The sequence below is a fragment of the Taurulus bubalis genome (assembly GCF_910589615.1).
Source record: "Taurulus bubalis genome assembly, chromosome: 9".
NCBI classification, from domain to species: Eukaryota; Metazoa; Chordata; class Actinopteri; order Perciformes; family Cottidae; genus Taurulus; species Taurulus bubalis.
The window spans coordinates 11,161,061-11,233,149 of NC_136597.1; the positions used below are offsets into that span (position 1 = coordinate 11,161,061).

The window sequence follows — 72,089 nt, forward strand, 5'->3', positions numbered from 1 at the left end:
CTCTCTGTTGTTGCATGCTCACCCTGCATGTTTGCTTGACTCTGTTTTATTCATACCATCACTGTACATAATAATCTTCACACACCCACTGTTCTTTTAAGACAGAATTGTAGCACGAGAACAACAGATGCATGTAGACGTATGTATTTCACTTTTCTTGAATAGCAGCTTTTGTGTTGAATCAGTTCAGTGCATGAAAATGAGGGATACGTTAGCTCCTGCTCTGTAGTCAGCCTTATCAGATGGCTGTAAACTGTTGGGGATTGGCTATAATTCAAAAGGCAGATCCAGATAATCCTCATCATGACCCTGAGGAATTATTTAGCAGCCCTCCCATCGATCAAAAATTCACACTGCATCCATCTTCCAAAACAAAACATCTCGATAAAATAATGTTTTCCTTTATCTGTGATCCATTTAGTTTGTGTTTTCCTTTTGTTCAGCTTAATATCGTAATTAATACACTTTCTGCTTTATTTCAAAATGTAGGGGATTTTAATTGTTAAACAGGTTAATTGTTAAGCAGGAAAGTGTTAAAGCTAATTAGTAGTTCTATTCCCTATATATACACTTCGACCACGCTGTCAGTGAGTCATTTTTTTTTTTTACATTTTCACACCAGCTATTTCTGTTCATTGTGAGAACGCCGTTGTGAAATTGAAAGCTGTTAAGCAGTTTCCATAATGTGTAACATGATGCACTTTGAATCCCGTCTTTCAATATATTCCGGGCTTTTAGAATAATGTATGGGAGTTCAGAGGGCTTGTTTCCTGACACTCTCTCACACACACACACACACACACACACACACACACACACACACACACACACACACACACACACACACACACACACACACACACACACAGCGGAAAAGGTCTACTGATGAGCCTATTCATTTATTAAAGGATGAAAGGTGTCGCCTAGCAACACTGTTAACCTGTCACTCAAGTGATCTGTCCATAGTAAAATGTTATATATATATATATATATATATATATATATATATATATATATATATATATACATATATATATATATATATATATATATATATATATATATATGGATCTCTATTTAATAAAAGACATTTACATATACATGTGACACAAAGGCTTGCTATTTCAAGTAACCACCATGCCATTTCTTCTGTTTTCTGGTCTGTTCAGCCTGTAATAGTATGACTTTTCTAACCTTCTTTTCAAAGATGCAAACTACTGTAGGACGCTTGCAAAATAGCTAAGCCTAGCAATGCATTCATCATGTAGTTGTTGTACCTTGTTTCCAAAGTAATCTGTCTATTTTGCATTCATTCATTGTATTTTTATTTGTTGTATTGCCTGTTGAGTTTTTGGTGATCATCTCCACTCTTATGACTATAAGCATGCTCATCAGAGGTTGTACAGGATTTCCAGCATTCTTATATAGAGGTAATGTTTTAATGCCAAAGTACCATAGCTACAGCACCCACAATTACAGAAAACAATGTCCTAAATGTCTCCAGTTATACAGTGTTTACAGTCATGTGTGTTATCTCAAATTATTACCTCGACATATGACTACTAGGACATAGCAGCATTGATTGGTAAATTTGCTTTTTGATGCCAAAGCAAGCAATACGTGATGGTCAACCATGCTTTGTGAACTTTGTAAGCATGATTGACCAATTAGATTGCTTGGCTGAAACGTAGGTGGGAGCACTGAATCAGTAATGCAGATCCAGAGTTTTGTTACAAATAAACTGTGTTTTTTTTGTCTGTGCCTTGGATCAACTGTTTGGATCTCCCTGCTAACTGCTTACAGGTAACCTCAGCCACTAACGGCTCTGCTGCGGAGTGCACGCTTGTTGAGGAGGAACCATGGAAACATGAATAATGGCAGCACAGCGATCCCCTGCTCCTGGGCTCCACAAGCTTTCCTATCTGGTGAAAAAAAAGAGTGAATGAAAAAAAAAGTCACACGAACAGAACTACTAATTGTTTTTTTTATGTAGCTTTCTTTTTTATTAGTCCCTTTAAAAGTTTTTGTAACTGTCTATCTGACTGATTTATAATACTAATTCACTTAATTCACGTGAAACGATAACAGAGGTATTCTTTACCTGTTAGAGCACAGTTATGTCCGTTTAGCAGATACTTGCACAACATACTTCAAGGCTTGGGGAGGAAAGGACGAGAGAGAAAAAAGTTAGATAAGCTACGCTTAGCAATATATCCTGGTTGTACATTTACGATGTTATTAAGATGAGAGAAGAAGGCAGAGCATTAATCATGGCAAGCAACGTAATGTTTGGACTGAACTTCCTTGAATTTCAGCCCTGTCAGTACCGTCAACATGTGTGCATAAGGCCACTGTTTTTCCACATCAGCTCAGTCTCTCATCTAAAAACATTACTTTTGATTCTCAAACTGTCAGACTTTAAACTGCATCTGACTGCATTCGCCCAATATTACCCGTTATCCCTGAGGTCCAGCAAACTGATGAAAGGGTAGGAGGGGAGACCAAGAACAGGATAACCACACTGAGCCTCATAACCTACAAGCACAGTGAGAGTGGGATTATAAAGCACAAATCTTACCATGGACGCCATTTTTTTGTATCCTCTTTTGTTTTCCTTTTATTTTCTGCTGGAAAGGAAAGGGACTTCTTTGTCCGTATGTAACCTGTTGAGTGAGATATAAATGTTGTGTGTGTGTGTGTGTGTGTGTGTGTGTGTGTGTGTGTGTGTGTGTGTGTGTGTGTGTGTGTGTGTGTGTGTGTGTGTGAGAGAGAAAGCTGGAGTTAAGAACATGACCAACTTAAGTATAGGGACCAAACAGGCAGAAAATCAATCAACTCAGAGGCCTTTGAACTGCCTCCATGACATCGCTCACAACACATTATTCAGTTTTCTAACATTTATGTCCATTATTAACTGTCTGGCAACGCAGTTGATATTACCACCGTTTCTGCTGAAGCCTCAAAGATAAGAAAAGCACTGCCCTAAATATGAAACTTCACACTTTCTCCCCCCCCCCCTCCCAACCCCCTGAAAAAAATATTTAGTAATGCCAATGAAATTAAAAGATTCGGCGCCAAAGGCGTTGTTGTAAAAAGACAACAATAAATCATAATTGACATATCTGAATAATTTGTAGCACAAAAAGAGATAATATATAGCACAAACAGAATGATAGAGCACAAATAAAGCCAATGAGGATCATGTTCAGTCAGTGACAGAATCAAAGTCATGCACATTCTTGTTTCATGTCAGCACTGATTGTATTCCAAGTATTTTTGTTTTTAAAAACACAATTAGGGACAACGGAAGATACTCAGGCTTGTATGTTTACTCTTTTACAGGGGAAACAAAAAGTAACCCTAAAATGTTTACTTTCTCATTGTAGAGTTTACAAAATGGCCTCTTAGCAGCACAACTTTTCCAAGCATTGCCCTTGAATATGGTGACAGTTTACTACAAATGTCTTTGTTGAAAGACAGTCATTTCATTATATGATAATATGCCGGGAAGGGAGGTTTTCGTAGCACATACAGGAAGCACACACACATATTTCAGACAACATTCCACCGATTGAATGATCCTCAACCTGCGTACTCTCTGAAAGCACAGACACGGTTATTACTGACAGAGTGCACAAGGTGAACCACCAGAACATTTGTTTTAAATAGAAACAGAGGAAGAAGTAGTGCAAGGGTTGGCTGACAGATGGATTCTTGGCTTGCACAAACAGAGACAGATCACTTTCCGGGAGGCTCGCCAGCTTCTTGTTAAGCCAGACCTAAAAAAAGGTAAACAACAATATATTTTAGCCACCAGAGCTCAAGACTGTTTCTACAAACCCTAGATGCTGCAGCTGTGTGTCCATATGGGTTCAAAGACGTTGTTTAGGACAATGGACACTTCTCATGTGTTATGCCAGAATGTTGCCACCTATCAGGTAATATTAATATACTGTATTCCTCTCATAGAACCAAATGGCTTAAAAAGACTTGCAAATATAGAAATACAACTGGACTACTCGCTGTTAATCTTTTTTAGCCTGTGAGAGGTGAGACTTCTGTGATGTGTCTGCGGAGTTGATTACTTTGTCAGTATTATGTCCTTCTCTTCCGTCTTGTTTCTTTTCGTTTGTGCTTAATGACAACCTTGCCTTGAAGATGTTCACTTCAAACAAATCCCAACAACAAATGCCAATAAGAGTAACACTAAAAAACTTAACAAAACACTTAGCACAGCACTATGTCCTCTAGTTCCTGAAACACACTCTCAGAAGATGTCTTTCAACTTTGCTTTGTTTTAAGCTCGGCTAACAAGTGTGCTTTGATCCAACAAAGAGTGCGCTTGGTGTTCTGCCCTGCACACTGCACAGACTTACGCACACCAAGCAAAAACCAGCATACACACACACACACACACACACACACACACACACACACACACACACACACACACACACACACACACACATATTCAACATTGTTTTGAAATGCTCACATATAAACACACATGCAAACACTCCTAAACCTGGAAACTACTTTTCTAATTATAATCAGCGAGCTGCTGAGCATGACACTGACATACTATTTCAACCTTGTGATCTTCAGGAAAAGAAAAGAAAATCTCTCCATTAAGGAGACGATACAGACCATAGTATCATCGATGGGGATTGAGTGTTGGACCACTATTATGTCCAAACTCATGGTTTTAGAAGCATGAATAAAATAAAATGATGATTATTTTTTGCACCACTATCTTAAAAGCATGATATTTTGAAGTGCCTCCTTGCACTTTGTGTATATATTGTAGGTAACAGATGTTTTTTGTTTGTTTGTTTTGTTCCTTTTGTTTTCTTTTGGGGGGGGGCGTTGAAATGGTATATAGGAATATAGTTGCATTGCTGTGACATTTTTAATGTAATCCTTTAGAAAAAAATATATCATCCATGTCCTGAGTAAAATTAGATTAGACAAAATGTAAAGAGAGGAAATCGTGTAATAAATTGCTTGTTTTTCTGTTCTCTAATAGTTGTTAACTAGATGTTTTACTTACCTGTCACACAACAATATATAAATATCTTTTTTTTAATCTAATGTAAGAGTTTTGAATGTTTGTTCATGAAGATATAAGCAGTGTGCATTCATTTCCATTGTACATAAATAAATATATAATTGTTCTGTTCAGTGGCGAAGCAGACTTTTCTGGAAATTACAGTGATCCTGAAGCAAACACTGTTTGAGAAAGAAACAGAGTGAGAAAGAGTGAGACAGAAAGAGAGCGAGGGGAAGTTTTTGGTTTGAAGAAAGGGGGCCAACACAAGATATATTTCGGTGGGAATTACTGTGATATAGGTGGCTGAAAAGAGAGACAAATAAAGGAAAAGGTCAAATTTGCCCTGTATGTAGGATAGAGTGAGGAAAATAACACAGCCTAGTTGTTGATTTGAGTGAAAGAACAAACAACATGTGATGCATTCAGATGCCTGTTACAGTATAGAGCAACACTCCTCAGGTGACTCATCTGAACCATTTTGTCTTTTTAATGAAGGAAACTGGCTTTAGTCTTAGGCATCTTTGTTTACCTGGTGCATGTGCATTTAAAGCCGCAAGACTGGATATCTAAATCTTTGACATTCTCTGTTGCTTTGTCTAAACGCCACACATTCACACACATTTGACCGTTGACGTGCCATCAACATTATGGAGGTTTACTCCACTTGCCTTTGTATTGCTTTCTACACAGAAACTATATGCACTAACCAACACCTGGATCTGAGTTAAATAGTACTGATGAAATGGGATTTGATTGACATGGTATTTCAAACAAAGAGCCAGTATATCTTCAAGCTTGTCCTTTTCTACTGAAATGTGTCTTTTTAAAGAAACTCCTAAACAAAGCTGATAACCTGTCATACTCCTGCCAACAACTTGCTTTCCTGATCTTACTTTTCTAGGCCTTTCCTCTTTGTAAAGCTGTTGTAATTTTGATGTAAAGGCAGAGCGTATATGTGTGGGGGAGATACACTACTCAGAAAAAAGACAAAAAAAGACATGAATTCTTTCCTCGGTCTATGTTATACATAAAAAAAATGTTTCTACATATCAATAAGTGTTGTACCTTTGGTGTACATATACAAATATAACTAATAAATGTTGATTCATAACTAAATATTGGTCTTTTGGTTGTGTGATTTTCTTTTTTACTTCTTGTCACATAACTGTCACACACACAGATATCCAAGATGATCCAAGACAGTCAAGCCAATCTAGCTTTTACTGATGTCATACAAATTACTAAACGCAAAGCATTAATGTGTCATATTGGAACACAGGCAAATGTAATCTATAATAATTTGTATTACTAAGGTAGGGCTAAATAGATTAATAATCATCTTCTTTATTAGGCATGTCATTAGCCTTGTCATTTATACTTTTCCCTTGAATAACTTAAGAAATTAGTAATTATTGAACATTTGAATGATGCCAATGAAAAGCACAAGCTCAAAATGTAAAATATGCTTTCATAAAACCACCTGATGCACAGTCCCATTAGGGTTCTTTCACCATCTGGTGAGGTGTGTACAAAATACAATTTTAAATAGAGGAACAGTCAGTCAAAGTGAGCTAGTTTCACCTGCACCCCCAGCAAACAGGAGAGCGTTTTAAGCTGTAGCTACATATCAAGTTGCATCCCAAATATCCGTTAACGGGGTCAGCTTTAACATTAGCCAAGCCTGTAGCCTGTAGCCTAACTCAATATATGTTTTTTTTTCATCACAGACTTTGGATAGATGGAAAGGTAGATGGACGGACATTGAGTGCATTTTAATGAACCAACTTGTATTTTTTCACAGTACAGGTGTTATGTGTGAGGGCGTTATTATTCTACAGGTCCATGAGGAAGTCAAACAAGCCTCCTACTGCATGGTTAATCAATCATTTGGATTTTGATAATGTTAGATATGTCAGAGCCAATAGTTAGACCTAGTAAAGCTTTATTTAAAAAGCACAATGTATATAACTTCATCAGTCCCCAGAAACTGGTTGGTTTATTTAAATAAACCAACTAATAACACGTTTGTGTGTTTTGTTTCTGGTTGTGTTGTTTATGAGTTCTTGATCTTGTTCGTGAAGATGCAGAAATATATGATCATATCAGTCTGTATAAGAAGTTGATAGAAACATATCTAGAGATGGACACCTTGTTATTTACTCCTTTTACAATGTTATCAAAGTCATAAAAAATGTCATAGTACTATGCCATGAAAATGTAAAAGAAAAGCATAGTATACCATAAAACAATAGAAAAGTATGTTATGAAAATTTCATAAAAATAGTATAGTATGCCATAAAAATTGTCAAAGAAAAGTGATGGTATTGTGTGCCATAACAAATGCATCGTATAGAATGCCATGAAAAAGTTATACTAACATATGTCATGAACACATGTCTTAAGAAAATCATGGTATGGAAAGTATGCCATATTATTGACCTGCAAACCCTTGTTTAGCCACAATTGTGATTATTCAATTAGAAGAATACTGTAATATTACTTCTAAAGACATATAAGACATATAAGCAGGATGAAAATTGACCAAATCATTTTAATCAAGTGTTTAATTGTCAAATGGCTATTTAAAAAATGTAACAGAAGCAATCTGCATGCTTACTAAAGTAACAATTGCATTTATGGTTAATAAAAGTATTCATATCAATATGATTATCAACATGTAATACAGCTAGCGGGACACCACACTGGAGTCACAGAATCGCCCCTAGAGTTCTCGTAGCCCTCATCCAATGAGGCACCCGTCTTGTGGTTTGAACCAAATCCCACACATGGTGAGATCCTAACACCAGTTTAGGTGTGTGAATATTAGTTACTCTTGATTGGCACTTTAACACTGCCATCAGTGTATGAATGGGTGAATGATGACAAGTAGTGTTAAAGCGCTTTGAGTGGTGGGAAGATGACAAAAGCACTCTACAAGTGCAGGTCCTCCTCCTTCCTCTTTGTTTCAACCACATGGTGAAGTCCCAACTCTATTACTGAGAACAAAGTAACGCTACTCATGGTCCTCATCGCAGATGTCAAGCTAGGCTACAGGCTCAGCTAACGTTACAGGCAATTCATTAATGAAAATAAAAATATGTAACAATTATGAATAACTTGGTTTATATATATATATATATATATATATATATATATATATATATATATATATAAATATATATATATATATAATGATGTTACTCAGTTTACGTTTACATAAATGATCAAATTAACAACATGAATGCAATTATTAAAGAATATGAAGAAGAATACAATTAATAATAATAATGGACCACAAATTAATGAAAATGATTGCATGAGACAAGGTGCAATCAGTGACTCATATCAATGATTGATGTCTATCAATTAAATTAAATTTAGCTCAAAAGATTTGTCCCCGTGGCAGCGTGGGTTCCCTCCGGGTTCTCCGGCTTCCTCCAGGCCAAAGACATGCAGCTCAGGTTTTTTGGAGACTCTGATAGAGTAGGAATGTGAGTGTGAACGGTTGTCTGTCTCTATATGTGCCCTGTAATAAACTGGTGACCGGTCCAGGGTGAACCCTGCATTTTCCCAAAGTCAGCTGATCGGCTCCAGCACCACATGACCCTAAATATAGGAGAAGCGGTTTGGAGAATGGATCGCAGTTATTTTAATACCAAATTCATTTACATTTGGACATTGTGTTGTTTCACCTGACGCTTCTGATGGGCAGATGGGAGGTAAAGCTGTTCCTCTGTGGGCATCTCTGCATCTTGTTGGATGACAGTAGTTGGTTAGATCGTATTCCTCCATCTCTCCATCTGTGGCAGTTGGTTCGGCTTCCTCTGGTTTCTTTGGACCTGGTCGTCTTCTTCGTTGTGGTTCGGCTTCAACTGTTTTTCCTCGTCTCCGTCTCTCTTTCTCTAAGTGTGCTGCTGACTGATATTATCCGCCCCCTCTGTAGCAGCAGGGGTCATTATGGCACATTTGCCAGTTTTAAAAGGTCTTTCATCTTAGAGTATTTCATTTTAGAGTCTCTTTCTCTCAGTAGTTAAAATCTTCAGGTGGTTGATGGATCAGGAACATCAGGCCAGAGAAGAGGCGGAACCAGCAGAGCTGCTAGAGAGAGATCTTGTGTGCAGGATTCAATCAAATCAATTCAGGTATTTATCATGGTTGTAGAATATTAGAAACAAGGTGAAGGAAAGCACTTTTTCAGGTCCGCTGGTTTGTTTTCGGCTCACAGTGGGCCTTCGAGCCTGCAGACGAACAGAACTGCCTGCCTTGTATGATTTGTTTAACACTGTTTAATGCTTGTTAACAATTTAACACTGTATGGAAAAATGGCCTCTCAATCTTTCAAAATGATTGTCTTTAACTCAATCTTTGTTTCCTGAATTAGCATATTCACAACCCTGGTGCCATGGAAACCTTACATCTTCTCATGTGGAGAAATGTAACCACTCACATCCCTGTAATGTCATTCACTCGCTCCCTTTTGTTACAGAATAATTAGTGAGTGAACACACCGCATTCCTGCACATCTCTTTCTATGCACATTTATTTTCATCCATGACATTACAATTTTTTTCACCAACATTTTTGTTAATTTGTCATAAAACTTGCCTACACTAGTACATTTGCTACTTCTCCTCAAAAGGAACCATGTGAGCAAAAGCAGAGAAAAAAATGGAACAAGTCAGAAACAAACCCAAAAATCTGTTTGCAATCGCTGTATGTAATTCTGCGTTTTTATACGGAACCAGAAAGAATTAGCTGTCACATAAGGAGCAATATTGATATGACACAATATATGATATATTTCACAAAGGGGAAGGTCAGTAGAAAAACGGCAGCATTTTGTTTACATGTATGAAATGTACAAAGACTGGCACATTGGGGCGTGGGCAAGCACACAAGCATTAATCACACCCCTCCCCCTCAGGAGCATGTAGACGACATCATTACATTGCTATGCGTTAACAGCTAACAGGCTGTAGTTTATCATCTAAAGCTAGGCCGCTGTCACTCAATTGACACAAATGAGCATAGTTGTTACATTCAAAAGATGATGAATTTATCCTAGTCTTTCTTTTGCTCTTTGTTTTTCCTTATTTAATGTACACACTGTGTATATAGTATGTCTACATAATTTTTATAATGCTACCTATCCTCAGGATAACATTCGGGAATTCTTCATCATTATTACCAACCCAATATAAAAGCATACCATAATAACGGACTTCAGTGGTGCATCAATTGCACTGTTTTGGATGCTGTACATCAAGTGCATTCATACAATATCCACTGCACTCTGACTATTGCAAAAAAATTATTCACAAACGTGTACTTCGGAGGTACTGTTTTCTAATTAAATAACCCTCAAAAAATGACACATTCCTTTATTTAGAAGGGATACAAAAGCCCCTTTCTACCAAACAACAAAAAGCACTTGCAGCTATTGCTAAGGCATTTCCAAAACATATACGTTATATACAGAGACCAAGAAAAAGGGAATCAAAGCTGCATACATTAAGGTAGTGACAGCCCCAATTGTCTTGAAAATGGAAGAAAAAAAATCCAGTCCACAGGTAATGTCTGAAATATACACACAGTTACAACAATAGGCAAACAAAACAAGGAGATGAAACACATGTAATACATCAAAGGCTGTTTTGCTCAAAATTAAGATTGTTTTCTATCCACAGTATCTCACATATAATAACCCAGTTCTCATCATTGACTTATCATTTCTCATTTACGATGAAAGGCTCTACAATTTAGGATCCACCAACTATATAAAAATGAGAATAATTTGCCATCAATGTTCTTCTCACCCCCCCTCCCTTTAAAACCCATGTCTATCCAGCCATATCATCAACGAAGCATAAAGCTCACAAACACAAAGAACTGACACAGAACACACTCACACACTCTGCTGCATCATGCATGGTTCCCCGCCATGCATGATGCTCTTTGACTGCCATTCAGTCCTAGCTAACCTGGCATACCAGACAAACAAAACGATGCACATGTTGGTTTGAAAGACCCTGCCGACCCAGTACAATAATGTACCTCACTTAGACAATCTTTCGAAATAACAAACACACATATCCTTACTTAGTGTCCATTCAGTGCTGGCCACCAAAGCAGTTTTTCCACCCAGTGTTGGGCGCCCCAACCCGTCCAATCTCCCAACCATCTCCTCACTCTAACCCTGCCTGTCCTCACTTACTCTTTTCTGCCCGCATCTACACTATTCTCTCACGCCAGTTGTTCTTTTTCTGGCGACTCCTCTAGTGTGATGACGGTGAACTCCTCTGTGTTGCCGTTCTCCTGGATCTTCTCTTTGTTCATGAGGGTCACCATTTCCTGCTCTCTCTCCTGGGCGTGGGCGCTGGATGCTGATGCTGCAGCCCCGTTTCCCTCGCCACCGTCTTTGGATGTGATCATCAGGGTCTGCTGTTTGCCACACAGGCTGCAAGAGTACATTCAGTCACAGTTATTTATTATATATTATTGATGTTTCTTTCTTTTTTTTGCCATGCCCCAGTAAGTTGCAAATAATGGGAACATTTGAACAGTGACTATCTACTATTTAGCACAGAAAGGCAAACAGGGAGCAATGTTTAGGTCCAAAACGTGTTACATGACAGCTCTATTAGTGCAAGATGAAAAAAAAGAATAGCGATCAAATTCATACCTCTTTCTCTTGACAACAGCTGCACACACGACAAGAATAGCAGCAACGGCCACAAACACTCCGATGATTACCAGCCAGTCTGGAAGAAGAAATGACAAATCATGAGTCGACAATAATTAAGCTGAGTCAGTAAGAAATAGGGATTGGATCTAACTAGAAGTGCACTTTTCCCATCATGGTCTCATTTGACTGCATCACTAGTCTTATTGGTGTTATGAATGTATGTAAAGTAGTGTGGCCGCTCACTCCTTGAGCCGCTCTCATGGTGATCAGGCACAGGAGAACCCAGGACTCGTCCTTTGCCATTAGGTTGTTGATGTTGTGCAGCTGCATGTCAATAAAATAAAAGGTAAACATTCAAATTCTCTCACATATAGGTAATTTACTGACACATTTAACTTAGAAGAACCTAAACAAAAAGCTAGATGGACAATTGAAATGTATTTGTGGCTCTATCACAGATCATGTCTTTTACTTTATATTCCATTCCATTGAAAATGCATATTCCTCTTTTTGTGAGGCTGCAGGTTTTGCCATCAATACATACTTTTAAGCATTGTATGTGTTTGTTTAATATGCTGAGCCTGATTGTAATTCATCCTCGGGAAATTTAGAAGCAAAATCCCTGAGGCCTGTTTGTAATGAATCCACTTCACAGCTCAAGCTAACACAAGGGGGCGTCATGTGTTCCTAAAGTTACTCCAGTCCACCCAATACCTGTTACATGTGAAGCCAGGAAGTGCTGTTCTAAATAAGTGCTGTTGTAAATACAAATCTTATGAATAAGAATCAGCATTTTCTATGTTTAATTGGCAGAGGTAGGAAACAGTATAATGCAAACAAACTATTACTATAGAGTATAATCTAATTATCTCATATAGAGCCTCCACTAAAACTGAACAATACAAGCATTGGGAGCTTTTTATTGCATGGCTATTATATAGGAACACATTACATTTTCAGGTGTGGTATTCTCCCAATACTTTGTTGAACCCAACTCAAGTTGTGCTTTGATTTGTAGCAGTTATGTGTTGGTTTTGCTTGTGTTTTTCTTACGCTCCGTATTGACATCTACTCCGTCAGACTCTCTTTTCCCATTCGGTTGTGTATTGCCTGGCACTCCAACAGGGGCCATTGAAGAGGTACCATCCTCCTCATTGAAGGGTACCATCATCCCAGATCCAGTGGGCTGGTCAGACTCTCTCGGAGTGAAAGTGGACCACACATTGCTGTTTTCTTCCACTGCAGGACCCTGCGTGGCAGCATCTGATTCGTCTACACTCAGAGTAGTGTTGGCTGAAGGGGTAATTTCGGTCACAACCCCAAGAGCCTCTTCCCCAGTGGCTGCCGTCGGGTCACCACCCTCACCAGAAGCCTCCTCAGGTTGTGTTTTTGGAGTAGTCTCTTCCTGGCCCTCTGCTGGTGTTGAGGCCTGAGGCTCTGGTGAGGGTTCAGCTGATTGGAGAACAAAGAGGAACATGCATAGTTTTAGTCATACATAACTTGTGATATGTTTTGTAAGAGCAACATTAACCGTTTCTTAGCAATATGGTTAATGTGTGTCTATCTGGATATCAGTTTATAGTGTTGTAAAGCCTGATCTTTTAGGATTTAAACTTATTTTTTACTTTTTAATGAATGTTATATCATATATATGTCAGATGTCAGATGTTCAGTGTAAATGTTATGCTGTACAGTTATAGCATAGGTGAAGTCAAATAATTGAACAATGTCTCGTCAGACAATCCAATCAGAGAGAGACATTAAAGAAATGGCGTTCTGCAGGTTCTATACAAATATACAGCACACAATTAGTCTTGTCTTGCTTGCTGCACTTTAGACCAATGATACATTTAAAAAAAAATGACAGTTTTGATTTTGACATGCTTCTTAAAAGTCATGGTAATTGACAGTACACTTTCTTTTTGTGAACGAAGGATTCGCTTGAATTTCATGTTGTTCGATGTTGACGTCCTGTACAATGTTTCAGTTGGTCTGATGGTAAACAAGTTACACTGCTGTCAGCCTATCATTTTTGGTTTCACTTTACTGTATATCAGTGCTTAAACCTTAAACGGTGGTATATGAGCATTATGTGTATTACAGTAAGGTGAGTGTGAATGGGGGTATATTGTACTAACCTGGTGCATCTGAGGATAAGTGTTCCTCTCCTGCAAATGCTTTCGTACAGTTCTTCTCAGGCCCAACTGGCACATAGGGAACAGGAAGTAGACGTTACCAAAAATGGAAAGACAAATAACAGCAGGTCTACGTGATGTAGACTGTAAATTCAGTTCAGTTGTGGACCGCAATAAGAAAGTGAAACTATTTCCTGTGGACATAGTCACCTTCTTTGTCATAGCAGTAAACATCGCAGAGTTCTTCAGGATTTTCACGTGAATGAATAATGAAGCCCGTCATGTTCTTTGCACATTTTTCATGGTGCGAGTGTCTGAGTATGGCAATGCTCATATTGCTGGTCCAGCCGTTTCTAAATGGACAGAACAATATTGTTGGCATTATTATGCTTAGAAGACATATATGTCACAATTTGTCACACATTTTGAGACATAATCCCAGGTAATAATGAAGACCAAGTGCATTTATAGTTGAAGTTCCATTGTGGGTTTTAATAATGATGTCTGATTACGAGAAATGCATTCCCTGTGACTGAACTGTAGGCGATCCAAAAGTAGAAATGTTAAAAGATGTGAGTGGGCTACATCATGGAAACATCTTGAGAATATGGGTTCCATAAATTTCACATCATCAATATGCTGTATTCTTTTCATGTCTCAGAGCTTAAATAATGTACTTTGTACTCAGCAAACATTACAATTATTAAAAAAAAGTCTTCAGTAAATAAAAAAGTCTTCCTCACGGCAATCGGTGAAGGTAATTATTAAACAAAGGTTTGTGTTTTCACCTGCATGTTTCCATGTCTTTATCATAGGCCTCCCGGACTTGTTCTGGACTCGCCAAGTCGCTCTGCAGCTGCTCGCACACCTTTTGAGCCGTGTCAAAGTTCAGGGAGTGACGACGCTCTCCCTCAGCCAGAAATACCCCAGCATAGCTGCAGCTGCGGGAATTCACTGTAGGGAAAGAGAAGAAAAAATATAGCTTCAGTGTCGCAGATATGTCATTATGACACACAGAAAAAAATGAAAAGGTTTCAGTTCCGCCTAGAAAAAAAGGCACTTTCAGGATGACTATTTCTTTGAAATGATGCAGCTGTAATGTCTACCTCTAACCAAAATCATAGCACAATATGTGAACATTCTTTCTGCAAAGGTTGACTTTGATAAAGTGAAGCAGAATAAAGTTAGAGAGGGTTTAGTACAGAGGAAATGCAGGCACGGTCTCCAACATTTGCATTGGGGCACATTTGTGCACGTGTGACATTTGAATGTTGTCATGTACCAAACGATATATTTCACTTATATATTACTTATGGTGTTTAATACATCCAAATACAGCAGTTTTTGACTTGTTTTCATTAAACAAGCTATGACTTACAGTTTTATATAACAATCGCTTAGCCTCCGCTCAGGGGATTGGATTTTAAAAGGTTCAAAGGTATGGTAAGGGAAATCTTGATCTCTAGCCTACATGTGCTGTTTTGCATTAGTATTAAAGTGTTGATTCATGAGACGACTGACTTGTCCAGATGAGTTCTCTGGGAGAGACACAGAAGAGTCTTGAGACAGGCAGCAGATTCATCGACAGTGTTTAGCCACTAGGTCCTGCTAGTCATACAAAGTGTGCAAAGCAGAGTACGCATAGCGCTTAAAGACCATGAAGGTTAGACAAAGGTATGCACTCAAACAAACATACACTATGATAAAAGCCTTGTAAAGAAATACTCAATCATGCCATAGCAAGACTAAATGTAGCTACACTCTCCAGCACAAGAACTGACTTCTTTCTCAAAAAGGCTTAGCCCAAACGAAATGCACTGACAGCGGGGCAATGTTTGTCTCTCTTGTGACGCTCAGCCTATTTGCTTAAGTTTGCTTGACTAAAGGAGAAACCTCATGGAAATGACTTTGCCTCATTGAAATGAAAACAGAAACGTAAACTAGGCCTGGCAATGAGCAGATGAACAGGCAGCATGAGTATGTGTAGATCACTTTTTAAAATCTATATATATGTCCATTACGAAGAAATACATTTCAGAGTTTCAGAACACCTGGGGATTTACCTGATATGAACAGGTGATCATTTGCATTGAAAATGAAAGAGAGAAACATCACCTGGGAAGATTCTCATGAGAGGAGAGCCACACTGAATATTTACCCGTGACTTTGACTCGTGATGTTTACATGGTTTACAGTTTTGTGCATGAGAATTCCTGTTCAAGTCTACTGAAAGCTATTTTAAAAGCATCACATCTCCATTATGTACAATAACATAAGAATGTCATGGGAAATGGAAGAAGTCATAAAATGTATTATCAACCCGAAATTCTTTATCTGGAAACTGATATGGATGCTTAACAGATAGCGATTAAAGTGCTGAAAACATGCATGCGACTGAATCTTGTTCCGCAAGAAAAAATTCAGTTTTAAATCATATCCTATGTTGTTAAACCGCAAGATACATTTGCATAAGCAAAAGCACAAGTAGAATCTTTTACCACAAACACCAGATGTCATGTGAAGATTTATTGGAATTCATACAGTTCATGCACAGAAGAAACTAATATATGCACATATCCATCTATCTAGCTAGTTTCAATGTGCTACCATGGTGACGGATGTGAAAGATGTCTAATGCTAAGTCACCCAGCAACAACACCAGACTTGCACAAAATACAACACACACACACACACACACACACACACACACACACACACACACACACACACACACACACACACACACACACACACACACACACATATATATAGCAATGTTTCTCGTGGGATTCATACAGTGAAGCCTGGTAAACGGGACAAACTGCAATAAAGTAACTAATGCCAACTTATTTCATTTAACAACTTCCATTAACTGAATTTCTTAAAGATTCTCAAGTCACTTGGAGCGTAAATACACAGCCAGCAGCTGTAGTTTTCAGCAAGAATGTGTATGAAATTAGAGTTATACAAAACATCTAGAGCCCAATGTTTTCCAATTTTGATTTCATAGCTCATAGTTTCAGAGGAAAACAGAAATTAAGGATAACAATTTTGAAGAAGAAATCATGCTGGGACACTGATTTAAAATATCGTTAGCAATGTTTCTTCTCTTTTCATCTGCAGTTATAGAATCTTAGAATTGTTAAAACTTATAAAACCTGCTCCCTCACAACATCATAACCAGACCAATTAAGATGCATGTACAACATAATGTCGGCTTTTTTGAGACTACTTCAGACAGAAATGTAATCAACTCAGGGGGAGGGGTGTTGTTGTTGCTGCTGAATTAGATTGCATGTCATTGAACAGCGTGCGCTCACATTGTCATCACATGCTCCATAGTGATACATTGTTCAGCTATAGCCTCAGCAAAGAGGGAAGGGCACTGGTTAACCACCAACTGTACAGATTCTCCAGGCTGCAGTCTGAATTTGACTTCTGCATCGAGACATGTAAATGCAAGAAAGAAATGACTTATTGGTTTCAAAAGGTCCATCCCAACTACAGATATTATTTATCTCACCGGAGATGCAACGTTGAAGTCAACTTTTGTGGGCGTGTTTATCCCTTTGATACGGGGAAAGCTGACTTCTAAAAAAGATGTGACAGAAAAAAGTCCCCCCACCCCTCTTTTTTTTCCACAGGCTGTTATGAGTAAACAGAGCACTAGCAGCAGTAGGAAGTTAAGCTCTTTTCTGTTAGTGGCTCTTTCAGGTGCTTCTCTCTCTCCCTCTCTTCTTTCTCCCCCACACCCACACCCAAACCTACACCCACACACACACCCAAACCTACACACACACACACACACACACACACACACACACACACACACACACACACACACACACACACACACACACACACACACACACACACACACACACACACACACACACAACTGAAAGTACCTCAACACATGCTGCCACATGGCACAGTGTCCCTAAAAGAAAAAAAGGGGTGAAAAACAAAACAACAGTCCTGGCCCTGCAAACCTGCCCAGGGGGATCAAAGGGAGCACAGCTTACCATCAGTGAGCTGAAAAGGGGGCTGACTTGAATCTGAGGTGCAAACATTAGTATGCAGATGGAACAGTCATGGGTGTCTTTATACAGTTGAGAAGCATGCTATGCCAAGGCACTGACTCTCCCAAAGGCTCCATTGTCACCTAATAGAGTTGAAACCAAGGATACTGCAAAGTCAGAGTGTATAGAACCTTAGAGAAAAAGAGCTTTAACACAACGTCTTGCCAAAACCTCCAGCTGCTTTAAAAGTAATAGACAAGCCTGACTTTCCACTCTCGCTTCACTTTCTCTCTATTTGTCTTTTCCATGCCAGCAATAAAGTACAAATTACCCCCTGCATGCAGATGCTCAAACACACGGGCAGATCACAGATGCACATGCACACAGACACTTGGACGTTGACTGATCATTTCCTTTATCGAGCCCTGACACAGCATGAAGCACAGCAAGAGAGCCTGGATGCTCAGATTCTTGATGTCAAGATTAATACATAGAAAACTCTTAGATACACCTTGCTGAATATGTTCTCATTGAAGTTTCTCATAACATGAGGAATCCCATGCAAGAACAAACAGTGTACTGTAAACCCCTACGTCCCACGACTACTGTAACATCCTTTTAGCCATAGTACATCAGCTGGTTTGGAGAGGGACCATCACTCCCACAATGCTCCAGTGTCCTGCATTATCACACTTGAATGAAGTTGCTCTGTCAGTAGGTATGTTTTTCCCTCCACTGGTCACAACACAAGTCCAACGGGCCAGCGGGACAGGTGAAACATGAGCCATGGTCCAAATATGTTCCCTGACACACACACACACGCACGCTTGCACACACACACACGCACACACACACACACACACACACACACACACACACACACACACACACACACACACACACACACACACACACACACACACACACACACACACACACACACACACACCAACATCACTTTAGGTAACAAGAAGGACTCTGATGTTCTTGCAAATGTGCCATATCCTTTCTCACCTTCTGTCTCCCTCCACGTCCATCTAGTAGACACTTTTTGAAGCAGCTTCCTATTATATAGAGCAGGCAGGTTCACTCATTATGATGTTTGCTTCTTAGTAGCATTAGCCTTAAAGATAAGGTTTCAATGAACCCAAATATAGATGATAAGAAATTTGACCTCCAACATGCTTTTCAAACATTCACATTTGAAGACAAAGAAGCCCTTAGTGGAAATAACACAGTTCTAGACATTGTAGAAGTATTTCATTGTCTGTTTTTGAAAACATTATTGTGTGTAAACATGTTTTTTGTGCTTGAAATCGAAGTTTAGATCCAGTATAATCTGCTATTCTGCTTGTTCATTTTCAGCAGATACAAATACACAAATACTTTAGTGTAGGCTATATGAGGAGGGAGAGCATGGAGTATGGATATGAGCATGTTTTTTTTTAAGTAACAGCACTCAAAGAGATGGACGAAACCTGGACTATGAGGACCCCCGCAATATTTAGGACCAGTTCAATCAGTGTTAAAGGCCCTGGGTAAAGAAACAAAAAAGAAAAGAGGAGTTATGTAAGATATTGGTGCAGAGACATTCTGCTTCAGGGTGGGTTATTTGCAGAGGTGGGTACATATAAGTAAACACGTGCCTGAGAGTCTCAGGTGGCAGGAGATGGTGCTTAGACCTGTATAGGCACAAGCCCTCTTTGTCAGAGCCCAGTCTCAGTCCACAGCACCCCTGACCACCCCTCACCTTGAAACATGACACGGTGCATGCAGAAAGGGTTGTTACGCCAAGGAAGCAAATACGGCCGCATTTGCAGGAAATCCACCCTGACAGCCTTAATGCATGCATCTGAGTTTATGTATGTGTGTGTGTGTGTGTGTGAGTGAGCGAGTGAGTCAGTGAGTGAGACTAATTGCCTGCATAGAGAAAGCAGGACTTACTACTATAAACTCAACATATATAAGAGCACTAACCTGACCCATCAGGTAAAGTTCCTGAGAGTTTTGGTTGTGTTGAAAGCTCTACAAATGTTGTCATTCTGATCATCAGATCATCACTATTGAATCTCTTGGTGTTTAGACAAGAAATTTACAATTATCAAATTATTTGCAGCAGTACAAAAAAGTATATTTGTGTAATTTAAAATCATCCTATCACACTTAATATAATACACTATCACCGAACAAATAAGATTTCAGTGAGATATATGGACTTGTTTTTAAGCCATGTAAATTGAATATCTTGTTAGGTGAATAAATACTTATTGTGGGCATTACATGGTTATTCTTGTTCCATTGGCAGATTGGTACATCTGAACCATCCTAAATTATGTTTTTATTGCACTCCTTGCAGAGGTCATAAAATGAAATTCAATGGATAACATGAATTTAAACAACTAATGGGAAAAAAGTCTACAGTCAAATTCAATTTCTTTCACACAATTTTCGTAGAATCATACATGCTCATAGATGCTTTTGGTGAGCATACAGGCAGTATCGTAAATAACTCTCCACAAACCTAATCTTGGTTAATTGGCCAGCCACAAGTGCATGAGTGCTGCTCTTAATGATGTGGTTCGGGCAAAAGCTACAGGTTTAAGGTTCAAAGACAACGTCTGCAGTAGGATGAGATCTAACCCCTGAAGGACCCATCTAGCCAGACATCAATTACTCTCAATACTCACATATAGAGATACATACTCAAGTACACACACAGAAGCTCACAACTCCTCTGGAAGGAAGGGGGCTGGAAATGGCTCCATCCCTTTTCCTCTTCCCACATACAGTGCACATACAAGCTGTAAAGGCTCCTATTTGCCTTAAAATACTGCTCAGATTTATAGCTCGATGCTGATTGTTCTTTGGCGCAGTGCCACAGGGAGTCTTTGTGAACATCTCTACCACCACCTCCTCAGGGAACAAGCCAGACAACCCCAGACCTGTTAGAGTCAGGACCAACTTCACCCCCAGAGATATATTGCTCCGAGCAACAAATCCAATCAAAACCTTACACAGAAAGCACATGAGTGAGAGACAAAGAGAAACGAGGGAGACTTTGGGGGGAGAGCTAGAGCGATTGCTGAACATCCTTTGTGTCACAGAATAAAGCATTAAGCGTGGCAGCACAGACTCCAGCAGTATCAGCACAGCAAATAAGGGAAAAAAACACACCCCTCATTTCTGCTTCTACTTGAAAAAGACTGCTTGTGAAAGCTACACTGATCATCCAAAACCCTGATAAATAAGGTTCACTTTCCAGCCTGTGAATGTGTGAGAAACAGAGAGTGAGCAAGAGCGCCTGTCTCCTTTGTGTCTGTCAGGAGTCTCAGACTGCCAGACGTTAGCCTGTCTGTGCTGGTGTAGCACACGCGCTCTTGCCGGCATCCACTCATCCATTCTATAAGCAGCAGCAGCAGAGCACAGCCTCTTTCTTTCACTGTCTGCTCTTTACATCAACGTTCACTCATCATTCTCAACCAGGCTCAAGCAGGGGGAAAACCCAAATACAGTCTGGTCCTAAAATCTGAAAACAAAGGAGTGTTGCCAGCCAGTCAAACCGGCACAATTTTGACAGAATAAGGTAAAAATAAAATATATATAAATAAATATGTCCATAAACAAAGAGCCGTCCACTGGGCGAAGGCACAGTCCCCTCACCTTGAAGTTGATCCGACCTAGAGGAGGCCAATAATCCAAAGGTGACCCCCAAGACAAGCGTCCACATCCTGGGCAAAGCGTCTGTCGATGGCATGGTGAGTAGCGGGGAGTAAAGGTGTGTAACAGTTCTCCTGTGGTCCTGTCTTCCCTCTGCCAGGAGTGACGGGTGGTGGTGGTGGTGGTAGTGGTGTGTGTTTTTGTGTGTGTAAAACAGAGAGAGAGAGAGAGAGAGAGAGAGAGAGAGAGAGAGAGAGAGAGAGTGAATGAGTGAGAGATCAGTAAAAAAAAGAAAAGAGACAGAGAAGAAACCTGTCACTGTGGAGGGAGTTGCTGAGAGTGTCTGGTAACTGCTGGAGCTAACTCAGACTTTGCCCTAACTTTTCTATTCTTTGCCTGAAAGACACACTGACTAGTGGCACACACGCAGAAGGGCAGGAGTGGTTCATGTGAGCACACACCCTTCTGCCTCTTCCACATTTGCCCCACCTCCCCTCCCGCCCTGCCTCAGCCTCGCTTGCTCATTCTCTCCCCTCTTCCTGTCTCTACATTTATTAATGGTTAAGAAGAAGGTGATCTCTCCCTCTCTCTCTGGCTGCTTATCCTCACCTCCCTCCTTGTCCCTCCCTCCCCATGTCCCGCTCTCTCCCCCTCTTCCTCTTTTCATGTCCCTGACACCAACAGTTTCTGAGAGCCCATCTGGTCTTTTGTTCAGTTCTCACTCCATTTTCAATTCATCGGATTTTCTTGTCTCTGCTCCTTGCGCTCTCTGTCTTTCTTTTTTGCTGTATATGTGTCAGTGTGATCTTGTGCCACCAATTGAAAGAGGTCACAGGGACACACCTCGTCCTCCAAGTTTAGATAGATCCAAAACAACTCTAAAATGTTGCACACATTTCCTTGTGACTAACATGTTTTTACTGATTGTGATCTCATTGCACTGCTTGGCCAAAATACATAAATTCATCAGAGAAAAAATGTTGAAGAAGCAAAAGCAAGCAGCAGTTATGAGCTACTTTTTTAAAACCTCTGTCCACTAGGAATGGCTAAAATTATGGTTGTGAGAATCTGTTCCAGTTATGCTTTAAGCTGAGGAGCCTCCATGCTTGATGTTATCTGCAATATCTCAACTTTCTTCCTTTTCCACTTTCCATCGTGAGGAACTTCCCTTCACTCTAAAAATCTGTATTAACATTTCACTCCAGGTGAGGGCTGGAGTCGTCTCAGGTTTTCAGACGATCTCAACTGATAATGATGTGTGATTGCTCATCTGTAATTGTCAGACTTCCTTAGCAGCCAGCCATACATAATTGCTTTTGGCTCAGCATTTCCAGTAATGTGGTAGTCATGGTGACACCTCTAAATAAACAGTGACCTGGTTTTTAAGGTGAACACAGATATTATTACACTCAGCAACTTATGGCACATAAATCACAGTATTTCCAGCTCATTTAGCCTATGAGGATAGGACAAATAGGGCCATTTGGAATAATGGGTAAAACAATAAAATGACCAAATATGACAGATATTTTAAAATAAGAAGAAAAATGTATGAACCTCTTACAAACGGCAGCAGTAAAACACAAAACATTTAAATGAACGAGACTAAGCGTCCCCAGCATGCTATCGGCTATGTAAGGCTGTACAGAATAGTGCTTTGAGCTGAATGCTAATCTCAACATTTCAACATGCTCTTCTTAAGCAGGTGTGTGTTTACCAAATGTTCACCATCTTCATTTAATTATTGAAAATCGCCATCTTGGCTTTTTTAAACCAGAAATGTTGCAAGAGGGTGAAGCTATGTACAACCGTACACTAAATAAGACATGTTTAGGGCGCCCAAGAAGATTACAATTAACTTTAAGTTACAAGACGAAAACAAGGACAACTCCCAGACCGGATAACACCGTTGTTGAGACCTTTCAATCACAAGGTAGCCACGCCCTCAAGCATACCCTGCTTACTCGTCTATTTTACTCTAAATGGGACCATCATTTAGTGAGTGAACATCATGCTGTATTGAAGACGACTTGGCACGAGTGATTATAATCTCATGTTTACAATGTTAACTGATGTAATACATCAAGTGACTTTCTCAAATATTTCGATCTGACAATCTGACTTGCCACATCCGCATTGGCTTTGCTTTTTAGATCTGGAGATCGCGCCCTGTTCAGGACCGAAGTCTGGGACCCCTTGAGCCACTCCACAAGTATGGCTAAAAATACCAGAATACACCGGAACGCAAGAACTGCCATCAGAGATCCAAACATAATAACAAAATAATCCCCATCAGGCAGCTAACAATGAAATAAACATAGAGGAAAAGGAACAAATGGAATTAATTGTGGAAAAATTCTGAATACAAGACATTGAGAACAATGTACTCCCAATAAATTGTGACTAGCCCCTCCACTTCCTTCAGCCTTTCCTAACTTCCGGTTTGGGAACAAACCACTGATGAGAGCAAAGGTTTGACAAGTGGCAATGAAGAGATAGATGCTCTTTGGGTTAGTGCAAAGATTACAATCTAGTCGGATATTTATATTTGACATTCAGACGTGCAGATCGTCTTTTCTGATGACTGACTTCACACCCACACATGATTCCACCAAAGAAATAAGCGAACAGAGTGTCATAAATATTCACACTTCCTACTCGACAGATACAAGTCACTTCCTGTTTTAGCTGTTGCCACAGTGAAACTTGTTCATAGTTCATCTGAAGCAATACAGGCAAAGCAACGAGCATATTCATGTCATATAAGAAACCTCATGTAAGGTTGTATTTGTTTTTTTATCATGTAAACCACATTGAATTTTCTGTGTGACGTGTTACAAAAATAAAGTTTTCCTTGCCTTGCCTGGATTGATAAATATGTTTTATGTGATATAAAGACTATTGTAAATGTCTAAATTAAAAGTGATATTTCAACTGAAAATAAAACAGTAAAATTGTTACAGTAAAATCTAGACAGGTAGGATGATGACAAATAGAGCGTACAAGACAGAGACAGAAACAGAGAGTAACACAGAGACTGTGAAGACCAATGATTACCCAGCCTGACATTGGCCTGACATTGTCCCTCTCAGGACAATGTCTGTCCTAGTTTCTCTCTCTGGAGAAACAACATTGAAACAAACTGCAAAGACGATCCACTCCTTTAATGAATAGTTGGGGGAATGTGTAACATTTGCTGTGATTGATAAATCTCTTTTCAGAAAGCTGAACATACAAACTGTCCCATGTAAGGTTGACTGAATAAATAAGTATTAGGGTCAACACTTGAGCACGTAGGAATGCACACAACTCTCAATCACTGTCAGTCTATAGAGGTAAAATAAACTCCATCATATTCAAGGGCTTGTGTGAACATTAAGGTGACCAGATCATACGTCTCATTTAAGTGGGAAGCGGCTTTGAAAGTAGTAAAAACGCAGAAATGAATAAAACCAACTAGTTAACCAAGGTTCCAGTGTTATTATCTGGCTGTGACATTACAGCAGCACAAAAAAGAAAAACACAGGAGGTGAACAGCTGTATACTGGGCATGACTGAGGCCTAAATTAAACATCTGAGTCAGCCAATACACATCTAGCTAAGAAACAAAGTCTACGATAGTTATTCAGTAAGGACATACACACGCACTCTCACCAGACGCTCTTGTGGTTGGGAATCCTTGTGGTAAAGGCCGACTAATGCATTCCTGTTCGGCAACGTGTCTTTTTCCCTCCAGCCAGCACAGTCACTTGCGACTAGAAGAGATTGCAAGATGTCCATATACGTCCAGAGCAGCGAGATGAAATTAATCATTCGCTGTCTAAACATCCAGGGAATTTGAGTGTTTGCACAGATGTGGGATAATGATGAGAACTACATGGTGTACAGTTATATTTATATTTTATTCTGATCCATCTGCGGAAGAACATGTGATCTCTTGATATTTATTAGACAGATGTTTCTGACAACTTCCTGTTACTACTTCCTGTAACCTGTAACTACTGAGAAGCATTCAGAAGTCTATTGTCCCCTAATCTAGGGGCATCTGGGGAGGTGAGGGAGGTCGTCAGGAGTGTGTTCTGGCTGTGGATCTTTGGCCGATAGATGAGCGCTGCCACACCCTGCTGTGTCTCAGGCTGAATGAGCTGTCCAGGCATCACGGGAGCATGACTGGACTGCTTCAAAAGGCTGGGCTTTGTGCAACAACAACAAAGCAAGGGCCTCGCTTGTGTTTGGGTGCTGGGACAGCAGAGCCGGCGTGTTTGGACAGCGAGTGTAACAGAGTACTGCATAGTCATCTGGAATGTCTTGTGTCATCCCCCATCTGGGTCGGACTCTCAGTCGGCACGCGGACGACACACCACAGTAATCTCACAGGTGAAATGTTTGTGGATACCAATCAGTTTCTGGTTAATTTACATGTGCTTTCTTTAAAGACCACTAAAAAAGATGCCTTAAGTTGAGTGGGGGAAAAAGAGGCCTTACTAAGAAGCAACATGAAGGTCTAAATGAAGTAAAACTTAGACAGACGAAGGAAGTGGAAGTACGAGGTCGTCATTTTACAGCAGGCTTTGCGAGCAAAGTTTGCGTCCCAGTTAAAAGACGACTGAATAGAGAAGTGCTGGTAGTACGGGAAAACGGGGAGACCAGAGGAAATCCTGTCAACAATGGTTGAACAAACTTGAGCGTGAGATAATGTGGATGAGAGCAAGCCTCTCACCAACCCTGGTGATTATTCACAAAGCCTGTTCACACAGGGAAATATGTGTCTGTCTGTGTGTGTGTGTGTGTGTGTGTGTGTGTGTGTGTGTGTGTGTGTGTGTGTGTGTGTGTGTGTGTGTGACTAAAAAAGAGACAGGGAGGGACTCCTGGGAGGCAAAATAGACTAAAAAGGTTCATTATTAGATGATACAACCATCAATTTTATTTTATAAGTGGGAACATTATTCATCGCTACCTTAAAAAAAAAAAAGGCCTTCAAAGTCTTGATTTCATTGAAAGCTGGGCGACTGTTAATACATAAATGGTTCCAAGCTTTGGTACTGCCCATGAGGACTGGAGGGGGATGGATGGAGGCTTAGGGAAAGAGTGGGGTGCAGACTGGATGACGGCACCGCACCTCCCCCCCCCCCCCACCCCCCAGCCTGTGATATTCTTTTGTCAATCAAGAGGTGCTTCCAACCCCTCATTGACTGTACGGTCGTAACCCTCCAAACATGGAACCAACACCTTTTGTGAGACGATGTATCTGAAGGACATCCAAATATCAGCACAACAGAAACGCACACTCGCCTACTTTGGTCTCCATAGCAACTGCCTCTCTCTCTCTCTGCAACATGCTGTGTGTCCATGAATCTGACCTACACGCCAGCGTGAGCCCCGCACTATCTTCAAGACCACGTGCACAGTTAATCAAAACCTCGGTGGGAACCAATCTGATTCCTTCTGTTTGGTGGCTTTTATCCAGCTATTACACATAACACGATTGGTGGGCAGAGATGGGTGGGCAGCATCCAGAGGAGTAAATGTCAGACAGTGACAGGTAAGCCAAGGAAATTACAGAATCTGTTTTGCTGCATTTGCAGTGCTGAAATTGGAAGAGTATTGTTCAACCGCTATGCTAAACGGTCCCAGCCGTTATCAAGGTGATAGCAAAATGCGAGGTCTATTAAAGGAACATTATTTCACTATAAAAAGACTTCCAAGGGAATTTTAGAACAGAAAAAAAGGATATTGCAACAACAGAAAGAATAGTCTACTTCATCCCAAATATTAGGCCTTAAGGATATTACCCATCACACAAATAGGCTTTGGTCCAAGCCAAAGCTCTCATTACACTTGGCGTTATGGTAGCGGAAGACCACAACTAATCAACATTTCTACAGAAAAATCTCACGTGGTTATCAGTTAGCTCCAAGCAACGTATCACTGTTTTCCTGTTAGCTTGTTGCTGGGGTAACAGCAGGTCATCTCATGCAAGAGTGTTATAAAAAAAGAAACGTCACATTTGTGTTCACTTCCTGCCATTTTACCATGTGTTTCCTAATGTGCTTCGATGGCAGCTTACACATTGGTTTTGCCTTCTTAAGCAGCTGTTTCAATCTCTGCATCTCACCTGATCTCAGGTTGATCCGTGGAGTGACTTTATCTCTTCCCAGCAGCTGGTGAAGTTGTGCACGCAGATAAATACTCGCACAACGCAGCGATTAGATAATGAGCATGGCTCACCAAGTAATAACACATTTATATTCAATAAGGAGGGCGATAACTGGAATGATGAAAACGTACATTTTGCAGAGATTACAACTCAAGCTTAAAGGTTGAAAAGCATTGTTTTTGTCCTCACTTCATTTGAATGCACCTTCCACATCCCAATCCCATTGTAGCCTGCCTGTGTAAAAATGTCCTCGCTCTACAGTCATGGACAAGCGATTATATATGTAAAGGCAGAATTGTAGGGGAAATGATTTATTGGAAGGCAATTTTCACTACAGTCCTGGCCGCCATTAAATATGAATGCAGTTCCTGTACCTCTTTTCTTTCATTGTTACCAGAATAATCCACAACTCAATTTAGGTCATTAATAATCTGAACTAAAATGTAGAAAACCCATCATGTGAATCAGCAGCTCATAAAGAAGAGTCATTCGTCAAGTGTTTTAAGAGCAAGGTCTTAGCTTCGTCAAACTGCTGAACTGCCCCTATATTCTCTTTGTAACCACTGCTCTTGAAGCTGTGTCGGGTGTGAAATTCTAATTTAAACTGGAGATTTCAGAAAGTCTGATATCACAACTTTCTATTTCAGCAGGTTCTTTCTCCATCTCTAAAAGAAATAATACTAAACCCTGATTACACACATCCAAGATAAGCTCTGCCCAACTGGTGCTGTTACATATGTAAACAGCTGTTCTGCCGACGCTTACAGCAAGGATAAACATCTGCCAGCAGAGACTGACCTGTATACTGAGCCCAGCAAATCATCCTAATTGGCTTCTATGAAATAATTGTGTAATCTCTTTAGATTCTAATTAAATAGTTACACACACACACACACACACACACACACACACACACACACACACACACACACACACACACACACACACACACACGAAGGTGGGGAGAAACATGTTAAATGAGGCTCACTGACATTTCAAGGTTGTAAAATGTGTTTTATTTAAGGAAACCAAAAACCTTATTGTTTAGTATACACATGGATTTAGGAAATTTGTTTTTAGGGATGTCACAGGATCTGTTGAAATAAGTTATTAAGTGATAAATACCTTTTTTTTTTTACAGTAACACTTGGACATATTAATAGTGACACAGACTAGATGCACTGGGACTGAAAAATAGAACTTAAAGTGGAATAATCACTTCACATATATACAATTTTCCGGTGTGATAGAACAACCACCGCTTTTACATTATGTGGGATGCACCCCGCTATCCAACTTCTGTTTATATTTGGCACCACTGCTACATCCTCTTCCTCTCTAGCAGAAGCCCAGTTTAACCGCTCCATCGCAAAGCCTGGTGATTATCCGTCAGAAGCAAGCCACAAAATCAAGTTTTTACTATGCACACAACTACTTTTGTAAGCCTTAATCGAAGCATTAACAGGAAACAACTTTTTAATAGCTCTCTGCTTGTGAAAGCACAAGACAGGCTTTGTCATGCAGGTGTTTCTTGCTTTGTCGCTTTCTTCCTTCAAGTCCCTTTCATACAGATATCTCTTTGTATTTCAGGCAAGGGCCATGCGTTGCGGTTTTTCTAGGTTGCTGCGGAATTTATCTAGAAACCGTGAGGCTAATTCGTCATCCACCAGCCGTCCGTCACTGGACAGCGTAACTGTCATGAGCTGCTGGGTGTACAGGGTCTGATCATCCTCGCGCAGTCGCAGCTCGGACCTGGAGGTCCCGACAGCCAGGATACAAGCCTGAGGAGGGTTGATCACGGCGCTGAAGCCACTGATACCGAACATCCCCAGGTTAGATATACTGCAGATGAAAGAAAAGGAGAACGGATGGAGGAAGGGACGGGACGAAAGAAGAGACAGAACACATATTACATCGTTAGTCAAGCTCAGCACGAGAGGAAATGCATAAAAAATCAACTAAGCCGCCATAACGGTCGCTCTAAAACCAGCTTCTTGATGCAAAAAAAGAACATTATCTTTTAGAGTGAATAGGGTGAATTTACACAATTGTGTTAAGTTAATATAATTGGCTTTTAAGATCTTATTTTACAACACAGAACACTGATCAGTTCAGATTATTACAGCAGCACCGGCCTCCAAGTGAGTATCGTGAGCAAGACTGACCCGAGGGCAGTTTGCCGTTTGCATTAATGAGAATTGTAGCTCATGGAGATGGAAGAACGGATAGAGGAAAGACCTACACATATATCCCCAGGAGAACAAAGAGGGCTGCATCTCCATAGGAATTCATCGCTCCTGCCTGACACAGAAACCCCATATATGTCTAAATGACACCATTAAGTCTAATGAGTTGAAAAGCCTCCCATTCAATTCTCTGCAATTGATGGTACAGTAACTGATGGTACTTGTCGCCCAAGACCTCATTCAGTTCAGGCCGCATGAAATGTAGAATATGCATAATATATTGACTATCTGTGAAACTGGATCTAAGTCATAATAGGGGAAATTTATGAAGGCTATCTTAACGCTGAGCTCCAAAGGAAATTGTGAGATAGAATTAAGTATTAGAGATAAAAGGGCCTCCGCTCCCACATATAAAAAGTCTGCTTATTGAATTGAGAAAAATGTACGGAGTTATACAACAAATTGAAGTGGAAAGAAGTGAAAATAACATTAAGTTGTATAATGTTATGACTTTTCATATGCCTCTTCTTTAACCAAGAGATCATGTGTGTCTTGTTTACCTGAATGAGCCTCCCTGGTACTCCTCTGGTAGAAGTTTCCCATCTCGAGCCTTCTGTGCCAGTGCCTATTGAAACATGACACACCACTTAAACATTTCGGCTTGGTTTCAGAGAAGAACAGATATGCAAGATACAAACGGTCACTGTGACATACAAAAAAACAAAGCTGGAAGCCGAGGAACACAAACACTTTGCTGCATCCGGGTTCTGTGAAGTCAGAGCGTGAATGAGCAACGTATCCTCATCTTAACAGATCAGTGGGCCTGCCCCTATGTTGAGGCAACAAACATACTTGTGTCATACTTATGTTGGGGAAAAATAACAACCGAAATGGCGTTAGTTACGTGACAAATAAGTCAACATTGATTTCTGAGTTTCTAACGGGACATAAAAAAGCGTTCTTCTTGGGTGCAGGTCTGGTGTTTTTAGACCAACCCGTCAACCCCGACCTCCTCCCTACGGGCACTTAGACGCTCTTTTTACTACGTCGTCTGTCCTGGCTCACGATTATGTGGATTACATACAAATGTGTGTTGTGGGTTATGTGGGTTATAGTGAATGAATTATAGTGCATTACTTTTTGAAAAAGAGGGACAAAGCCCAGCGTATCCGTCAATGAAGAACAAACTATGTTGTAGGAACTGGTGTAGGAATGTGTGCATGCATGTGATCCACCGGCTAGACTAACTGTGAGAAGCAGTCCTGTGATTCTCTAAACATATGTGTTGTACCACCGATTTAAAATACAGGCCACCTTCTACTAAATGCCTCGCAGAAATAACAAGGCTACTGTTAAAAAGCTATCGTTGAACTTATTTTTCCAACCCTCTGTTGAGACTGCTGGATGGCCACCATGTATTTATTCAACGTGAACTTTATTCAAATGGAATGTACTTAAAGGTTAATGCGGGGACACAGCCAATACAGAGTTGAGAATGACTCACAGGACTGTCAGACACAGTGAGACACGGTTGTCACATTTGCGATAAGAGCTCTTAGTGCAAAAACAGGCTGATGTTCCACTCCATCACATCAATAGCCAGCAGCGACGTCGCTGTGCCTCATTCAAACCACATGTTGATTTTAATTTGAGAGCAATAAGGACTGGCAAATGGAGAATTAACTAAAGGCAGCAGCATAACTAAACTGAATAGCAGTGGGTGGCAGAGCTCATTTTGATGGCTTAAGTGGACTAAAATGTCCGCCATGTTGCTGCCCATGCTTTATAGCAGCTGTTGGCCGACGCTACGTCCTCCTGCAGTGATTTGATCGCTAACAACCGTTACATTATTTGACTTGGAGTCATCAAACTTGTTTAATAAAGACAACAACATACGTAAACAAAAATTAAGCAGACTCCTCTGGGCCTCATCACTGGAACAAACTAATGTCACTGCTCCTTCAAATAAATGCATGGCAGACAGAGATGAAAACCAGAATAAGTTATTAATCCAAGCTTCGAATTTACACCTGCATTTTAGCATCTCAAAGACAATTGGACAACTTGATTAAAAACCTGAAGCAAGCCAGATACTGTTCTGGAATAAAACATTTCACCTCGACTCACTAGAAACAAAACGTATAAATAAAGTTTTAAGCAACATATTTTCAAACAATACACGTAATAATTTATTTATATAATAATAATTTGTCACTGGACTGTTGGAAAACAACAAAATTATAAACAGTAACAGACAATGTATGTATTTGGTAATATGAAACATATATTAGAATAAACAATGTCAGTTAAAGAACTGCAATAATGGCTCTATAATATTATACATTACAAAATAAATCTAACACCATCCAAATGGAAAATACAGGACACTTAAAATCAAAATATCTATACAACTGGATAGTACAACTATCATCTAACTAGCTACACTGAAAACAACACGTCAATACTGAAAAGATATTAGATACTAAAAACAGAAAAATAATGCACTCAAAAAGCATTAATGGAAAACAAATGTGCAAATTCTAAATTAGTGTTGAACTGTAATGAACTGTAATGAAATACTTCATTCCCATCAGCACAATACTCACAGCCAGTTGTGTTAGCACTGACAGTCATGCCATCAGTGTGCGATGGTGTTTGTCCAGACCACACCCCTTGTGATGAAGCAATCACGTCTATTGCATGATCAGTTTTGTATGGATTTACAACGTTGCAGAAAAGGCATAAATGCTGCAATCTGATTATAAGTATGTCTAAAACATAATTACACACGCACTCACTCATCCCTCACCTCTCACTAACACTCAGACATACTGCTTGTATTCCCTTAAAGCTCCCACACGAATCCCACCTGACAAACTACAGACACTGTCATATACTGATTCTACTTCTGCAACTACTATTAATGTGCCAAAGAGAGAAGCAGTCTTCAAGTTTGACAACACTGTTTTATGAAAACAACAAACTTCCATGTTTTGTTGCCAACAGCTGTTGAATCAGACCTAAATAAGGGCCCAGAACATTTTACACCTGGTTACTGCTGGCGAGAGATATCATGTTTAATACCCTCATCTTGAGAAATTCATCTAGTTGATCTGTGTCTTTAATGAGGACGAGAGTGAGACGATTCAAGGAGTGCGCGTCTGAACATGAATATCAGATTTTGAGAGCACATTTATGTGTTTGTGAATAAATGCCTGTCCCCAGCTGCTGACTGTGAGCAGCAGGAAGAGCTGACCATTGTTGCTTTGTTCTCCATCTGTGGCCAGTGACAGCTGAGACAACCCCAAAATCTAACTATCCCAAATCTAATCAGTTATCTACAGATGATCTTTGCCAGCTGATCTGAGATTTGAACTCAACATGATCTGATGGATATTAAAAAAATAACCGTATGCAATAAAGTTCGAGCCAGAAGACGAGCACAACTCTACAGACGCCTCCAGAGTTTGTTTTCCTATACAATTGGGCTGCAGTCAAGTCTCAACTCCCTTATCTATTTCCACGAACAAATCAATAGCAAAACTCCATGTGTTAATATACATTATAATCTACTGGCAGCAAAGGAAGTATGGGAAAAAATACTCTTGCAAGAGGGCTTTGAGAGGTAACTCTCACACCAAAGTACCTCACAACATAAGGTAACATAATGGTATATAATGTATTCGTTACCTTAGCATTAGCCGAGATCTCCTGGACTCCTTTGTCTGCAGCATCCTTGATGATGGGGGTAATGAGGCCTTTGTCAGTTGCCACTGCGATTGAAATGTGGACTGAATCAAGTGCACGGGGTTCGTCGCCAGACCAGGTCACGTTCACTTCTGGCATCTCCTAGGATGGAAAGACAGAGTCAGCACAGGTTTTGACGGATAACAACAGTGAACAATAAATAGACTAGAGCTAAAATGACTTCCTGCTTTGGTTACACTGTGCTCTTATACAGTTTATGCATGTTATTTCTTTACTGTTTTTATTTGCATTACAGTTTTTTTACATTACAGTTTTTTTATTTTTACTATGTCTCTTGTGTGCACCCGTTACTGCTGTAATCCTGAACATTTCCCCACTGCGAGACTAATAAAAGAATATCTAATCTAATCTACTCATGTCGGGAAACATATAAAAGTCTGATGCAATAATAAATATGTAATTTTCTAAAATATGACTGGTAGCATACATGTGGGTAAATAATTATGGCAGTAAAAAAAACTAAACACTATACTACAGTAAATCTAAGAACAATTTGGTGGTGAATGTATAAAATTGCCATCAGATCTGATTAAAATGAATATGTCTGAATAATCTTGATCTTGATTAATCTGCTGTGGTGGAGCCTCAATAACAACATGTTTATGTTGAAGACTTTTATCTGCTTACAAAAACCCACATCCCAGTGCAGATCGGTTTATTAAAAAGTAAAAAAATTAGCCTCAGATGCCACTTCCTGATGTACTAAGGCCAAATCTGGGGGGGAAAGTACAGTTGCTTCCGGCAACTGATGTTCCACTGTTATGCAAGTGAGTCCCATGTCTCAGTTCAGTGCCGAGACCAATCCAAAGAGGTATTTTCTGGGACATGAGGGACACCCAGACTATGAGACAGCCATGTGGTGCTTTAGCATTTTATACTAACATTACCTAGAACATTTACACAATTGTGTTCCACAGTCCTCACATTTCCTGTGACACATGCAGCAAACAGGCACATTTCTCAGCTGCTGCTTATTAGAGCAATATTGTATACATATCTTCCTACAGTGTGCCAAATTAAATGCTTTTTTTTTTTTTTTTTTTCATCAAAATGAACAGTCGTTGAGTAAACATTTAGTCTCGTTTTATAGGCGTGGCTACCAGTTAATTCACCATCTGAATAAGCTAGCAACGAGCACAACAGAGGGAAGCTGCAGAAAAAATATAAATGGAGGGATCAAATGATACAACCTAGGAAATCAATTGAAGCATGAACTTCAGATCATTGTGTGTGTGGCCAGGCTGTGTTAAGCACCAAAAGACCAGATACTTGTGGGCATAATAATAATAATAATAATAATAATAATAATAATACTTTTAATTTATATAGCGCTTTTCCAAATGCTCAAAGACGCTTGACAGAGACAAACAGAACAAAAACAAGACAAACAATCCAATATAAAATATAAGGTGAATAACCTTGTGTGCTGTAAATATACACATCGACAGGAAACTAAGTAAAGATAAACAGGGGAACAATACTTACTTTAAGTGTAACAGCAGCTGCTTTGATAATGAAATCATTAACTGATACTTTGATCTGTTCTGAAAAGACAAAGAAGAAACAGTTTGAGAGCCTGATTCAAGCAACAAATGAACATAACGTCACATATTTTTTACAGGACCTGTGAAGTGGACACTGTTTTCTTGCAAATAACTGTTACTACACTCTCCTATAGCTTGACCTGATCAGAAACAATCCCTCTAGACCAGTGGCTCTTAAATGTGGGCAAGTGTACCCTGGGGGTACGTGAAGGCACTCCAGCGTGTACGTGGTATTTGCATCCAATCAAAAATCCTTTAAAAATAGTTATTTAATAAGTATAAGGGTAAGTTCATGAACTGAATTTGATATATTCTATATTAAATCAGACACTGATGGCACAGCGCTGTGTATTACATATTTTGTTCAACTAAAAATGCCTTGGTTAGGGGGTACTCCGCTGAAAAATGTGAAAAAAGGTTGAGAACCACCGATCTATACGACTCAGCCACAGGCATTTGCTCTGCTCCCCTCTCCGTGTGGGACACCAGAGGGCCAGGCGGGCTCGGCCTGGCATCACTGCCAATTTGTACTCGTGTCCATTAGTGCAGTAGCAGACGGTTATGAATGCTGTGAGCGGGATGATTAACGAGCAAACCGTGAAATCGCTCTGCTCCTGAACAATGAGAGTCGGCAAAAACAACCGCGGAGAGAATCCCTGAGTACACACACAACCTAGCTAATAGCTCTGGAATGGCCGACCCGTTTCCTCCACCACAGAGACAGGGCCCAGAGAGATTTACTGGTTGTTTGACAGCGAAGCAAAGTTAAGCTAAATAAAGCCAATTACGTGATAGTGTGTTGAACTAAATGTTTAAAAATAGGAAATTGACGGACAACTCTTGCTTCATCAAAAAAAAATGTCCCTAAGTGAGCATAGATTACATTTTAGGAGTCTGTGAAAAGCAGCTGTTAAGGATAATTTTTTTCTTAAATGAATGCTGAAGAGTGACTGTTGAGAGCAATAAACAATGCTCCCTTTCCCTGGTTGTGGTGTACAGCTCACTTCACCTTCAACACACACACATCCTGATGGCGGTTGCACAATACGCTGCGGTTAGCTCAGTGATGGTTGCTAGGGAAGTCTTTGAGTCTGAGAAAGTAGCTTTCCAAAACACGGCGAAGACACTGCTAGTATTTCATTTACTCTCCAAATACTCAAGCGCTCAACCTATCCATACACTACCTACCTCGCTGATACTGTATGGATGGACCAAACTTTTTTCCACCACCTGACATTTCACACATATCTCACAGCGTCCATTCTGACCACCTCTAAACCTTTTGTTGATATAATTTGCTTCATTTAAACAATAAACTGGACTGATCACACTCATGCACTATATAAAAAAGGGACAGAGCAGAACTCTTTCTGCTGAGGAGACTGAGGTCTTAAAGAGTGCAGGGAGCACACCTGAAGACCTTCCTTGACTCTCAGCCATCTTTTATGGAGTGGTCTTCTGAAGCAGCAGTATCAAGACAGCTGACAGGAAGACACTGGACAAGCTGGTAAGGAAGGCCCGCAGCGTGCTGAGGTGTCCACTGGATGCGGTGGAGGTGGTGGGAGACAGGAGGATGATGGCTAAGCTCTCATCCTTGATGAACAACACCTCCCATCCCAGGCAGGACACCCTGACAGCTCTGCATAGCTCCTTCACACACAGGCTGTTTCATCCCCAGTGTGTGAAGGAGAAGCAAGTCCTTCCTTCCTGCTGCTGTCAGGCTGCACAACCAGCTGAGCTCACAGTAGACTACAAACACACTTCAATCACTTTGGTCACTTTAATCACTTCAACTGGTGCAATATAGATACATTTTTATATATATATATATATATATATATATATATATATATATATATATATATATATATAAAAAAATAATATTATTTACTGTTTTTATTACCGTTTATTTATATTACTTGTTATTTTTTATTTGACTATGTGTCTGTGTGCACTTTACCCGTCTGCTGCTGTAATCCTGCAATTTCCCCACTGCGTGATTAATCAAATAAATATCTTATCTTCATGAATTGGTGTGAAACATTTCAAGCTAGCAGAGGCAACCAACTAACTGTGGGTGTCTTATCAGCCTATGCTGTGTGAAGAAAGCAGATCTGATCAATGTCAAATATGGATGTTTTAAAGATTCAGCCATTTATGCCCTCTTCATAACCCATACAATATGTGAACTCACCCTCCCACACTATGACAGGTTATTCTTGGGGTGGGGTGGGTTGGGGGGGTTATTCGTATGAACCAGAGGTACATGATCCACCTGAGACGACATGCACCAGGCATTCTTTCAATGCATAAGACTGTTCTCTTTGTCAAGTCATGCGAAAACCTGGAAATCCACATCTTCATAGAAATGTTTCCTTCCAAATACATGTCAGAGATGTACTGCAGGGCATGACACTAACATGTACAAGTATAGAACATTGCTAACGTGTACGAACCCCCCTCATAGTTGTGTGATTTTACCTTTGGCCAAGTCTTTGCGGAGGTGCATGACGGCAGCCATGTCACAGTCAACTGAGGCATACGCATGGGGGATGGTGGTCTTCGATTGCGTCAGTCTTTGAGCAATCACACGGCGAACATTTGAGGCTGGGATCTCTGTGAAAGTGCCCTAAAGAAGACAAGTGGAGGGAGGGTAAATGAACAGGGTGATAAGGGCATTTTGAGAGAGACAACAGGGAATGGGGACAAGAGTGACTGTTAGACATATCTCAGCTGCCATCAATTACTCAAATGGATGGATGGATGGGGTTGACAAGGTAGAGATGCCATTGATAAGCTTGTTACAATGATGTAATGACTTGTTAGGGGTGGGCAGGGTGCTCACCGGTGCTCCTGGTTTCCCTGGTACAGAGAGAGGAGGTATGTTGGGTCTGCTGCCTGGGGACGGAGGGGTAGCTGCAGGGGTTGGGGCAGAACTCAGGGCAGCCATGGCTGGGGTTGCTTTGGGGACAGGATGTGTCTTCAATAGATTCAATGCATCTCTGTTCAAGTAAAAAAAGAAAATGCACATATGCAGGCGTCACTTTACACCGTAATTTGAAAATTGTTATACAATCATTTTGTTTTGTTGACTGATTCTCACCCAGTATGCCCCTGTTAAACAGATGAGCTATATTATGCTATTTCAAAACTTTGGCAAACTTTTCCTGGTCATGTTTTCTTAATTTCTGCAATTTATTAATAATGGCTTATTACATTTCTACTGTGAAACACTAAATCAAACAAATGTACTGCTGAATTCAAAGTAGTGTCATTTTCTTTTACTTTGACCTTTTTAAATTAAATTACAATTGTATGAAAAAAAAAAAACTGGTATAGTTACAAAATAAAACAATTATATATAATTAACCCACATGCTCCCATTTACCAAGCTCATAAGTATCACGCTAGTTTTATCTGGTTTGTATTTGTGTCAGGCTTTTAGAGAGAGAGGCAACTTTCGGTTATCCTCCTGTGGTTGGGCGTCATGAGAATAATTTGCGAGTCACAAACAAACCCCATCAGGATAAGGCGAGGCAGGGTCGGGTGTCAGGTGTAGCAAGGGACACGGTTATTCAAAACGTTGGCTTTATTATTCTTCTCACTGCCATGATGAGCCATGGATAACACAACTTTTTCCAAAGGACAACAATAAAATAGCACGGACCGATTTATTGGTCCAGATGTCTTATGCTGCATAGTTAAACACATTTTACATCTCAGATGAGGGTGAATTCCCCACTTACAGATCATCCCAAAGCCATCTCAAATGATTCCTTCTACCTTAAGCTTTGAAAAAAGAACATTTTAATTTAAATCAATGATATCACATTGGCCAGTTAAGATATATTAGTGCACATTTTACTCTTCAACCGCATCATTTCCAGATACAGCATATTTATAATATGTCCAGTCACAGCGGTTTGATAAATGTAGTAGAGGAAGTGACAATTCGATTTGGGTCAGGATCCTGCAGACCACTACACTGAATATTGATAGGCAGGGAAAAGGGAAAAAAATAAAAATAAAAGGAGGGATTCAAAATGTACTGAAAGATCTGCCCTGGATTTTTTTTCACCCGTTCATTTTGTTCTTAGCAGCAAAAGAGGTGGGAGGGGGAAGTATCAGGTGTGCAAGCTTGAAGCTCTCTGGTTCCAGTTCAGTGCACTGGGGTCCACCTACCCACACACATCCAGCCTTTTGTCTGGACCAGCTGCCTCTGACCTCAACATGTAGCCGGGAACAGTCTGGGCCCCACAGCTTTGCCCCTCTCTGAGCTCTATCTTTTTATTTACTCCAGCACACTAACTCCTCCCTCTGTCTCTCCCCCTCTCTCACTGATAAGAGTATTTGTTTGTGGAGGGACTGAGGCAACTTGGAAATCCCCCAGCTAACCTGCGAAAACCACATTGACTATATTAATGATTACTGCCCACCACATAGGAAACAGAAAGTGAAGCATAGAGGTTATATGTGACTTGAACTTTTAAGGCTTTCTAAAAAGAGGACAGAGCAAGCAAATTAACAACAAAATATCTGTGACAAGTTTGTCCAACATTACAAGTAATAAAAAGGGAGCAAAATGTTAATATGCAATGTATATGACACCATATTCTTGAGTGAGAAGAAGTCAAGTCACTAGCAGCCTGTAGTGGACACTGGACTAGTACGCTATAGATACCGTCGGTGTAGCTGGTTGGCATGCACTTTTCACACCCCTACTGACAGCCAAAGCAAAAGAGCCTCTGAAAGACTGGGAGAGTGCGAGTAGAATATTAAAAAGGCAACGAGGCAGCACACACACACAAAAGCACCAAATGCACACACATGAATAAACTTTGTCTTCTACTGCCACCTAGGACAGGCTACAATGGGGGGAAAAGAGTGGTGTCGTCATGGGAGCTGCTCCACTGGATTGGTGTGTGGTCTGCCTTTTTTCAGTCACGTTAAAAAATTATATAACATATGAACAATCTTAAATAAAAATTTGGGAAATTTAAAACAACCTATTATGGCTGAAATAGAGTGTAAAGAGGACTACGCTGTATTGTTTAATAACATTAAGAGAAGATTTAGACTTTTGTAAAAGCACTCGAGGAACATCAACCATACACAGTAAGTACATCTACAACACATTTGCATAGCAAAAAGGAGAAAAAATGAAAATGAGTCCAAATCAACGCTTTAACAGGAAGGAAGTTAGCCGTTAGTTCTGCAGTTAAGTGTTGCAGCAAGAATTGCTTTTGAAACAATGCAAGACAATTTAGCAACACAATATGACAAATATGGCTGGCTCTACAAAGCAGTACCTCCTTTCTAACGGTCCTTTCTTTTAAACAGCAAGATGCATAAGATACTACTGTTACATTGTGTTTTACTTGTAAAGTACTGTATGAAGGTTTTTTGGTGTATTCTGATTATGGACTGCTAAAGTGCAGCTCTGGTGCTGTACAGGCCAGAGTGAGCGATCAAGAAATCCTCACTTTGTTAATAAATACCTCTCTGTTGGTCAAGGTCGAACAAAACTGCTCTTTTGATATGCCATTGATATTCAACCTGCTTTTAGAGTGTTGCTATTCAAATAATTACATTTTTATGCAGTAGGAAGCGCAGAGTAAAAAATGTATTTAAATAACAAGTTATTTAATCTTGTTGCAAAGAAAGACATAATTTTGATATTACTGAATATTTACATTTATGCTAGACTTGGATATTTCCAACTAAAAGGCTCATCCAAAACAGCTGCGGCTTATAGTTAATGGGCTTCTTTGCTTTAACTAATGTAATACGTGAAATTTTTTTTTTTAAAACATACCTATGCATTTTGCCTGCATTTATTTATACAGGGTACAGTCATACAGTATCATGATGCGGAGGTACAAATCATGGAAACCTTTACCCATCACTGTGCTTGCCTTGCCTTTTGGATAGCATCTCTATTTATGACAATGATGAAAGATAAAAGGGAGAAAAAGGTGGTCATAGAAATGTGTTTCTCTGAACCCCAATCTGTATTTAAACCTTGCTGTGGATTATGTAACATGCAATGATCTCATCCCTGGGTTGCGTGACCTATTGCTATTCATGCCCACTATAGAGGGGCCTCACCAGAGCAGAGGGTGGAATGGGAGGGGCACCGTTCCCTGGTTTCAGTTTTATCTGATCTGCCAAAGGACAAAGGAAGGGAAGTGGGGTCTTTTCACCCCTCTCTTGAAGGAGCTAAGCCTATGTGAAACTATTCTCACCGAGGAGATTTGATTTCCAACAAGAACAGAACTGTTCTGTCTCACGACGAAGAAGTCTATCGGTTCAGCTATTCTGGGACATCACATTGAACATATCTAAATATCCAAAAGACATTGTGTAAAAGTGAACGGCTTAATCACACCAATACAGAAATAGTTGGAATCAGTTGGCTACTGAACATGTCCCAAATATTTGTCCCATATACATTTTTAAACTATGCTCAATAGACCACTTCCTAAAAACATCCTTTCATGCAAACCCTGTATGGCCATTGGCCAAGGTCTTGCTTGATCATAGTTGTTATGAAGACAAACTGGCCAACACATTTCCAATCTAATCGCATTTTTGAGCAAGCAGCCATCTGAGAGAATAACACAGCTCACTCTGATTTCTGCAGAGCTTTGGGAAAAACATCACGCCAGATCACAGATTACTGATAATTCATAATTGTCTGTGCTCCTATGTCTGGATGTTCGTGAAAATGTTAAAGGATGTTTTATTTTTGTAATTATATTGGATACCCTACATATTACTAATGTATTAGCGGGTTTTCCCAACTGATAAACATTTGCATTTGTCAGTTTCCATTCCTGAAGTAATGTTTTCAACACCCTCTAATGCACTTTCCAAAAGGAAAAGCCACAGGAAATAATACACTTTTCATTTCCAAACTAGGTAATGCCTTAAAAGTTAAGCTATGCATACTTATTTTAGTCTGTGGCTTGGCCTGCAAAACTATTTCAAACAGCACATCATTAAATGCAGAAAGGTCTCCGACACACAGTTTTTTGTTCAACCTCTCGGCCGGCAGAGTCTCTCAACTATCTTCCTTTCGGAGCTTATTAGACCACCTCGGTTTCAGGAAGTGATTTGGCGAACCGATCATGCAAATCTTGAGTTCAACAAATGGTTTAAGGAGAGGCAACGGAGCCAGCATGCCAAATCAAATTATTTGGTGATAATTAAAACTGCATTACTAATTAAACAATGTAAACTTCAAAACGTAGAAATCATGTTGACGTGCAGAACATGCCCGTGTTCATTAACATGGACAATTAATTACAGCTTAATGCCAAAAGAACAGGCAGTGTTCCCTTCTTACTATTAAAGAAGAAAATACATTCAAAATTTGCTTGAATAAGGGCATATATGACGGTCTCTCAGTGGTAAAGACACTTAAAACTGGGATTTATAAAATGGGTGTTTATAAAAATATTTACAAAAATGTATGCATGAGGGGAAAATACTTCACTGTGTTTGTTTCCTGAAGCTTCACGTCCCTTTTACTGTCGAAGACACGCACCTCACAAAACATATGGTCTGCGTTTCTATGGTCACCAGTAGGTCCTGGAGACTGCGTTGCTATGGCGACCAGAGTTGCTAAATGAGATTCCCCAGCAGGGTGTTAGGTGGGTAACGAGAGTATTCAATCAGGTCCCTATTGACAGCAGGTAACCATTAGAGCTGTGTGTGTGTGTGTGTGTGTGTGTGTGTGTGTGTGTGTGTGTGTGTGTGTGTGTTCACAGCTTTCTGGAGTGTGACTTTGCCACATAACAGGATTAAAGTACCTAAAATCTTAACCTCCTTAGTCTCATCTCTTTTTCACTTATCTCGTCTCTCCCACATTGTCATTCCCACTGCCTACACTGTTGCTGTGACCTCTCTTGCTCTCTTTTCCTCAGAGATACTTGGTTGTGATGTTGGCCACAAGGGGACCCTCCCAATCTGTGCCCTCAGACCGATTACAACGCTAAACGATCACCGACTGCTGACAAATCACTCCCTGTGCAAACAAATAAAGCAAACCTATTCATCCATACTCACTCCTTGGTGATCAGTCCTCTTGGTCCTGTGGGTGTGGCCAACTTTGGGTCGATGCCATGGGAGTCCAGGATATGTCTTGCTGCTGGACTCAGACGTAACCTGGAAGAGGAAAAGAGTGTATTTACATTATAGTTTTGAATGTTTTACTTTTAAAAGGACGAAAATAATTTCAGATGTTTTTTGTTTTTTTTATTACAGAACATTTTAAAATCCTATATTTATATCTTAAATTGTAAAAAAAAAAGAAGCTTTAGGACATCTCTGACCGAGTGCTCACAAAACATTTTAAAAAGGACCTATTACTTAGCTCAGATACCATCTAGTTGACCTGACTGCCTCACAGAGCCAATTCCTGTGTCTATTGCCTGGTAATCAGGCTTATGCACAACACATCCACCGCTCACATCTTTTACCCGTCAAGCGGATACAGCAAGGTGCACATCTGAAAATGTGGACGGGCTCAGCGTGAAATGTTTGCATGAAGGGCCTGTTTGTTCTCTGGCAGCTCTTTTGCATTCCACAAGAGTATTCATTGTCCACAAGGGTACGTAGGTAGGCTCTCACACACTTTGGAATGTGAACAGAGGACTGATAATATAAATCGTTATATTCTGTAGAGATTTCATCATTCTTCTGTCTATTAGAGTTCAGGTTGTGCAAGGTCAGTTTAACAGATACTGTCTGTGAGAAGTTTCTGTGAGAAATGTTCCTCAAGGTTCCACGCTTTGCACTACAACACCCACACATGTTATCAGTATATTGACATTATGGAAGCAGACTGGTCGTTGCACGTTCCAGTCTTGTGAGAAAAGATGAGAACACGGGATTCTCCTCCTCTTGACAGGATAGAGCGAATCAGATGTTAGGACAAGGCGAGACAAACCTGTGACGAAAACCTGTGTATGAAAGGCCACACTTCCGTTTGTGGGGCAGTTGTTCTTTGCCCAACCTGCGTGTTGGCTGTACCACTGACTGCTTTTGCAACTGCAGCGCCTATTACTTTACTTGTGATCACTTAGTAAATAAATTTAGAGAACGAGAGAAGTTGTGGAACTGAATTCTTCCGGGAGCTACACCAGGCATCCAATAATGAATATGCGATTACAGGACGATCATCCTATTCAGCTTGTTAGATGGAGGTGACTGGGGTAAGACCTTAAATTAGCATGACTCCATGTATCTTTGTCCTTGTTATCTACGTTATTGGCTCTGCGGTCCCATCCACTACTCAGTGACACACAATGAGTGAAATTGTGGTGGTCAACAGGACCACTGTCTATCCATTGATAATATCTACATAACTATAAAGACAAAACATAAATCATCATAATACCTCAGGGTGTTTAGTTCAGCTCATGTCTGTATTCAAACGAGCATTAAATGGTGTTAATGCTAACATTGCACTAGTCACTCACAACAACACAATGACAATGAGCTGACCCATACTGTGGGTACTTTATTAACAACAAGCATTACAAATAAACAAAAATCAAGCTTATTCAGGGATACAATTATACTGCACACAAATCCATTAAAAGAGTGTTAAATTGTAAACATGGCTGCCCAGAAGATGTGAACCAGCATTATGGTCACATTAGGCCAGGGGGTATGTGTACAGAACCTGTATTCACTGTCGAGGTTTTATGAATTGGATTGATATATGTGTGTATGATTTCAGCAGCAAAACAGAAGGACGGCGACACTTACGGTCCTGACATGGCGGGTTTTGGTAGAGGGACTGTAGAGGGAGCAACAGGGGGCGCCACCGGGGCAGCGGCTGCAGCAGGTGGAGTAGCAGCCTCTACAGGAGGGATCTCCACTTGCTTCCAGTCCTGCCCTTCATCCACCATGAGGGCAATTAGAGTGCCCAGGGGCACATTGCGACTTCCCTCCTCCATCTATAAAGAGTGTGAGAGACTTATTCAGAATACAAAACATAAATAGATGATGTGAAAGTGATCCTGAAGTTAATCAGTTCACCAGTGATCATTAAAAAAGAAAACATTTTGACAGCCATTATTAGATGACAAATCCCACTGCCTTCTCCTTCGCATCAATTTCCATTTTTCCATTTTTTCCCTTGTTAACTTGCCAAATCGTACACAACCCAGCTGTGCTGGAATAGCTTCTTGGAGTGGAATGGATGTGTTTTCATACGGTCAACTATTGATTCACTATCTTGTTGCAGAGTAATCCACTGCAAGCCTCATGCTACTCTCCCCAAGCTGTGCTAGGTGTTGTTCCTCAGTCAATAATGATCAGTTTAAATGAAAGGCCAAGCACAAGAGACAGGACAGGGTTGGGCTGCTACACTTCATCTCTTTTCAAAAGGTATCCACTTAGTGAGCTGCCTCTTGAAGGTGTTGCTCGATATCATGAGAGAAGGAAGAAGAAACGGCGGAACAGCCAAAAATGGCAAAATAGGCCCTGCTGTTGTAAATCAAAAACACCACCACTGGTTTGTCAAAATGTAATAACCTGTAAATGTATGACAATTGACCAAATGAAAACAATTAGGTTTAATTTCACAATAAATAGGGGCAAAGTGAAGCGCAATTAGTAAATCCAGTTATCATACTCCACCCTCTCTATCAAAATAAAAAAGAACAGCAGAATATATGAACACCTGCGCTCACTTGTAGAAAGAGCTACACTTTAATGCTTATTCTGGTCTACTTTAGTTCAATGTAAAAGGTTGAGGCAGGACGTTATCACTGCAATGCAAAACACGGTTGTATTTGGGTACTATGATTTAATGTTCAACTTATTAATTTATTAGATAATAAAAATAATTACCATTGAAAGGCATCTGATAATTCTACTTTCTTGCCCCATTGGACTTTGCAGTAAAGTGGAACACTTAGTAGAGATGCTAGAGAAGCAATATACTTCCCACAATAGCCGTGGTATCATGACACAAGCAATCCTGTGATATGTTGTTACGACAGCCATCAGTATATCTGTGTGTAACAGAAGGGGAGAACATCCCGCTAAAGATAAACCAAAACCAGATCTATAATATACTACATTTATTCATTGCACCGTTGAGTGCTGACACAGACACACCAGTGACATCATTTAACAGCAACAAACTAGCAACAGTTCTGCCAGAAAGCAGAACAGTATAGAATAAAGATACATTATCTTGATACCAGTTTATCAACACAATATGGAAAACACAACATAACAAATTACACTGAATATATTTCGACAACCCATCCAAACAGATTTGCACCTATCCAAAAATAAAAAGTGTTCGTAAATTCTGTGAGGAAATAGATTTGCAAATACAGAGTGACTGGCAGCTTAATAGCATGGTGCACAATACACGACCTATCAGCTTGAGAATGTAATGCCGTTTTGCAGCTGACACTATCCTTAGCGCCACCCGCCCAGGGTGGTTGACCCTGAGGGAAATGTTGTCAAATATTTATCCGACCCTACTAGATCAGTCTACATTTAAACAGTCTTATTGGCGTAGCAGGTTGAAGACCATACAGCATTACAGTTGGCTTTACTGACAGAATGTGTAGCAGAGCAATATAAGAAAACGGTTCCCAAGAAGTGCACAAATTGTGACCATCAGGCAAGTGCATTTCTCACAAAAGTGTATAAGCTGCGTTTTAATCACAAGCTGCATCAGTGGTTTCATCTCACACACACACACACACACACACACACACACACACACACACACACACACACACACACACACACACACACACACAGGTGTGGGGCTCAACACTGCCATCAAATGGTTAGAAAACCCACTGGAACCTGTGGGATGGATTATGAAGCAGTGAGTTGCAGAGCTGGTTTCACTTTATGCTCAAAGAGCGTCTCTGGAAAAGCTAGCAGTAAAATCCCATTTACATTGGGAGCATGTCAAATTAGAACAAACATTAACCTTCACAATGTTCAGCATGAAGTTCCTCTAAAACAGTGTTTGGAATCACCGAGCACAAGGCATGACTAAACCAAACACATTGGTGTTTAATATTATGTGAATATTAAGTAGTCAGATTATGATCATAGTTACTTGTTTGTTATTTCTTTGGGCAAACAGTGTTTTTGATATCATTGTTGTATTATCTTTCCTTAGTTATTAGGTATCGCTATGCAGACATTGATTTGCTGTAGTTTGTTTAGATGATTATTAGTCTCGTCTGAATTGCCTGATCAATCACTAGATACGTTTCCCTCATGTCTCTGTTAATAGCGTCAGTTTGTGCTACTCAGTTCTCTTCTGTCCGTGCTTCATGTCCCTGTCCTCACAGCCATCCTTCCTCTCATGCTTAACAAAAGTGGGCCATGTACCATGAAGAACAGTCAGTGTGCTAGAGTCAATCTTTAGCCTTTCCTATGGCAACATTCTCACTGTGAAAAGTCTAACAGATCACAAATAGGGCTCTTAAGGGACCTCTCCAGAGCCCATCAGCTATGCTAATGATATAACAAAGTCAGACTGGACCATTTATGAGGTTTAACCTACTTATCTCAAAACTGTTATTATACAGCCAGCCATACAAGCCCCCTGAGGGTGTAAACAGCTTAGTTACAATAAGCTTGGCCTGGACGAGTATCAACATTCCTTTTCATTTCAATTAAGAGTGTTGGCTGATGTAGCTGTGAAGCTTGTGCAGCAGATCCCATGAAGAGTGATTATTCCAGGTGTGTTGGTGTTACAATGGGCATCGGACCGTGATACAAATCGGACTACAGATCAACCCCTGATTGCATAGTGTTTGAGGAGGTTTACTTGTCAAAAGGAAGATGTATTTAGCCTAAAAAGCTTATAGATAGAAAAAGAGAGGGATAGATCTTGTTCAGGCAGTAAGACATGGTCGGTGTCTGATCAATAGAGCATGACAGATATCGCACACAGAGGATTACAGCGACATCCTTCATTTTAGCAATGCCAGTCTGCTAGGCCAATGTAAAATCTCACAGAAAGAAAAAAAACACAATTCAAGCTGCAACTCATTCCTTCTGAGCATCATGTTTGTTTAGCTTTCTCACAATATAACCACACCTTTCAGGTTTGAACTGTCAAGGAGCTTTTATCAAAAGGTAATTTCCCTTCATCTATTCCATAATTTCTATTTCACTCCACTCTGTTTCCTCAATAATGTGTCACCTTAGTCCCAACCTCTTTCCTCAATGCCCTGCTGGCCGTTCTTGAAGAAAGATATGGACTGTAAACTGAATCAATTTAGCATTTGTGCTGTCTAACAATCTACAGGTTATTTACTTTAGACTTTTCACCCACTTTGCTTCAACCTAAGAATGCTGAATGGTTAGAATGTCATTTATACTAACAATTGATTTAGAGGACACTAGAGCTGCTACTGTTGGTGTTCCAATGTATCCTTCATATGGCAGTGTGTGAAGATAAAGAGAGGTGGGGGAAGAAAATGATGAATGGAAAACTGAGAGGTTAACTCTGCAGAATGTGTTGATATCTTCATCAATCTATCCGTCTATTTATTTACCCATCTGTCCTTTCTGCCATGTAATTCATTATTTAAATCACCAATTCATCCACACTCAACTACCTTCTGATGTGCGTGTCAATACATTGACATACAATTCTAGATCAGTATTCTCATCTAGAGCTCAGTGGCATTCATTTTTATAGACATCTGAACCCAGAAAAGCTATTGGATCTTCAGTATGTATCTGCAACATACGCGTATCATTTTCCAAAGGCGATGATTGATTGTACCCAGGGCAGATTTTCAGATTAAGCCCCTGGGTCAGGGTAGAGCGGCACAGTGAGAGTATGATGAGATAGAGTAATCGGTGTTCTCGATGCTGCTGCTCCTACCCCCAACATCCACATCCCAATACAAGCAGAATATATCCCCTGTTCTCTCACCCCCGAGAGCCATGGTTGGAAATTGGTGGAGGGCCACTGCAGTACTTGACCCCCATAAATAACCCCCGTGGAGCACTGGAAGCTCCACGTCTACGGCAGCATGTCCGGGTATTTGGCCATGGGCAGGGCATTATTGTAGCCTCTAAATTAGAAACCGACTGGGTGCTTGGCGAGCCCCAATTAGACTTTTAAGACATGATACTCTCAGACCCAGACAAAGTGGACGCCACATTGCCCGTGCCATATACGGGTGCACAGATCTCTGAAATATTGCCAAGAGCTCCAGTTTTTATTATTAACTATACTCATAATATTATAGCAAGGGAGAGGGGGATAGCTAGGGGGCTTATCTAATGCAGATCATCTTTCTCTGCCAGCTTCAGCTCAAAAGCCCCTACCCCCAATTCTTGGGTGGTTGCTATGGAAACTACCTCATCCCCACAGCCGCAAAGACAAGGATGGAGTAAGGAGTAAGGGAATGTGGACGAATGGAGGCAAAAGAAAGGAAAAACAGGGATAAACAATCATATATTTTATAATTGATGCTAATCCCTCCTGTAATTCATTGTTTTATTTAGCCATCTTGATCTTGGAAGAAATATTTGTGTGTTGTTCATGAACTGTGTGACCATTTGTGATGTGCAATTGCTGGTGCAGACTGGCTCTGTAATTGTTTTTTGTTCAGGTTTCACAAACAAACAGACACATGCGCTAATTAAACTCTGCTCCACTCAAGCGTCACCAGAATGTGAGTGTGTCCAAAATTGCACGGCGAGGGGAACATGTTGCGTTATTAAGAGTTAAGGCGCTCTCTGTGACATGGAGGAAGTGTTTGTGCTTCTGTGCATGCACAGGAACGAAGATAGCAAAACACCTCACTGCCGTTTAAAGGAGGAAGATTAAAAATCCGCTTAAACGGCGAGGAAATCCTCCCCCTTCTTCTCACTCCCCGTACTGTATGCAGATCTCTCACAGATCAGTCAAACACCAAAAGAAGATAAAACGTCTTCATCTTTCTGTTCAGGGGGACGGACATGTGGTGGAGAACCGATGAAAGAAAATGGATCTCCTCGTCTTTGGCAGTCTATTAAAAATCCCACAGACAACCGGCACAATGGGGGGGGGGGGTTACATATTTGTCACCAAAGACGCCTTGTCAAAGCTTTGCTGTCATGTATAGGAAGAGCAGATTTAACAAGTGTAGCTAATTAGCATTGGCAACGAGGAAACCCTGAAACATTCACACAAATTTACCAAGGAATTATAGTCCATGTGAATATAAACTAATTTAAAAAGCATAGACATAATTACGGCAAACTGCTGACTTCACATAAGTTGACACTCCTGTCAAAAGGCAAACTTTAAAATCCTGGTCCCAATACCTAAATACACAGCGATTTAATATTCCTTCAACCCATCACGTTTATGGATAAGTATACTGGACATGTATTCCTGTATCTAATCATCTCCTCGAGAGGTTTGTGTGCATTTTTGCTCACTTACCAATATCTTTGCCATAATACCATCCTCATTAGACTCCATGGTAACAACAGCCTTGTCCGTCTCAATCTCACAGAGGGCATCACCGGCTGCCACTGCCTCCCCTGAAAAAAAAAAAAGGTAAAGAAACACATCCAAGAACTTCAATATCATACAAAAAACAACAACATTTATTCGGCATTTGAAGCACCCAATTCCCAAAACCAATCCCGTCATAGCTCTTAGTTACAGAGCAAATGACTCATTTTAGCTTGCAAATGCATGAATCATGATCAGCAGCAGAATGTTCAAAACAAGTGCTCTTTTACCGTGGCTTTGTGGATACATTTGTTGCCATAAAAATGAAAAAAATCCATTGATGGGGCAAACAGGTTATGCGAGAAATTATCTGCTCTGGCTTTGCCCTACATATCGAATGAAGGGCCTAAATCAATGTTTCATGGTAAAGAATATGAGATACGGAAACACAGCGTGTCTGAAAGAAGCCAAGATCTTTGCCTATTCTCAGAATTCCTGTAGAGTTCCACTGGTTCACCCCATGAGAGAGTTGGAATACATTACCATCTGCTTAGCAATGAAAGAGGACGGCAATTAGGAGGCATCGGTTCAATCTTTCCATGCTTATATCATTTTTGTCTTACACCTGTTTTGTGAAACAACTCAAATGGGGCTTCCAGTGGAATAATACAGACAAATGGACCGTATTGTCTCCTTGGACAAAAAGGAGAGTAAAAAAAAAATAATCAATCTGTCAATGTTGAAGACGAGGAGTGTTTTGGTTATATTGTAGCCCCCAGAAATGTCTAGCCTTAAGCCGTTGCAGTCAATCTCATGGAGAGAGTACGCGCGGTGTGATTGAATCGTTTTTGTGACATATGTCCATGTGTTAGAAAGAGAGGAGGAGGGAAGGTATAAGAAATGAAGGTTACGGGCTATGCAGATCACACATCTGGTCACATTTCTATCTTTTGGCAGAATAGGATGAGAAAGTTGCATTATGGGCATGGAGCAGATAATAGAAAAAGCAAGGACAGTACTATGAAAAAGGAATCTTGCAAAACTTTGAATTAATGCTCAAACAAAACAAAAATAAAAAGAGGGTTTATAGGCTATGTTTAAGGTAGAAAGAGTGGGAAGGAAAAAGGAGGCGCTGGGCGGGTCAAGGAAAGACTGGGATGGGGATGGGTGAGGGGAAGGTTGAAAGAGGGAGCATTAACGTCCGAGGCCCATGAGAGCAAGCAGTAGTGGAGTTAAAAATGAATTTATCCAAGGCTTTAACACTGTATGACCCCAGGGCTTAGGTGTGATGTGCAACATTAAAGATCAAACAGGCAACCCCAAGCCTTTCACCTCTGCTCTCCCAGAAAGGCAATGGGCATAACAACAACAAATAAAATCAGAATACATGGGTATGCGGGACAGGGCGACATGCATCACCTGCAAGTATCTACAAAAGGAAGATGCTCAAATTGTTTTGATGTTTTGAAGAAAACTCATGATGGGCCACTTTGTGTAAAAACAGCTGCAGATGCTGAAAGGGCTGCAATGTCAATTAATTTGGCAGCTACACAGTCAATTGCCGTTCACTAAAAGGGATTTTTCTTCACCAACAGGCTCAGATTGTCATTATAAATCCGTGACAACATTATTGTTTGTACCCCAAAGAGAAATAAAACGTTTTTCTTTCCCTTTCACTTGATCCGGCTGTTTTTTTTTTTATTGCGTCATGTGACTTGTTGCAAGACAACGGTGGACACGCGAGTGGGCGGTGGAGAGGGGGTTGTGTGGTGTTGTCAGTTTGTAGTGTTGGAGAACACACATATTGACATGGTTTTGACCATGTTGTGAATGTGACACAAGAGCTGTACAATGGGTGTCCTCCACTACAAAAAACACCTCTTTTAGTTTTCTAAAACAGAATCTTGTTTAATCACATGAACAAGATAAGTTATTTTTGTAGGCTTTCTTAAAAAATGGTCGTACATTTTAGGAGTTGGAAAGATCGCTTTCCGGATGTGTTTTTCTTGTTCCTGAGAATATATCTTTCCCTTTCTCATTTACACACACACGTGGACATATCTCACCCCAAGTCACAGAAGCACATGGCAACACAGCAGAGCAGCCAATCACAATTCAGTATGCTGCCTCCTGATAAATGATCGTGTGTCTGAGGCGCCTGGCTGAGTTGCTAAGCAGTGATGAATTGTGACTGCAGTGTTTCCTTGAGCCAATTAGCCACCAAAGGCCCTCAGGTGCTTCCAGTGCTCAGTCCTCTGCCTTACAGCAGTGTGATGTCACTGAGTAAATGATTGGTGCAACAGTTGGTCCATCATTGTGGGAGAAATACACACTGAGCTTTTTCATCTGATGAGCACAGGGTGTTACTGTGAAAATTACATGAATGTAGACTAACCTGTGAAATCTACAAACCTGCTAAATTGTATATTTAGCAGGTTTGTTAGAGAAAGTCAAGCAGAAACATGCAGTAATGAGAGCTGGGAAATAAAGTATTGTGTTTCTTTTACCTTCCTTCTTCAGCCATTTAACGATGCTTCCCTCCTCCATGGTGGGTGAGAGTGCAGGCATTTCCACTTTGACTGGGCTGACACCTACAGGATAGAAAGAGAATAGTACAATTTACCTCATCAGGCAGCAAAACTACAGCGGAAATATTTCCATAAAAATCGTATTCAGAGCTTTCCTTTATCCACGCCTTTCAGCATAAACTAGGCTATGTGTCAAAATAAATCAAGTAGCATGGCTAGAAGTCATAATGTTTGGTTGAGCCCTTTGGGCTTTAAATGTGGGACGACAGGAAGAGCCCGTGCCACTACGGCGGAGGAACATCTTCAGGTCGCTTGTGTAATTGTGATCCTCGCTGACACTGCACACCAGCGGCGGCAGAGACACTCGTACTCTTGCGGGCCTTTGAGCGGTCATGAAAGCCCCCCCACTGTCACCAGCTGCAGTCACTCAGAAGCCAGGGTTCATCTGGCGGCTCACGCACTGTGGTGGACACTGGCTCTCCAGGACGCCAGAGGCATCACTGCTTTACTACAGCTATAGTCCAGTGCTTTACAAGAACAGTCAGGCATATTGCTCAGACATTACACGACTCAAAAAGGAACATCCTTTTGTTCAGTGTCGAACGATATGCTCAGTGAACTGCTCACATAATGCTGGCATTTATGATATATAGAAAGAGAATGTGGTGAAGAGACAACAAGGGACAGAAAGAGCAAACAAAGGAGGCAGAGCGAAGGAAATGATTGTGTAGCTTTTTCATCGGATGTGATCCAAACAGAAGACACAAGACCATGTCCTTGAGATATGATGCTGCTTAAGTACACTTGTGCTTGCTTGGCACAGGTTTCACCGTAAGCGGTAAATAAACGTAATCTTTAAAATTGCCTGAAAAGTGGTCCTCTCAACCCAGAAGTAATGAAAGAACGCAAAATGTAAATCTAAATTAAAAAAAATTACAAATTGAAGCTGGCATTAATGTTAAGTATGTCAGAGGCAATAATTGAGACATGTTTTTTTCTCAAATTATGCCATTTAGTGGCCATGTTGGATTTGCTGCCAATCATGTCAATAAACCATACAAATTTGAACTCCTGTGTGGTCTCTGGTCGTGTTGCATGCTGCTGCCATCTGCTGGATATTTGACGATGTCACAACATCTACGTAAGTGTATAAGAAAGACAAGTATTATCCAATTAATATTTTGTTTGCTTAAATATTTACATTTAATTCTGAATCTGAAATGTAAGAATGCCAGTAACTGTTAAACATATTTATTTGCCTGTTTATTTGATTAATGTGTGTGTATAAAAAAATAAACTGCTTAAAATATTAATATTACGAATAATGAATATCAAACTTCATACTTAGCATCAATTACTCCTCTGTGTGTGTATAATACTTTGTCACAGAAGTGTACAGCTTTACAAGTTACAGACTATTTTCCCAGCAGACATTTGTCATTTCATAGCAAAAAAAGCACAGGTACATATAATAGCATTAATGATGGCTGCATTCCATTCATGTGTGCCAGTTCAACAACCGTGTAACTGTGCTTGCTTGCTGACAGTGTGGAATGGAGCCATCAGTAATGCAATTAGTTACACCAGTGTTTTGCCTGCTATTACATGTCAAACTGTCTGCAGCGAAAATATACTGAAATTATGGGCAGCACATTATCACTCCAAAAGTCATAAATAAATGACACATTTTAGAGAAGAAGAAAAACAAGAAACATTCACATAGCGCTTTGTTGTCAACATCTCCCTGACGTTGTCCTCTAGTTTCTCCCAACAACCAATTATTTCTGACCTGAATTCTTTCACTGTGCCTATTATTGGTGATGAATACTGGCTATATGCCAAGCCAGAAGTTGTTACCGACTGGTCCTCCCCGAAAAGCTGAAGGAATAAACGGCTAAAGAATGTCACATACAACATTATTTCTGGAACACTGATAATTAAGTGCTGAGCCGAAACTGTATTTTTCTTGGAAACATTCGCCTGGATACATTCTTAGTCTAATAACACTCATTTAAGTTAGGAGACAATGATGATAGCTGATTTAAATCAGCAAATCTGCAGAACTGATTTTCCACTTTAAAGCACCACTTTAAATCTTGTGTTTACCAGAAATGTGCTCATTGGTTTCTTGGAAATAAGTCATTCAGCATTAAAAAAAAGACTAAAGACTAAAACCAAAATGACTGATTAGTATATTGATCAACTATGAGGGGGCAGCCCTACACACATCATGTCCAACATGTAAATCACAATAAAAGGAGTAACTGACTTTGTTTTAGCTGCTTTGGATTGATGGTGCTGGTCTTGTACATGTTGGCTTACTGGTATTACTGGGACACTTGAATGGGATGGAACTATGGTTAATGTTGTTAGTAACACTTGTGAATTCCTACAGAGACAACTCAAATTAAAAGTGCCTTTGAGTTTATGTCGTTGCTCAAACATATTCTAAATAAACTGTATCTAACTTTGCAATAAAAGGAACTGGGTCCACTATTGCACGAGAGAGTAACCGCAGGTGGGATTAAACCATCTTGGAGACTGACAGTTGACATACATGAACCCCAAAACTCAAACTCGTCAAAACCTCTATAAAATTCAAGATTGTTTTCGGTCCAGGTTTGCAACATTGTTATGCACATTTACGTGACCAAAATAAGTCCTTATGCATTGCCTGCATTGCATATTTCCTCATAATGTATGGACCCGTATTGATCTCTCGCAATCTGAGGTCAAATAAAACCCTCATTAATCAGGCAGGAATGCGACATGCCTGTCTGCCCATTGAAAACATGTTTTGTTAGTTATAGTGTGAGGAAAAAATAATAACACCGTTACCAACTGAACGTTAATGTTACACGACTAAAGGAGGCAGAAAACGATGACAGCAAATGTCAGCGGCGGCCAGCAGAGAAGATGACAACAGCACAATGTCCACTCACCGAGAATCCACGGGGACCGGAAGAAGTGTCTGACATTCTCCTGACATGGGTGCGTGGCCCGTACACATCTGTCAAAAGTACTAGATAATCTAAGGCCAAATAAAATCCCTTGACGACCCAGACGCAAGGAGGCCGCCATGTTGTCGTCCTCCGTCGGTGAGACGTGTCCTCACAAATGCCTGACGGTAAATTAGCGGGGAGGCATCATTTTATATATAAATGAATTAGGAGTATAATAAACTCCGGGAAACTTTTTGTAAAATATCCGTTGATTTTACGCCAGTTTAATTTGCGCAGAAAATACATTGTTGATTTATTTACGGATAAATGAGCTGGCTAAAAAATAGGAACTCGTATGGGTCCTCAGAGGTCCTTTATGCTGTTGTTCTGTTGCGTTCTAAATCGGTCGAAACCTCACTGATCTACTACCCTCTGCTGGGGAGAATATGAAGGACACCTGTACAAAGAAGAAGTTTGAAACAATAATTCCGGAACATTTTATGTGGAAAGGGTGCTAATGCTCGTAATACAAATACAACACAATATACCATTAGCATGTATCTTATCTCTTAACAGCTCTGATCCTTGATCCAGATTGCCATCATATTGTTGGCAATCTGGATCTTGAGCTCATAATCGTTGGGGCACGTTCACACTGAAAACACGCACTGCCAGCCCGGCTATGTCAACAAGAGAGAGAGAGAGAGCGAGAGAGAGAGAGAGAGAGAGAGAGAGAGAGAGAGAGAGAGAGAGAGAGAGAGAGAGAGAGAGAGACCATTTAATGTATCCTAATTTGTTGTTGTGTCTTCTCTGGGATGAGATCTTGACTCAAGGTCAAGATGTGAAATTACTGTGATGCGATATGACGTTTATAATTTGAAATCTTTCCTCATCAAACATGGGTTAAATGTGAGAAAAACTATTTATTTGCACAAATATATTTTGCCATACACCTTAACCATGTGTTTGAACTTTACACGTGTTGATAAATAAGGCGTAGTGATAGCCTGAGCCTGGTGGGAGTTTCTCTGTGATGATGAGTGCAACAAGGAAATTATTGTGTGACTTATTGGTAAAAAATGAACGGGGAAACACAATTCAATGGATAGTCCAAAGTCAGACCAGGAAATTGAGCTAAAAAATACCTACACATTGTCATGAATACTTCCTCATGTTTCTGACTAAAAACCTCTCACACAATTATCAATTGTTTATGTGAGCCCAGTGACTTCAGTGCTGGTTTTTGTTTCATGTGAATGCAAAATCAGTAGGTTGATAGGAACTTTTTTGTTCATTATATAAAGCAGCTGCAGCAGTGACTCAGTTCTAATCTGTCCAACTCACAGATTGGGCTGAATGCCTCACAGGTCCATTTGAGTGTGAAGAGAAAATGATAAGGGGGCCCGATAAGCCGGCGCTGTGTATCTGCTGAGAGAACACAATAGCCCAACTGAGACACCGACACAAAATCCCAGCTGGCTGTCTTTATGCCCATGTTCAGCCTATCTTTCATCATTTTCCTGTTCTTCCTCCAGCATCTATCTGATTCAATTAATGCAGCCCATTTAAATAATGAAATATCCCTTTGCATGGCTCATTCAAATCTGAATTATATTTTGTCTGACACTAAGAGATGAAGGCGCTTTTGAGCTGATATTGCATATTGTTTTGTGACGCACAGTACTGAAGGCAAATATATTTTTACCTGTACATGCATTGTGTTGTCATCTTTCTAGACATTTGTCTGCACTATTCTTATCATATCAGTTGATGTGCAACAACATCAGTCATTGCCAAAGTGAATCCCATGGATTAAATATCTCTTCATGAGTGTGTTTTTGTTCCTACCCAGATCCATTACAACCGGTTTGTGTGCATGTTTCCCTAAGTGCCATGAGTGCCGACAACCCAGTGTTAAAAATACTTGTTATGCTGGTTTAACTGTGCTTTCCTAAATCTCATGATCTCCCATGTACAGTTGATTCTCAAGAAATATTAGTCATAGGCCGGGCTCAGTGAATCACACACAAAACTTCCACTGCTTATGAAAGGCAGCTGATACGTCATTTGATTCAGCTGTCAGTGGCTGTCGGGGATCTTTACACTGATGGCATGTAAAGCCTGGGTTTGCATTCACAGGTTAGGAAAATCAAGCTCCTGTCACTTTGGGCTGCGGGGTTAGATCAGTCCAAACAAATTGCCTAACTGTATACTTATCTTCACGCAGTCACATCCAACACGTCCCCATACCACAGCTCACGGCAGCATCCACATTATTGAAACGTGAAACCGAGACAACCTTTCAGACGTCTGTCTGTGCCTCTGATTAGATGTGCACCTCTTTGTGGCATGTACAATGCACAACGCCACTATGGTGGACGAATACAATGAATCATTTGAGGTAAGGGGTAAATAATACACAGAAAACTTGTTCGCACTGCTTTACCTCATCTGTCTGTGGCTGCTTAACTTTGCTACATAGCTGTCAATCTCTCATTTCCTGTCATTATTTGAGGTGTTAAAACGTATGTAACGTATAACCATGACTTTTATTTGATCATTTAAACACAGCTATGTTAAATTGTGTGTATTTCAAATTAAAAGTGCATAATATGGGTCATGATGAGTGCTGCTCCAGAGGAACCACCAAGAGAGATTTTATGTAACAACACAGCATCTAAACAATTGAATATAATGAATATGCACTTCAGTATGAATTACATTGCTTGCATGCTTCATGTTCAGTTATATAACAATATGGCAATCAATGGCCATTATCTCAATCTAATCAGGAGCAGTCACTGTTAATATCATCCTTGCGTCCGCAATTTTCTTTATTTCATTCAGTCGTCAATGGAACACAACATTAGCAAACTCCTCTAATCAGAGATGGTTTCCTGATGTCAATCATTCAGAAATTCAATCGGGCTTGAGACGAGAAGATTACTTCTTAATAGCGACATATGGTGGAATTTCTTCCAGCTCGCATCATGACAGTGTCGGTTAGTGACACCGATGTGTGTGAGAGCAGAGCGACACAACCGAAAGGGGAAGCGGCAGCGGTGCAGTGAGCACATTTTGAAGCTGTCAGGAAAGATAACAACCGAACATGGAGTCAATCAGTGTCACGCGATGCAGAGAAGGGCTACAAACGATAGATAAATCAGAGTGAAGATTAGAACAAATTTGCTTGTGAACACAGGCCAAAGAATAGAGTCTTATGTTGCCCCTGCTTTTATCTGGTTGGCCATCGAAGCCCGGCCATTTTATCTATCTGCCTGCATGGAACCAGCGTGGAAGCTGTGGCACGCGCCAGCCTCCAATTGACAGTGTGGCACACTGCAGCGATAACACAGAACTGACCTGCACTATCTCCGAGTGCATGGCTTTTCACAGCCGAGCTTGTAGCAGATTGAGTGGGAACACGGCGGACAGCTGTGGATCTGAGTCACACTATGTGGACGCTCCACAATATTGAACAAAGTCACATGCAGCAATAGCTGCAACTTGGGCAGCATGCTGAACTCAAAGTGCTGCTTTCAGGAATTATCCTCTCCTTGGCGTAAACAGTGACACCCGAAATGTACACATGCAATCCTGAAAAAATGACATCCATAGAATTAAAAACAACGATGAGCTTTATTTTTTATCAACCATCATTGAATATTTACACACGTCAAAGCTCAATGAATGCAAAAATATAAAATGAACCAAATAAGACCATTTGGTTATGTAGATGTAAATATGTATCATTTGTTTATGCATTATGTACTTCATTCCACTTATGGGATGTGGTTTTGCTATTTATTTAAGTTGTTGTTATTCTGCAGTGATCAAGCATCCTTCCCAAAGGACACTTCACAGTATCTGTCAAAACATACATTTGATTGCCACGTGTTTTGAATGCTATCAACATATGCTCCTTTGGGACTTCGTATTATCTGAAAAGATGTAAGACAAATAACATTCTCAATGTTTTATGTTGCATAAACACAGATGTGTGAGGTTTGACTCCTGTCACGCTGATACAATAAGCACATTTACAAAAAAAAGGCACAGTAAAGAACATCTCAGTGCAGTGTCACAAGAAAAGGATACAAAAATAATCAAGGCAAACATACAATTATCAACATAGTGTAAACAGTTCAAAACATTTTTTTTTAACAAACACACTCAGTGAAAACAACAATAACACATCATATTTGCATACAACATAAACACAACATAAATTAATGAAATTGTCACTTGTCTGACTCCCTCCATCCTTTTGCATTCCTTCCAAACTTGTAAACCAGCCTGCGTCCGTCTACTCGCTCTAGGATGTCTCTTTTGTAGTAATATCTGTAACAGGACAGATACAAATAATTCATCACGGATCACCTAAAATGTGATTGGAATCATTATACAAAAATGCAGCGTAATACTTTAAAGTAAAGTATTAATTGAATAACTTGTGGTTATTTTTCACTTATAAAACGTTTACTTCTGATCAATCTGAACTAGATGAATTACAACTATTTATAGTGTGATATGAACAGACATGTCTTTAGCGTTTGATTGATGAAATAAACTAAAACCACCAATGAATCGATCCTACTAACCAGTACTGTGTGTATCTAAAGCCTGATGTAACTTATTAATCTGCCATTGATCTCCACTGTTATGAAAAACACATCAATGAGCCACAGTTGAGCTGGGTGACAGCTCTGTCCTGTGATCAAACTAGCAATCCACGATTAAAATAGTTCTTAACAATTAGACCATTTCTTTTGGTTTGAGTAATGTTACCTAAAAACCCCAGCTGTTTCCTAGTTTCTTTGCCTTTTTGAATTATCAAAGTATATATTTGTTACATTTTTTTTAACATCAGTGTCATATAGAGTTTTGCCAGCTTTGATGTTTCACTCTTGTCGTCATATGTAACATAGTATCTGTTTTCCACCACAACAACTTACATCATTTGTTTTCTCCTCCATTCAGTTTATGTTCAAACGTTTTTTTTTAAAGCAAGCATATAAAATTAAAGTTTTGTTCCTCAGATTACTTTTAGTATATTATGTCTACTCAATCAAATATGTAATGAAAGTATGAAGACAGAGCTCTCACTTAGCCCTGGATTACTTTATTTAGCATTTAATGTTGTCATGAAATGGATGATAGGTCATTTTGCCAGGAGATTTTCACTGTTCAGATTTTCACTGTTGTATATATAATATACATACATAATTTGCTCTAAATTCAATCACATGAATTCAAATGAAAGGAAAGTTAGTTTGGTTGTTATTCATTTGCTTTTGTTATCAGAGAGCACCAATCTGTTTGGTGATGCCATCAAGTTGCAAATCCTTCTGCACCACGGTAAATAGAAAATCAGCTTTGTGGTCACAGTGACAATACCTGTAGGCACATTATGAAGTTGCCAGTGGTTTGCGCGATGATGAAATTAAGCTCATTAGATTAGCTCATTTGAATGTAAAGCTGTGACTGTTGCAGGAGCCGGGGAAAGTCTCAGAGGAGAAGCTCAGAGGAGTTCATTTGCAAGCAAAGTGAAAACATGAGCCGTTAAAAAATGAGTCCGTTCTACTGTAGGTAACCAGCAATGGGGAATAAAGGGTTGAGTTCACTGGTTTTAGATGTGTAACTGCTAATGTTGTCACTTATATGCATCTGAAGTGGTTTCATGTCTTATAACTGTTTAAATAGCAAGTGCATTATAAGATGCTTAAGTAAATTGGATTAGGAACAATGCAGTGTGAAATGTCTTCCTCATCACAGATTTATCAAGTTATTGCTATTGTGTGCATGTAGGATGTTGATTGTATTGAAAGTCAGAGAACTTTATTTCTGCAGACAAATTTCACCTCAGAGTGAAAAGTGGAGATTCAAAATCAATTTCTCCACCAACATTTGATAATTTATTGTCTGGTTTTGTATTTGTATAACTACACGTGTGATAGCTGCAGGTGTACCTCATTGCCCGACTTAGTTTCTCGTAGGTCATGCTGCTGTTATTCTTCTTCTTGCCCCATAACTGTGCCACTGCATCTGATTTAAGGAAGCGGAAAACCCCCTCCGTCCGATCCTCCCACTTGATCAGCCCTGGGTTTCGCTCTGGGTTTAGCAGAATGTCCCTGATGAACTCCCACAAGTGGGTTCCTCTTGGGTCTGTGGGTTAAGCAAGCAGGTTCAATGGTAAAACAAAAAAAATCATTGCATATAAAAGAGATAACTGGTAAAGGTGTGTTGATATGACTTACTGGGTTTTTTGACCTGACGACTGGAAGACCTTTTGATATCTGAGAAGAATTAATCAAAATATTGTTGAATCCTTTCATCTATTTTCTTTTTTCATGCATGTGCAAAATGTGTTTTGCGGCTCCATTATAAACCGTGTTGTATTGTATACATCTTGTAGATTCCTCACCAGGGCTGGAAGGAGTCGGGGATGCAAGAGGGGCGGCAGGGGGAATCGAGGGATCGAAGATATCTAAGTTAACAGAGAAAAATGGATTTCATTAATTTGTTACATGATCCATTCCAAATGAAGCATGAAATTAAATAAGGCAGCCGACATGATATATTCACAGTACCTGCAGGTGGATAGCTGATGTCTGAAAATGAACAGGAGAAGTCTACTACGAAGGGGAAAAGACAGCAAGAAGGCCATAAAGATTAGATCAGATTTAGATAAACAGAACACATCTTTCTGTGTTGACATTTTATTTTTTGTCATTCTGGACTAACAAGTTGTTTGAGTGACTCTTACATTCTGGTTTGAGTTCCAGTTGACCTAATTCCACATGGTACTGGCCTGCAGGGATGGGAAGGAATAAGCAAGAGAATTATCAGCACAAATCAGAGAGTTCAATTTGGCAGTGTTGTGTAATATGTAAAGATTGATTATTTAACTCGACATTATTACATTTCATTTAGCTGACACTTTCATCCATAGCGACTTACACTTTTTCTCTATACCCTGCAGACACAGCAACGGGGAGCAATCAGGGGTGAAGTGTCTTGCTCAAGGACACAACAACAAGGACTAGCAGGGCCGGGGCGCGAACCAACAACCCTCTGATTGAAAGACAGGCGTGCTAACCACGGAGGGGTGTGCTAACCACGGACGGGCGTGCTAACCACTTAGCCACAGGCGCCCCAACATCATGGAGAGCTGTGAACCATATCTTTACTCAAAGTCTTGACCACCTTTTTAGGGCACTATACTGTGAGGTAGTCTGAATTATTCATCAGATTTAGTAGGAAAACAGTATCTGGCATATGCAGATACCGCAAACAGGGCCAAATACTAGCTTTCTCAATAGCAGATGGTAAAACAAGTGAATTATGGGCAAAAAAATATTTTAATATTCCTTCACCACATTCATACCCAGGTAACACCAACAGTTTCACAATGATATTTGATGTATAAAAGCACCAAGCACCAAGAAGCTGACCCAGTTTCTCTTAGCTGGCAGCAACAATAGCAGCATTGTGCTCTCATTTGGTTCACTTTAAATTTCCCTGTAACCTCGAGGTTAAACCTGTTGTGCCGGGTCTTCTGTCACTGTTGTTTCGAAGTTCCATTAACTTTAGACATTAGGGAAACTATGATGAGCCATAATTCACATGTAATTATAGTTAACAACCCAAAGGTGAAACCTCAGGCCTATGAACTCCAGTTGCTGTACAATACACCTCAAACTCTAATTAAAAACAGTGGATGAGCCAGCTAGTGTCTCAGCTTCACACCCCCTCTGTGCTTTGTTGGGAGACCTACCCGGTAAGAGCAAACAACAAATCCATCATCTCCCTTGCTTTAACTGGTCTTTCGCCCCCTCGACAGCACCACGCAGTGCGACCCCTGACTGCATCTGTAATGATAATCCCTCCTCAGCAAGACTCAACTGGAATCTCTTTCATTGTGACTAATCATCCCCCTCCCTTCAGACCCCCGATCAGCCTCTCAGACGCACCGCTCCACTTTAGCTCCGTGATGCTGTGGAAGAGGATGGGTCCCACGCTGCCGGCAGCGTTGATGAAGTCCTGGTAGCTCAGGCTGCAGAGCTGATGGCCGTCAATATCAAAGTTTTGGAAAGGAATGATGGAGGTATCGATCTGATGCATGTCCATGAGCTGCTGCAGCCACTCCCACACCTGAAATTTACTCCATAACTGAGGCGGGGAGTCATGAGGCCACAGGCGACTGCTGTAACCAGGCGTCACCATCGGAACTGGAGGCAGATATCAATGGTTGGGTATGAAAACATTCTGAGAAAACCATTTGTCTGCATCAGTCAATTAACTTTGCTTATTTGTCAATAATTAATCTCCAGAGCAGTTTGCTGAAAGAGCTGTTGAGCTACTTCTCGGTCTGGAATCTCTAAATCACGTTGTGTGTTCTGGGCTCACCAAGTTAGCAATACATCAGTTGTTAATTATTGAGTGATTTTCATTTTGTATTTCAGTGTCATAATCCGTGAGAGAACTGGATTGCTGAACAGAAAGCCAGCAGAATCCTTCAGCAGAACAAATAAGCATATTTCCTTGAAACATTTTAAGATTTTACAAAGACAGTGATTAACTGAAGCGCATGTATTGTGCTGTTAAGGCAGAGAGCGTTCTTCATAAAGAGTGTGTTGGTGGCGGTCACAACAAGCCTCACCATCAGTGTAGGAGTTCCTCGGGCTCCAGGTAGCAGTCAGCTGGCTGTCCAGGGTGGTGGATGGAGTTACGCTCATATTGTAGCTGATACACTCTGATGTACCATGGCCCAGAGGTTCTGGGCGCATTGGAGTAATTTACTGTATGGATCAATTGAAAATAAACCAATAAACTTACGGATCTCTGGCGTCCAACGAGACACAAAATAACCTGCTTTAAATATTCTAATGGCAACATTTAGATTCCACTTCCAATTTAATAGAATATACTGGTAATGAATATAATGCACAGGTTGTTTAATTTGATTTTCAGGGAAACAAACCCCATTTCTAAAACTGTTAATGTATTTACATTCACTCATTATCTCCCAATATAGTAGTTTTGATTACTAGTGGCGGAGTCTGCCACTCCCACGCTGGGTTCAGATTCCCTACATAAGCAGGAGAGCTTCACAGGAAACAATGCATGCATGTGTACTCCAGTCTTATCAGTCAAACATCTCTCATTGATATTGGCCTTATTGTTTACTCTTCACACTGTATCATAGTTGTATTAAGCTTCTGCTAATGCAACCAGAATCATTTAAAAATGTTTGCAACAAACTTAATTTAATGTATTTATATAGCCATCCTAAATATACCATGTATGGGCACTAAAAAGTAGCCTCATGGGTCAATTGTACAAGAAACTCATTACATCCCATAATACGTTTTTTGTCAGGTGAGTTTTAGTGGCTGTAGTAATTATGACGAGATCAAAGCAGGTAGTCAAGTACCTTAGTATAAAATAAAGTCATTGGTTGGAGGATAATGAGGTTGATGAAGGGTCAAACAAACAATGACTTTCACTCATGAGACCGCTGTTCAGGTCCTGAAGACAACCATAACCTGCGTATCATTTGAGTTTACATATTACAGCTACTTATTTCACTGTCAGTTTATTTTGTGTTTAGTATGGGCTGTACTCCTTTTCACGTTTCACATTTGCAGTTAGTGATGTATACATTATAAAAAGGCATGTTTCAGTTTTAACCACAATATTTGCATCCCAAAGCTAAACTTAGAATTACAACAGCTCCACTGTGTTGACCAGCGGGAGGAAGCACATGCACATGCACAATAGCTGAGTCATGACTGGCACTGTTGACTTTCAAAGATCAGTTTTATATTGATTCTAAATGTTTGGGACATGAGGCATGTCATTCCAGACTGTTATTAGGTTAGTGTTTAGTGCTAACATTTGTCAACATCTGAACTAAGCTTTATGCCTTTGAGAAGTCAACTTTATGTGTTTTAAACTGGAAATAAATTATCTGTCTAAATGTGACATTTTTTTTAATTCGTAAATGTTATGGAGTCATCAATCTGTCAAAAGGTTAACATCCGTTTCAGGTTGCTACACAACGAAACTGATTCTTTACACAGTGACCCACACTTAACCTGTTCCCTGGAATATCTTTGTTACACTTTTATGGCATGTTATAAACAAAATTACGCCAAGCCCTGTCAGACATGTTAACAGTAGATACTGTACTGCTAGCCGAACAGAAATGTTACATACAGACAAGCTGCTTAAAAATATGGCAATCCTGTTTCCAACAACCTAATCTCAAGAGCCTTGAAAGTGATTTCCCCGAGAGGAAGGTGACACATGCCAACATGCAAAGGCAGATCAGCTCCTCAGATGACAATCTGTCAAGTCTGCTCAAACACCTAATGCTGTGTGTTAACCCCATCTACGCTGACAAGCAGGTATCTTATCAACCAGTAAGTATGTCATGTAGCAGCACCATAGAACAGAGACAAAGACATAGTTGCAGCTATGGATCAATATCCCATTAGCTGAGCCAGAGTGAAAAATCACTCCCCTGCATATGCCATGGGGTTGACGTGTCAGACCGCTGGTTTCATGTCAGTGATCGTTGCCTTATCATAGCATTGGATGTATCTAGATTAGTTCATTTCCAGTTTTAATTATCTCAGTTCTATTTTAATTTGACCTCTCAACTGTAAATGTAATGAAAGTACGCTTAAATTATGCTATTGCATTACAGAGTAAGGAAGGGCACTGTTGACAGTGTGAAAGTGTGTTAAAAAGCGTGTGAGTACAGGAGAATATATCAAAGGTAATGAATTATTTTGCCTGGTACACACCAAACTTGTTCCAGTCAGTGTTATTCGCTAGATACATATTCAAGTGAGGCTAAATGGTTCAGATTGACATTATTTATGTTCTCTAATTTTCCTTAAAATGCCAGATGCTGTTATGTGTGATTACAGAGATCATCAAACTGTTACCATCTTGCAACAACACAAGATACATGCGAGGAGGTTTGAACCCAGTGGGATCCAAAACAACTATAAAAATAATATTGAAGCAATTTTGAAAATGTGCCCTTATATTGTATTTCTACACCTGTACTTGCATACAATAGGTTAAATGAAACCATGTTAAAACAAATCATAATAACTTCATTAAATGGTATTAAAACACACTCAGCTATTTACACAAGACCTCAGTTTAATACTGTGTTTAGTCATTATGAAAAGCACTGCTGGGTACCCAGCGCCAGTATAGCAACTTACCAGGGAAATAGAGTGGGGTCGGATCAGGCCTGACGTAGATCCACTCTCAATACGGCTGACTCGAGATCAATGCTTATTTCTGGAGACTCCAATAATCTAGAGGACTAGTGTTTACAGTGCGACGAGGTGAGTCCTTTTGCTTCCCAAATCTTTGAATTACCAAATAAAAAGCTCGCAGACACACTAGGTGCTGCCCCACACTTCTTTTTTTATCCTCCTAACTTCCTTATCCAGAACCAATTGGCTACCTGTCCAGGGTCATACCAGGCAGGTATTTGCATAATGCACACCCACACATACACACACATACACCTCACGCAACCTTTATATTTCCTACTGGCACTGTTCCCTCTCACAAACACCGGCACACTCTAGCAGGAAAGCACACCTACGCAGGCATGGATCCAGACACTCACTAGCCCATAGAGAGAACGTTTGATTCCATTGTTCTTATAGTTGCTTAAAATAGTGTTTAACCTTCAGAGAAAATTTCCCATGTGTTATTATGTTGCACTACATTTGTTTTACTTATTTCATCATGATGAATGAGGTGCCCTGAAAGGCCCTGAGAGAATTTCTTTCTTTTCCTTTTTTGAAAGTCACTGCAACTGCATGTTGGATAACACATCCGTGTCTGTGTGCTTGAAAAGAATGCAGTGGAGAAATGCCTTCGTCAGGTTACACATTTACAAATGCCTTCAATTAGTTTTCTACCCCAGTGGCCTCTTTCAGTTATCAGTTAGTTAGTGAACTTGAGCATGTTTCGTTTGAGAAATAATCACAATTTAGGACACGTTTATTTTAGTTTCACTTAAAGCTATGGATCACAATCACCCAGCCTTTGATTAACTCTTAAAATAGCTTCCACAGGCATGCAGTGATCCACAGGTGTCTGAGTGGAGAATGACAGATGACAATTAGCTTTGGTGTGCGTACCACACATCCCCGTGAGCATACCACAACAATGAAAGAAGTGGAGAATCAAGAGTTGCTTCATTATGTGTGAATTCTATGCCACGGTTCATACAGTATGTGCTGAACCAAATGTCCTCTCAGGTTGTGCTGTCTTTAACCACGAGCCGTGTTTTCGTGAAAATTGCGAAGGTTTTCATACCCACACTAAATGACTCAAGGACATTACATAGCATTGTAGAGGACATGTTATAGAGCTAAGTCAATGCCAATGCTGTTCAACTGTCCAAAAGATAAAATCATGTTTCTATTCAAATCAGCCTCTGCACATTCAACGGCTCTACTAATAAAGAAAGAGAAAGTGAATTAGAAGGGGATCATTTCTTTCCCCTTCAAATTCCTCAAAACATGTTTGTCCTGTTTTTTTCTTCTTCAGTTTGCACCAGTCAAATGCAGAGCACGTCTGTTAAATCAAAACTGAGTAAAAAATACACTATCCACATAGCAGTAAATATGTCAAAAAGGCATTTTTACTGAACTTTGTCACCCTTCACAGTCGCTGTAGCCCCACACTGACAACAATCAGAGGGAGTTCAAACATTCTATTTTTGCTTGACGCCAATTAGGGTTTGGGCAAATTGTAACATCTTTGATCTTAGATCTAAATCTGATCTGTAACCTTGTACCACTACAATACCTCTTGGGACCAGAGGCACTAACAGGATCATGTTGATAATTGAAGAGACTTTGAGGAGGGTTGAACTGCATAATAGGCTGAAGCATGGAGAAGACTGAGAGAAACCTGACATACTTTCGCACAGAGCTGGAGTTGTGTGGAGGGAAACAAGAGGTGACACTGAACAAATAAACTCAATTAATTTGCTCTTATATAATATGGATCCATCGAGAGTAATACTACACAATCACTTCCAAATCTTAATATTTAATCACATTGTTGGCCTTTTCTCATTCTATAGAAAAAACGTATCGTCATCTACAAACATGCAATTTGACCTCTTTATTTAACCAAGTATTTAGAGGCAGTGAGCCACCAAGTAGCACACGGGGAGCATCTTGGGGTTCAGTGCCTTGCTCAAGGACACTCTGACACACAGATGGGGATCGAACCGCAACCCTTGGACGCCGCTCTACCCACTGAGCCACAGCTGGCCAAAGATCCCTGCAATCAACATTCTGGCTTAGTTCTGTGCTCTCTACAGTTCACACTGAGCTCACTTTGGAAGCTCTCTCTGTGTGTGTGTGTGTGTGTGTGTGTGTGTGTGTGTGTGTGTGTGTGTGTGTGTGTGTGTGTGTGTGTGTGTGTGTGTCTTGGACTGCTGCCCACAGCTCAGCCTCAGAGGTGATGAGGGAATTCAGTGTTAGTGTGATTATCTCCGAGAGTTCCCTTCATCCCCCCATGCCAGATCTCTACAGTCCTAATGGTAAAACCCACCGACTCAATGACACCTTTCTATATATATATATATATGGATTAGTCGCCTCAAGCCCTCCATGTAGCCCGTCTGCTGCCTATTTGTAACACAGGTGCTATTTTCTGGATTTCTTTTGCAACAGTTTCCCAACCTCTTTTTAAAGGGTAAATTGCCTCTAGGGTGTAATTTGGGACCTAAGTCGAGCTTGGTGCCTTCCTACTGTGAATGCCTGGCCAGATTTTATTGCAGTAAGATTAATACGCCCATCAGCAGTGAACTGGAGTCACACATTTCTCATTATAGCCATTGGTTTGACCTGCTTCTCAACTTCTCCTTTTTTTTTGTTCTTTCTCTATCACCCTTTTTTCCCCCGCCATGTCACAAGGAGAGCCTGGTTTTTGGCATCTCATTTCATGGATCTACGTTCTGTTTTTTCAGGGTGGATGCCAGTCGACATATGCAGAAGTCCACTGGGGGAATAGCAAAAGGGAGAAAGAGAGTGGGAGAGATCAAAGTCTGTCATATCAACTGTGTGAGTCAGCCTACCAACATCATGAGAGGCAGTGAAGACATCCTCCCAGACACAAGAAAATGTCATCAAAATGTTGGCATTCTAGACAGTGTCATCTATTTTTAAATAGAGAGTCAAGCAGAGGCTTATGTCACCCGGCAATAATTGTACACTACTGATCCATTTATAAAGAGGCTTATAACTTGCTTAGTGGTCCTCTGAAATATAAACGCTTTATTTTGAGGATACGGGCTAAACTTTCCCTTTGACAGGAAAGGCTGTCAAAGTTGTCAGTCAGAAGAAACAGACAAGACAGGAGGAGGGTACAGTTTGCATGCTCTAATGAACAGGAACATATTAGCGGGAGTATGTCTATTACTGTCCCACTTGCCTACCCTCTTTCATTAGCTGCTCATCACGCCGTTAGTGTCTTCTTTAATACTTCACATTTTGATTAGCATATGATCCAAGGGGAAAGAGGGAAAAATCATTTTATTAGTGTCAATTACTGCTACAAATGACAATTTCACTGTCTAAATTGTAATTTCACGTTTTTTCCCCTGTAAAAGAACAATGTCTGTGTAATTACAGTACGAGATGTGCAACAGAAAAATGAATTATTCACAATCCTCTCCCTTTCTTGTTCTTCTGAACTCCGCAGTGTCTATTTGCTTGTCATCTGACTGGCTGTATTAATCACTATGCATGGAGAACAGAGGTTGTGCACGTCTCACAATTTATATAGAGGGCATGGCATGAATGATGAATGAATGACCTGCACAGTGTCCAGGAGCTTGACTGTGCTTGACAAGGTAGAGTGTGGGCCTCAACTCCGCCCGTAGGTGACACTGTTGTCTCATATACTGCTGGGATTCTCTGAAAGCAAGGTTATGCGATGAGTGAACAACGAAGATGTGATATGAAAATATGTAGGCGATGAAATGTGCTTCCTGACGGCTACTGACTACCATGCCAATGGATGGCGCTACCTATATAGGTTACAATGACCTACATACTCTATCTCTCCCAAGTCCTGAGGAACAAATAACAGAGGTGTTAGAAGGATGCATGAAAGAGGAAGAGAGACAAGAAGGAAAGAAGGAGGGTCGTGCTGGAGTGCTTTGTTGTGGCTCATGTATACTGTACTTTGGCTTTGCTACAGCAGCCCTTTGTGTTTCTCTCAGAGATGCAGCACCAGCACAGTCCAGTTCCTCGGCACCAATGACATCATGACAGCATGAATGTACAGTGTTGTATAGCAGGAACATATAGAACTGTTCTTAACTAAAATCATGTATTTGCTAAGAATGCATTTTGGCCCTCAAAGTTATAATTATTAATGATTAAAGCTGATTTGAATCATATTTTTGTATTAACAACAGATCACAGTAATAGAAATCGGTTATGTGTATGACAAACCCACAGATAATTAACACTTGACTTTGCAGTTCCCATCAACTCTATAGAGCGGAGTTATCAGCAGTGACTGATTGTTTTGATTTTATATTCCCCAACATTACTGTTTTGGTTTCCTCTCACCGCTCTCATCAGTCAAATATGCAGGCAGCTGTTTTCAGAGAAAAACCCCACTCTAAAACTCACTGTATGCAACTAAAGAGTGTACAGCTTGCCAGTGAACATAGTTGAGCATTTATCACGAGACATTTCAACCAGGAATTGGTCCAGAGCAAAATGAAGAGTGACTATTGAATTATTTGTAAGGTTGCCAGAAAAGCTGACTTCCATTAAATACTCATGTTGAACAAGTAAATAAGTAACAAACAAGTTCTTATTGACATTAAAAGATAATAATAGGCCTATGTTGTCTTTGCAGCTTCTGTTGTGTG

The 72,089-nt window shown here is 40.2% G+C and overlaps 4 protein-coding genes across 4 annotated transcripts in view; 1 reads left to right on the forward strand and 3 right to left on the reverse strand.

The window, feature by feature from the left end:
- The window catches only part of LOC306741358 (excitatory amino acid transporter 2-like), a gene marked incomplete at both ends in the record, with an annotated part of 10,630 nt that extends 8,755 nt beyond the window's left edge, over positions 1–1,875 (forward strand). Inside the window, one exon of the mRNA XM_079223638.1 lies at positions 1,804–1,875. Coding sequence (XP_079079764.1) covers positions 1,804–1,875 — 72 coding nt within the window. The remainder of the gene's footprint in view (positions 1–1,803) is intronic.
- Positions 1,876–11,069: 9,194 nt separating this feature from the next.
- LOC306741825 (uncharacterized protein) lies at positions 11,070–21,619 on the reverse strand (the record flags this gene model as incomplete). The annotated part of the gene is made up of 8 exons (XM_079224142.1): positions 11,070–11,507; positions 11,733–11,811; positions 11,979–12,059; positions 12,789–13,187; positions 13,874–13,939; positions 14,081–14,223; positions 14,659–14,824; positions 21,553–21,619. 8 exons carry the CDS (start codon positions 21,617–21,619, stop codon positions 11,294–11,296), a joined length of 1,215 nt encoding a protein of 404 aa, XP_079080268.1. The 3' UTR covers positions 11,070–11,293.
- A 7,086-nt stretch (positions 21,620–28,705) lies between these two features.
- On the reverse strand, positions 28,706–56,277 carry pdhx (pyruvate dehydrogenase complex component X). The gene is made up of 11 exons (XM_079223639.1): positions 56,141–56,277; positions 53,178–53,261; positions 50,656–50,756; positions 44,982–45,172; positions 43,275–43,373; positions 38,050–38,206; positions 37,686–37,833; positions 35,146–35,204; positions 33,583–33,741; positions 30,453–30,517; positions 28,706–29,548 (listed from the first exon to the last, which is right to left on the reverse strand). Exons 2-11 carry the CDS (start codon positions 53,236–53,238, stop codon positions 29,293–29,295), a joined length of 1,296 nt encoding a protein of 431 aa, XP_079079765.1. The 5' UTR covers positions 53,239–53,261; positions 56,141–56,277; the 3' UTR covers positions 28,706–29,292.
- A 3,544-nt stretch (positions 56,278–59,821) lies between these two features.
- ehf (ets homologous factor) lies at positions 59,822–67,430 on the reverse strand. Its single transcript, XM_079223253.1, has 9 exons — positions 67,387–67,430; positions 64,803–64,941; positions 64,114–64,371; positions 62,907–62,951; positions 62,731–62,775; positions 62,565–62,627; positions 62,398–62,436; positions 62,110–62,305; positions 59,822–60,481 (listed from the first exon to the last, which is right to left on the reverse strand). Exons 2-9 carry the CDS (start codon positions 64,927–64,929, stop codon positions 60,382–60,384), a joined length of 873 nt encoding a protein of 290 aa, XP_079079379.1. The 5' UTR covers positions 64,930–64,941; positions 67,387–67,430; the 3' UTR covers positions 59,822–60,381.
- Positions 67,431–72,089: the final 4,659 nt, after the last annotated feature.

What these genes read in the sequence shown, in the direction of transcription:
- pdhx (XM_079223639.1), bottom strand. Translation starts at nt 53,238, where the DNA reads ATGCCTGCACTCTCACCCACCATGGAGGAGGGAAGCATCGTTAAATGG. An exon ending in TAAATGGCTGAAGAAGGAAG is followed by an intron (nt 50,757 to 53,177) that starts GTAAAAGAAACA and finishes TTTTTTTTTCAG; the next exon opens with GGGAGGCAGTGGCAGCCGGT. An exon ending in TACCAGGGAGGCTCATTCAG is followed by an intron (nt 29,549 to 30,452) that starts GTAAACAAGACA and finishes TTTCATCTGCAG; the next exon opens with TATATCTAACCTGGGGATGT.
- ehf (XM_079223253.1), bottom strand. Translation starts at nt 64,929, where the DNA reads ATGCGCCCAGAACCTCTGGGCCATGGTACATCAGAGTGTATCAGCTAC. An exon ending in ACTGGAACTCAAACCAGAAT is followed by an intron (nt 62,776 to 62,906) that starts GTAAGAGTCACT and finishes TCCCCTTCGTAG; the next exon opens with TAGACTTCTCCTGTTCATTT. An exon ending in CCCGACTCCTTCCAGCCCTG is followed by an intron (nt 62,437 to 62,564) that starts GTGAGGAATCTA and finishes AATTCTTCTCAG; the next exon opens with ATATCAAAAGGTCTTCCAGT.